General features: G+C 37.0%; 1 protein-coding gene and 1 long non-coding RNA gene across 3 annotated transcripts; one reads left to right on the top strand and one right to left on the bottom strand.

The window, feature by feature from the left end:
- Positions 1-30,067: 30,067 nt before the first annotated feature.
- LOC122198060 (uncharacterized) lies at positions 30,068-31,101 on the bottom strand. Its single transcript, XR_006191883.2, has 2 exons — positions 30,632-31,101; positions 30,068-30,312 (listed from the first exon to the last, which is right to left on the bottom strand). It is a non-coding gene; the product is annotated as an uncharacterized LOC122198060 (long non-coding RNA).
- A 4,227-nt stretch (positions 31,102-35,328) lies between these two features.
- Positions 35,329-39,160, top strand: LOC111880551 (uncharacterized). Of its 2 annotated transcripts, none has more exons than XM_023876973.3 (2): positions 35,329-36,634; positions 38,870-39,160. In XM_023876973.3, the coding sequence occupies exons 1-2, from the start codon at positions 35,559-35,561 to the stop codon at positions 38,874-38,876; spliced, it is 1,083 nt and encodes a 360-aa protein (XP_023732741.1). In that variant the 5' UTR covers positions 35,329-35,558; the 3' UTR covers positions 38,877-39,160. The 2 variants fall into 2 exon arrangements, with proteins under 2 accessions (XP_023732741.1, XP_023732740.1); XM_023876972.3 differs by having other exon boundaries at positions 35,443-36,634; positions 38,907-39,160.
- The last annotated feature ends 32,929 nt before the right edge of the window (positions 39,161-72,089 follow it).

Raw genomic sequence — 72,089 nt, 5'->3', positions numbered from 1 at the left:
GTACTGGATTATGACAAATGCGAATTGCACTTTGCGAATCACAATACAAAGGAATCTTTTTCATGTTTATTGCATAATCACGAAGTTGACTCTGAATCCAGATAATTTGCGAAGTACAAGCAGCTGCAGATATGTATTCTGCCTCAGCGGTTGATATAGCTACACAAGTTTGTTTCTTTGATTGCCAACTCACTAACTTTCCATCCAAAAGTTGACATCCACCAGTTGTACTTTTTCTATCCAAAGTACATCCTCCTAGATCTGAGTCTGAAAAAGCTTGAATGAAGAATCCTGTTTTCGCAGGATACCATAGTCCTAAAGAAACAGTTCCCTTGAGATATCGAAAAATATTTTTTACTGCAATCAAATGAGGCTCTCTTGGATTAGCTTGAAATCTAGCACAACAACAAACCGAAAACATAATATCAGGTCTACTTGCAGTTAAGTACAATAAAGACCCTATCATGCTACGATACAGTGTTAGATCAACAGCAGGAGCATCTAACGAAGGAGTTAGTCTTGTTCCTACTGCCATAGGTACTCTGAGCTTTGTGCTATTGATCATTCCAAACTTTTCAAGCAAGTTCTTCGTATATTTTTCTTGATTGATTAAGATTCCTTCTCTGTTCTGCCTTATATTTAAACCAAGAAAATTATTAATTTTTCCCATCATGCTCATTTCAAACTGACTTTTCATTAAATTTTCAAATTCAATTGACAATGTTGGATCAGTTGAACCAAAGATAATATCATCAACATAAATTTGAACAAGCATTAGATGACACCCAACTTTCTTGCGAAATAATGTGGGGTCAACTGATCCTTGTTTAAATTTAGATTGTTTCAAGAAATTTGTAAGTGTTGCGTACCAGGCCCTTGGTGCTTGTTTTAATCCATATACAACTTTGTCAAGGACATACATATGATCAGGATACTCATTGTTTACAAATCCTAGTGGTTGTTCAACATACATTGTTTCTTCGAGCTTTCCATTTAAGAATGCACATTTAACATCCATTTGATAAACATCAAAGTCTTTGTGAGCTGCATAGGCTAAAAATATGCGAACTGCTTCAAGTCTTGCAACAGGTGCAAATGTTTCTTCATAGTCAATGCCTTCTTGTTGCGAATAACCTTTTACCACTAATCTTGCTTTATTTCGAATAATATTGCCATCTTTGTCGGTTTTGTTTTTGAAAATCCATTTTAATCCAACAATTGAAACATCAGAGGGTTTAGAAACTAATCTCCAAACCTTGTTTCGTTCAAATTCTGCCAATTCAGATTGCATAGCAACAACCCAATCTGAGTGTTCCATAGCATTCTTGACAGTTTTTGGCTCTATTTTCGAAATAAAAACATTAAACATGCAAAGTTCTTGGTTTGCATTCAGTACCTCATTTTTCGCACGAAGTTGAGCTCTAGTCAACACACCTTCTTGTAGATTTCCAATTACCTGTTCTTTTGGATGATTTCTTGTCCATTTCTCGAGTGGTGGAAAATTTGGATCAAATTTTAATGGTGCATCTTCAAACATATCTTCATTGTCAGATCCTGCAACAGAAAAATTATCATTAACTTCATGAAATTCGTCATTATTATCAAGATTAATTGTCTCTGTTTCAGCATGCTCCCCCTCAACATGATCTATATCTTGATATTCTTGTCGATTTTGTAAATGCTCCCCCTCAACTTGATGTTCTTGTTGATTTTGCGAAGGCTCCCCCTCAACTTGATGTTCTAGTTGATTTTGCGAAGGCTCCCCCTCAACTTGATGTTCTAGTTCCTTGTGAATATCTGATGTGCTTTCACAAGTTATCGTTGATTCATCAGTATGTTTTGAAGATTCTGATTTTTGATTATCAGGAGCATTACTTTCTGCATCAATGGCCCTGTCAGGAATCCTAAAAATAAAGTCATAATCAAAATCATTGATTTCAGAATTATCAATTGGATTATGTGAATCTACAAGTATTGATTTATTCTCAAATTTACTATCAATCTGTTTAAGATAGTAATCATCAAATGTTAAATTGAACGTTTCTTCAATTTTTCTTGTTCGTTTGTTTAGTACTCTGTATGCAACTGAATTCTGTGAATATCCTAAAAAGATGCCTTCATCAGCTTTAGCTTGAAACTTGGACAAATTATCTTTTAGATTAATGATAAAGTACCTGCAACCAAAAACATGAAAGAATTTTACATTAGGTTTCCGATTATTGATTATTTCATATGGAGTAACATTAAATCTTCGATGAATAAATGATCGATTTTGAGTAAAACATGCTGTGGACACAGCTTCTGCCCAAAGATATTGAGGTAGATTCGCATATGTCAACATTGTTCTGGCAGCTTCACATAGAGATCGATTTCTTCTTTCAACTACACCATTTTGTTGTGGTGTATATGGTGATGAGAAATTATGCGAAATGCCTTTGTTTGTGAGAAAACTGTCAAGAGTTTGATTTTTAAACTCTAAACCATTATCACTTTTAATTTTTCGCACATTCTTCTTCAGACTAACTTCAATCTTTTTGATAAAATCAATCATCGTCTGAGCAACTTCAGATTTCAACCTGAGAAAAAACACCCACGTGAATCTAGAGAAATCATCTACAATAACTAAAATATACCGCTTTTTGTTTATTGTTGCAACAGTTGATGGTCCACATAGATCAATGTGAAGAAGTTCTAATGGCTCTACTATTTTTGAATCTATCACAATCGGATGACCCTTTCGATGTTGTTTTCCTTGTTCGCAAGCTGCACACAAAGTATCATTATCAAATTTCAGTATTGGCAATCCTCGAACTAAATCTTCAGTTACAAGTTTATTTATATTTCAAAAGTTCAAATGTGACAATCTTCTATGCCAAAGCCAACTAAGATCGTTTGATGCTTTTGATAGTAAACACACAGCTGGTTTTCCCATAATCGGTTTGATGTCCAGTGTAAACATATCACCATATCTTTTGGATTTGAGAAGTATTTCATTCGTCTTGACATTTGAAATGATACTACCTTCTTCATTGAATACAACTTGATTTCCAGTACCCACAACAAGTTGTGATACACTTATCAAATTATGTTGAAGTCCTTCAACATATGCCACTCTGTTGACTGTGAAGTTTCCATTTGTGACTTTCCCATATCCTTTCACTTGACACTTGTGATTATTTCCAAATTTGACAACTCCAGCATTTTCCAAGCTTCTGTAATCTCGCAAATTTTCTTTTCTTCCAGTCATGTGACGAGAGCAACCACTATCAATGTACTATTTCATGTCATATTGCTCGTCACATATAACCTGCATTTATTGAAAAAATTTAGGAACCCAAGACTTTTTGGGTCCATCATTAGTAGAGTGAAACAAATTTTTGGAATTTAAGAACCATGTTTTCACTTTGTTTGTAACTGAATCAATAATATCAACATCATCAGTTCTAGATTTTGAAATATAATCATTCAATAATTTTGGATTTCCATTAATTGTAATCTTATCCTTCACAACATTCGCATTTTTGATAACTGGTTTCCATTTTTGAACTGGAACTTGCGAATTATTAGATGATGTACTCTCAGTTGAAGAATTATTTGTATACTTCTCAAATGCACTTTTGATTTGTTCTTCTGAAAATTTGCCATTTTGATATTTCTGTCCTTTTCCTTCAAACCAATGATTGAATGTTCTAACATCAGATTTTCCTTTTGTATATGAAACTTTGTTTGGTTTTGATATTGAAGGATTTGGAAAATTTGGTTGTTTTGGTAAAAATTTCTTTTTGTCTTGAGTTGAGTTCTTCAAACTTGATGAAGTATTCGTGAATTTGCCAACATTGTGAAACTTTTGATTATTTGCAAATTTTTGCGAATTCTCAAATTTTCGTTTGTTGTCATATTTGCGAACATATGGAACCTTGTCATCAGAGTTGATTTGTTTATGAAAACTTGATGATGTTTTTGAAATTTGCTCTTTTTCATCTTTTGATTTTTCATTAGACACAACTTGCCAGAATATTGTTTTTCTTGCTTTTCTTTTTGAAACATTATTTTCTGTTGAAAAATTTCCAACCATCAATTTGAATTCATGAGAATTTATTTTCACTTCAACCTTTGATTTTTCATCTTTTTCAAAAACTTTGTTTGAATTTTCACCTTTAACCACCCATTTTTGTGTTGATTTTTGTTTTTGAAACACATAAGGATTTTTGGTTAAATTGTTTTCTTCTGTGCTTTGATTTGCGAAAAAACCTTCAGTTGTGGACTTTTGATTATCTTTTTCAATCATTTTATTAAAATCAGGATGAACTTTCTCAGCATTTCCAGTAGTGACAAAAATTTGATTTGGGAAAATTTTGTTATCAGTACATACAAAATTTGGATATACCACAGTGTTGGTTTCCAAATAAAATGCGCCTTTATCATTTAAAATTTTATCAAATTCTTTTGTATCTTCAAACACTTGATCAACAACAACCCTTTGAGATGTTTCAGTTGAAACTTTCGTTTCTTCTTTATTTACATCTGTGTCATCAGATTTCCAACTTTCAACTTCCACATTATCAAACATACAATATTGCGAAGTTGAAGATTTATTAATTTCATCCTATACTATTGAATCAACTATTATTTCTTTACCTTTGATCTTAGATGTGATATTAATGATTGACAATTGAGAACAATCAACCTCTTCTTCCTCTTCTATCTCACTGATTTCACTCACATTATCAAAATTTTCATCAATATCAGCATAATTCAATTGTGAGACAAGCTTTGAATTTTCAGTTTTCTTTATGATTTTTACTTGTTCACTCTTTGTCAAACTTTCATTGACAATGTTAACCAATTCATCAGCATTCAGAAATTCATCAATTTTGACAATACCATATGCATATCTATCATCAGGTATTTTGTCAAATTGAGCAATTGTGCTTTCGCAATCATAAGAAACAACATCAACTTTTTCACGTTCATACTCAAGAAAAGGTAAAAGTTTTCTATGTTGTTCTTTGCTAATATCAGAAGAGTGATGTAAAGCTGTTAATTTTGCATACAAGCGTTTTGCAGAATTACAATAGATGTTTCTCTGTGCTAGTAATAACCTAACATCATTAGTAAGATTATTCCTATCACAGTCTATATTTTTGACTTGCAATTCTAATTTTTCAACTCTGCTCTTCTTTATTTCTAACTCTCTTCGTGTCTCACTAAGTTGCACATTTAATTTCTTTGCTTCATTACTAGCAGACACAATAACAGAATCAAAATAAGCCACAGTATCATCAAATGAAACAATTTCAGCATCATAAGCAGATAAAGGAACATTAAAAGATTCAAGAATTGTACGTATCTTGGTTGTCATGGGTGATTTGTCAGTGGATTTTGACACAAAGCATTTCCCTGAAATTTTCTCTTCGCATTCCTCAAAGCTTGCGAACATTGATCCATGTGTGGGATGCCTCATTTCTTCATCATTAGATCCTGAAGACCAGATCTGATAAGTTCCACTTTCTTCTTCAGTAGTTTCTCCTTTCGCAACCAATGACACTCCTTTGGTCTTTGCACGTAACTCTTCAATCTTCTCAGAATAGTATGCCTCATCTTTGACTTTTTCTTTCTTCTCTTCTCTCTTTCGCAACATGCAGTCAGCTGCGAAGTGGTTCACACCATTACAATAATGACAATAGATTCCTGAATCACCTTTCAACTTTTTCTCTTCATTCGCATTTTTCGGTTTTTCCTCTATTTTCTCCATCTTCTTCCTCTCATCCCCTCCAGTCCTTGTGGTAACATTCTTCGCATCATTCATCTTCCCTTTTGGATTAAAAGGCTTTTTGAAAAACTTTTTAACTCTGTTGTTTGAATATAATGTCACAGCTTCATCATCGGAATTCATCAAAAATCCTTCATCATCTGATCCATCTTTTTCATCATTTTCAGATACCTTTGAAACTAGAGCCAAAGGACCACCAATAACGAGTTTTGATTCTTCATACATTTCTGAGACCTCGGATTCATGTGTTTTCAGTTGATTGTAGAGATCATTCAATTTGGTTGAATCAAAACTTTGTTGATTCTTAATCATCATGCTCACACTTCGCCATTCTTTGCGAAGTCCCATTATGAAAGTTAAATTGAATTCCATGATAGATCTAGTGATACCGTACCTATTGCAGCGAAACACAAGCTCATTCAGACGATCATAGTAACTTTCGAGAGTTTCTATATCCTTCTGTCTGAATTCCTTCAGTTCAATCAGACATTGCTTCACAGAATTGATCTTCGTCTTTTCGCTACCTTGATACTTCTCTTTTAGAGTATTCCAGATGTCTTTAGCTGTTTTACAACTACGAATGTAATTGTAAACCACCAGAGGAAGAGCACCTCTTCGTTCCCTCATGCATCTCTTTTCGTTATCCTTCAGACGTTTTCGTTGATCTTCAACATCAGGAGATCCAGTGGATGAACCAATTTGTTGAACATTTGCAGGAGCTTGAACTGTTCCATCAATACAATTCCAAAGTTCTTCATCAATTCCATTTAAGTAATCTTCCATTCTATCAGCCCACTGATCATAGTATTCTAGAATCAACATCGGAATTTTGGTTGAAGAACCAAGCAAATGGGAGAAAGAAGTCATCGTGTTCATATTGAAGTTTGCCATTGATGAAAAAACAAAAATTTCAGAAAACTTGAGAATTTGATGAATTTCAGAAATCGATCAAGTGAATTTGTAACGCCCGCAGATCCGGGCTAGTCAATTTAGAGGCAATAGGGGTCGAAAACGACTTTTCGACAAAAAGATTATTTAGAATAAATAATCTTAACCAAGTTGTAGAATATGTCACAGGGTTTCCGTACATATAAAGAACGCCGAAATCCAAGTTATAACGAAGAAGTTATGACCCGTCGAAGTTTCGCGTCGGAACCGGCACGGCGCCGGGAAGCGTAAATAGTAAATTTATGATAGAGCGAGATTTAGATTTAGCGCTCTAAACGAAAGTCGTAGAATATGTTAAACTAAGAACTTCGATAAAAAGAACGCCCAAATCTGACTTCGTATGAAGAAGTTACGATTTTTCGAAGTTTCGGATTAGCAGTGTACAGTCCGAAATTCGAATATTAGATCGAGCGATTTTTAGCCGACACAACCTAAACGAGAATTGAAGATCTCATTATTAGTAGCGTAACAATAAAAAGACAGACGAAAATGGACATCGGATGAAGAAGTTATGGGATTATAACGGACCAATCCTGTCCCGGCCTGTTAAAAATATAACTTTAAAAAAAAAATTCAAAATTAGCCGAAGGAGTCTAAACGAAAGTTGTAGAGTGTGTCTCCACCTACGCATAGATATAAAGAACGTAAAAAACGGAGTTCGTATGAACGAGTTACAAATTATAATAACATATTTACGTATTAAAATAAAGTATAAATCATATATACGTACACATATATATACATATGTATATATCATTAGAAAGGTATCGACGATGCGGTCATTATAAGACTAATGTTGAGTTCTTTCGACATTAGTTTAGTACAAATATCTTTAAATCTATTTAAAATAGTATTATAAAGGGGTGTTTAGTTGTTTATATAACTATAAGGTCATTAAGTAATTATGGGGGGTAGTTTTTGTAAATTCAATTACTATAAATAAGAGGCTTGGGCTCTCATATTGCTTGCACCATTCTCTTGATTCAAGAGTCTTTATCTCCTTATCCCCCGAGCATTTCGGTCCCTCATGATTCGACTTCTCTTTCTGTAGTTTTAGTATAGGAAGGTGAGCGCTAAAGCGCTGCACGAATCTTTCTTAGAAAGATTTAGCGACGAAGTTCTGCCCCTACAGAGCCCGACTCCTAGCTAAAATCCCCTTGTAAGTAAGTTATGCTTACCCTATTTTAAATATAGTTTATATTTAAAATTAGTATTGTTATTATAAATTTATAATAAATATTTGAGCTATTATTATGACTTATATAAGTGTCGTTATAATATCTTTTTAACTACTCGCGGTACGGGGAATCTGGTTTAAAGGGCCGCATAGGGTTGTTGGATTTCAGAAGTGTTATATGCTAAAATGGTCCTGCCCTCCGGTGTTTTATGTCTGGCCCCTGTCTGTACATAGTGGTTGGAAAGTATTGTTTAAACGCTTATATAATAATAATAAGACTAATAATTAGTCACGGTAAATATTAGACTAAAATCTAGTGGTAATAATACTAGGTTTCGTCGAAGGAAATTATTTTAAAGTAAACGAAACGTTGTCCGAGTACCGAGTCACCACCTTCTCAAGTGAGTGCATAGTTACTTTCATCTTACACATAGATATGAAGTATTTAATGTATATTACGTGTTGTGAGTGCATAGTCCCTTTCATCTTACACATAGATATGAAGTATTTTATATAAACTACGTGCTATGTGTGCACATTGTCTGAATACTTGCTGTCTATGCTGGTTGAACGTTTTATACATGTTTTAAAGGACTTAAACTGTATACGTATTTTATATATACGAAAATGTTGGGTATGAGATGGGTAGATGAATGATGAGAGATAGAAGATGACGTGAGTATACATTGGCAGCTACAGACTTAGTGCCTATGTGACAAACACCGGTAGCTATGGACTTAGTACCTTTTAGACGTTGGTAGCTATGGATTTAGTACCTGTTGGGAATTGGTAGCTATGGACTTAGTACCTATTAGTTAGACGCTGGTAGCTAAGGATTTAGTACCTGTAGGAATTGGTAGCTATGGACTTAGTACCTGTTGAACATTGGTAGCTATGGACTTAGTACCTATTAGATAAAGACTGGTAGCTATGGATTTAGTACCCGATGAATAGACTATAGCAGCTATGGAATTAGTGCTTTATGAACGAACATTGGCAGCTATGGATTTAGTGCCAGTCCTATAACCCTGGAAGTAAGGGACTTCGGAATAAACGAATGCAGGATAGATGACTCTTAGCTTAAATCCTTAAAGAGTAAAGAAGATAATGGGGATGGGTAATTGGGTTGATCGTTTGATTGAACATAATAATTATATTATTGTGGGTTGAAAACCCTATGTACTCACCAGGTTTCCCAACCTGACCCACTCAGTTTATGTATATCACAGGTGACGAAGTGAAGTGACATTACACTGAGAGATTTAAAAGAGATGTAGATCACTAGTGTAAATCATTGTAAGTTCTGTTTATGCTTATGTTTCGGTATTAACGATGACATCCCAAACATTTTAAAATGAAATAAATACGTTTCTTCGAAAATGTTTTAATAACGTATTTACCATGTTTTTCTGGGAACGAATTCCGCAACCTTTTTATAAAATGAAGTACTCTGATTTTTATAAAGCATAAACAAAATCGGTCTTTTCTGGCCGTGATTTTGGGGATGTCACAGAATTGATCACAAATCGCTAATCGAATACTCGATTTAACAATTCAAGTGCAGAATCAATTCCAATCTGAAGATCAAAAGTGATTTTCAAAACCAAAATTGCGCGGAAAATTTTGAGTAAAATTTGTAACTCAAAAAGCAATTGATTCTTATACGAAAATCAGATCTAAGTAGTTTGAATCCTGCTCTGATACCAATTGTTGAGAATTGTTATCGAGAATTAAGATGTGAAACAATAGATTTGAATGATGAATGATAAAGAACACACGAAGTAAATAATAATCAGATCTCGTTTTATTAAGACTGATTACAGAATAAGCTGAAGAGAGTTTTTGTGTTTTCGATCTATTTTCTACTTCAAGCCTAGGTCCCTATTTATAGGGAACTTACAAAAAGTATACTAAGTCTAATACATTGAAACTTCGCATGCTGCACTTCGCATTTAACATAGACTTAGTAAAATACATACAAAATGCGAATCATTACAAGACACTATTCGACTTTTACAACTTAACACCTACAACCACCTTCACCCAACTCGATAAATACATGAGATTGCCTAAACCTTAGCAATTTGCAATCTATTTTCTACGACCGCGAGGAGAAGATTATAGCTCAACAGATAGAAGTCGATCTTATTAAAGAGGGGATGGGAAGAGACTATGTGAATTCGAGGGTGGATGTGTTGATATGCAACACAAGTTGGAGCATAATGAGAAGAAACTCCATGCTATGGTTATGTTGGTGGCTGATCTTATTGTTGTTGTGTTTGTTATGGTGTTGGTGATAATCGACAAGATAATGAACATGTGAATCTGATGGGTTTTGTTTATGATGTCTTAGTAGATGTTATGTAGTTGATATAGTTATATAAATATGGTTGTAATTGTAATCTTATGTTCTTCTTGAAGACATGCATAAGTGCAAACAATTTTGTATAAATCATAATATATATGCTAATGGAAATTAAGACATAAGTTAATCAGGAAATTTTGGCACCTGATCCCGTGTTCTTTGTCTCATTATTAAGTTTAATAGGTTTATGTTAATGGTGATAGTGTGAATTATTACTTAATATGCATCTCAAACCTTGGTTTTTGTTTCAGTAATATTATTATGTTAATGGTGATTGTGTCAAATTATTTTTGTTGATGGGACCGCAAGTTTCCAATATTAAAATGTGTTTATTTTTGGCATACAAATACACTTTAGTTTGTACTATCGGGCTTCAAAGCAAATGCAAGTAGTATCCACTATGAAAGATTCAAGTTTTACAAACAACTCTTTCAATGCATGTCATATCTTACTTACCTGATTTGAATATCAAAGCTCTCTTATTTTTTGTGGAGTATTATTAAAGTTTGAATTGTCCCACATTGGAAGCAATAAAGAAAAAGCTCTTCCTTATCAACATAATCATTAGTAGATTATTAATATAGGTAAAGCATTGGTCCATGGTGGTTGAGCTTGGAACGTGATTTTGAGTTTGCCTAATTACTCATAAATTAGGTTTATATTAAAAGAATATTTAATTGTCAAAGATTTCACCTTGGATATTATTAAATTCGTAATAACTTAATTGATAGGTATTTGGCAGCTATTTTTTTTTTGACAGTTCCCAAGCGTCATAATAAAAGCCTATAAATACATGTCTTCAGTCATTTGTGGATAATAATAGAAATTACATCACACCACCAAACTCTTGCAAATTCGTTTTCTGAAGATAAAGGGATGATAATGAATTTCAATAGATTTAATATCTATCCTTGAATTGATTGTTGTATCCTTTAAATAATCCCTACCAAAGAAATTTATGACTTAGACAATACTTATTTGAGCTCAATCTCTACACAAAGTCATGGTTTTAGTATGTTGTAATCAACATTCAAGTATGTCTTCCATTGTAATTCTTGTAATATTTTTATTTTAATTTCATTTGTTTCAGTTATATATTATTATATTTTGTTTGATTATGTATATATGTCTAACACCTTCTTACTTTTATAAATGAATTGGTGATTTTTCATTTTGACGTTATTTTAAAACTTATGATACTATATTTGATGCCATTGATGATTAAGAAACAACATAATGGTAAGGTCCCAAAACTAGGTCTGGCAATGGAACGGGTTTTGACCCTGATCCGATCCAAACCCTTAACAATTAAATGGGTTTGGAGCATAGTTTTTGATCCGTTTACCCGTTAACGACCCGTACCTGCTAACCCTTTTATTAAAAGGGTCGGGTATGGATCAGCACCGATCCGCTCCGTTTATAACCCGCCCCATATAAATTTTAGAAATATAAATTTATATTTTATATTGCCTAAAGTTTACATTAAATTCCAATCAGAAATCCAAAGAGAAAATGCCAAAGACTAAATTATTTTTACATAGGAGTCAAGGACTCAACTTCTAGACTTCCGGTCTTCTACTCTTCTCCCAAGATTCATGATTTCATTTCATTTATATTTCATCATGTAATCACCAATTTCATTTATAAATCAATAAGGTTATTCATTCAACCGGAAGAATGTTTGTAATTTCTATTCTCTATCAATGCAATCGACAGTCAAAAACCAATCGGAAGTAACTAAAATAATGATTTTAATTCCAATAGAAAGTCCTACATAATGTGTTTTCTAAATCAAAAGTTAGTTTTATTTAATAAATGAGATTTTATGATTTAAGTAAAATGTGTTTTATTATTCAAAATACCTACGGGTTACGGGGCGGGTTTGGATATCTGCTGATTCGGTGGATAAGGGTATGGGTTTGATTATTCAAAACCCTGCGGGTTACGGAGCAGGTTTGGATCGGATTTTGAAATTTGTTAAAAGGGTTTGGTTCAAGGTCGATTTGCTCCAAACCCGCCCCATTGCCAGGTCTACCCAAAACCAAACGACTTCTTTTTAACCCTATTTTTTTTAATAAATTTTGTAAATAATCAATATATTAAATAGGGTAAAATAATTTAAAACATCCTTATTTTATTTTTGAATATAATATATTTTTATTTTTTGAATTGTTTATTAAATGTATTTTTCAATGAATAATCAAACTACCATATGATGATTTGAGACTTTATGTATAGTAGTCGTAAACCAACTTACCATATGATGATTTGGGACTTTATGTATAGTAGCCATAAACCACATGGATTTTACTCTTAGTTTATGTTTCTTATTTAAAGAATACATCTTTGTGCATTTTATTATCTAACTATTAGGCTTTTTTTAAAGGTTAGACTTTCATGAGGGCAGGTATCTGTATCACCCATAAAAATCACAAGAAATTTAAAATTTTTCAAACCAACCCAATTTCACAATTTTTTTACAAACATAGTTTTCAAAACATTTTCAACATCAAAGTCTCCCAAAATCATGAGTCATAAACAAGAGGAAGTGTATGGTCATGCTTTTTCCTTCTCGCGATCATCCGAAGTACCTGAAACCTAACCCAAAACTGTAAGCCAACGATTAGTTAGATCCCCCAAAGTACCAACACATAAACATATAACATATACAACAACAGCATGTCGGTTCCAATCAACCATCGGGTTTGAATACCCCCAGGCCCAATCAACCATCGGGTTGGAATGCCAATATGCTATGGGTATGGTCAACCATCATGTTGGAATACCCCAGGCCCAATCAACCATCGGGTTGGAAAAGCCAGTTTACAACGGGTCCTATCATCCTCAGGATGGAATACCCTCGGGCCCAGTCAACCATCGGGTTGGAATGCCCCCGGTTTATTGTCTCACGCACATAGTAGTAAAGCCTCATCCACCAACAAATATATGTACATATAACATATAATCATATAAACAGTCTACAGACAGTCAGGCAGATCTACAGATCACTAAGAATAACATTATCCTATATACCAGGATACCGATCTAATAAATCACTACAACACAATAACATACTATCACATAACAGGGTATCAAATCCAAAGGGACGACCTTGGTGCCTTCGACCCGTAAGTACAGTGAGGAAAACTCACATCGCAAACTATATAAAGTGACTAATCTCCATCAAGATCCCAAATTACCCAAAATACCCTTAAGGTCAAACTTGGTCAAATTTAAAGTCAACTAGTCAAACCAACTAAGCCTAGCCGAGCCAACCCAACTGAGTCAACTCAACCTAATCAACTCAGAGTGTGTATGTGGGGCGTACGACGATGGTACACTAGGCATACCCGCATCCTTACGTCTTGACCACCATCAAGGTGATTGACCTCGTATGTAGGGCATACTCCGAGTACGCGGGGCGTACTCCCAGAAGCCCAAAACATCCATTAAGAGCTTAATGGCTTAAGCTCTTATGTCCATATTTCATATCCATTGCTAAAATAATCTTAGGAATCATAAAGTCTCCAACTTTATGACTTATCATGTCCAATAAGTGCTTAATTCAAGTTTTTAAGCCATTAAGACCTTCTAAATGATGCATGGAATAAAACTAACCATTTGGAACCCATTTTTATAACTCAAGACCCTTCCAAAGGTCTGAAAGGACGGCTTAATAGGTCAAGAACATGCTTTGTTCAAGAATCATCATTTTGGGACCAAAAAGAGACTTTGAAGAACAAAACCTAGATCTACAAAATGGAGTGGTAAAGATGCAAGCTTTATACCTTTTAGAGGTTGCAAACAAGCTAGAAATCCCAGATCTACAATGCACTCCACTCTAAGGTCTTCACACCACCTTCTTCTTTCTTCAAAAACCACTCCAAAGTCTCTTAAAAGCTCACAATTTGCTCTTTCTTGCTCTAAGGTTGCTTGAGGGTAAAAATCTCTGAAAGAGTCTGGGTAAGAAGAGGGTTTGTGTCCATAAATATGCTTAAATATGAGCCAAAGCCCTAATATTAGGGTTTGCATGCCATCCTCGTACACCCAACATACGAAGTGTACGCCCAACATACTAAGGCGTGCCTTAGTTTGCTTAACATACACACACGTACGCATGGCATACTTAAAACTCAAATTTTACCAAATTGTCACTATGGGTCCTTTTCACAATTTTCTTACACTTAGGGACCAACAATGCAATATAATTCATTTATATGCTCAATTCAGAAGTACCTTATCATCGGGATGTTATAGAATCTTCAATGGTTTAAAGACTAGCGAGGGAGGACATCACCAAGGATTTGATTAATATACTTGATGCTTACATTGAAGGCCTTATAAAACATTGTAAGTACGATACTATAACTGTATATATCTTGAGCCTATTTCTTATGATGGTATATTGTTAAATTAGTCTTATCATAAAATTGTAGTTAGAAAAATCCACATATTTATAGAAAAGCCATTCAAATACAGAGTAATTTTTAGTGAAAAGTGAATATGATGTTTTGGGACTTTCAAAGTACAATGTTATAATAGGAAGTGATATTGCATAAATTAGTCATGAAATATAAATAATTAATCTTTGTATTTAGTAGGGAATAATTGTAATTTAAGAATAAATATTATATAAAATTATTCCACTACTACAGAAAGCTACATAGGACCCGCCTTATATAATGTAGAAATCGGGTTTTATGAAAGAAATAGTAATATGACTCGTTTTAAAGTATGGAACCGAGTTACATGATTAAAAAATAACACCGCCTATTAATTTTTGATATACATCCATCAATTTTTGGTATCCCGCCAACAAATTTTCATTATCCCGCCAATTGACATGGTATTCTCTCTGTGACTATGACCACTTTAGAAAGTTAGAATCCATCGATCAAAAACCCTAATTTCATAGAACAACTTCATTTTGAAGCTTTCACCACTATTTTCACTACAACCATAACAATCAAACAAAGACCCTAATACTTTGAAACAACGTAAACTGGAAACTTTATCGTTGTGACCTAGAGTCACAGTATTGAGGTACCACTTCGATTGATACTCATTCTTTATGTATATCAATTTTGGAAACTATCTAGATGATTTGAGTCATCGATCCTCTTTTTTGGTTTGATAAGCGAGTACAAAAATACCCAAAATGGGTCTAAAGATATAACCTGCAACAATAAGTGACTAGTTTCTTGATTTCATTATGTGATTTGCACCTATTTTGTAACACCCGATATTTTAAGGCATTTATTTAAATTTTGTTATTTAATTATTTAGAGTTTCGGCCTTGAATTCATTGGACCTTTTTCATTGTGGGCTTATGGTGTGCCATACATAGGGCGTACCATCCTATATACGATAGGTGTACTGGAGTAAAAGGGATGTGGATGCCATGCACGTACGCGTTGCATACAAGAAAGTACGTGCAGCATACGTGTCCAGACCCTAAAACCCTAATATGTAGGGCTTGAGCACTATTTAAAGAACATTATGTCCCACAGATCTTTTCTATCAGTCTCCATCTTGTCCCTAATCAGCCTCCACGAAATCCTAACCCCATTGTTGAGTGTTCTTGAGATTGGAAGGTCTTTTGAGTGCATTTTGGTGTGTTTTGTCGCATTTTCAAGAAAGAGAGGGTTGGAGCAAGGTGGTGGTTCAAGGAGAAGGTTGTAGATCTGGATTATCTCCTCCATTTCTAGCTTGTGCAAGGTATAAAGTCTTGATATTGGTCTTTAGAAGCTTATATATCCTTGTTTTAGCTTTTGGACCCTTTTTGGTTTAATATATGAGATCTTGTGGTTCATATCATTTCAGAAGCTTAGAGTTGCTACTCTTGGTGTCCTTTTGGTCTTAGAGTCATAGAGTTGCCATCTTTGAAGATTAGAACCATCCATGCATGATTTATGTCCATTATATTGAAAGTAGAATGTTATAGATCAAAGTTGGGATCTTTTGGGGAATGCAAAGTCACCAAGTCAGTGACTTTATGGTTCTAGACATCCATTGGGACTCAGATCTGTGTTTTAGACCATTAGTCTTGAGCATTAAGAGATTAATGCGAGAAATGGCTTAATGAAGGAGTACGCTGGGTGTACAAGCCAGTATGCACAACGTACACGCCATGCAGCGTGTATGTTTAGTGTACAGTTGAGTACGCCCCGCGTACTTAGTCAGATTGGGCTTCACATCGTTGGGCATCGGTTGGGCCATTTCTTTGGACTTGGTTGTTGTGGGATTATTTGGCCATTTGAAATCAAGCTTTTAGGCTAAGGAAAGTTATTGGGATTTAGGGTAAGGCCCATATGAGGGGTTGGGTCCAATTTGGAAAATTGGGCCATAAGTGGGCCTTGGATGACTTTTTGGTTTTGGGCCTTTTAGATTGTGGACTCGAGCCTTAGTGTTGGATCAAGCTAGGCCAGTGGTAAAATGATCATTTTACTCCAAGTATGGATTATTGGTTATAATTTGGAACCCAAGTGTTGATTGGGTGTTATTTTGTAATGATAGCTCGGGGATTCGTCAAGGCAACAACAAGGGATTTTTTTCAGTGAGATTCAAAATTCGACATGAGTTTCCTCATTGGGTTTAGCTTGTTTAAGTCATTAATGTTGTCCCTTTTTGATTATGTTAGGATGCTAGGAGTCGGGGTGACCCTTGCATATGTTATGTGCTGCTATGTATACCGGGCGGGGCTCGATGCCAGATAAGGCATGAGGACTGGTACATATGCTAGTGTTTATGATCATTATATTTGTTAGCATGATTATGTGATATAGATTGTATGTGTACAGCGGGCGAGGCCCAGTGACAGGCGAGGCTTGAGAATAACATATCTGTATACCCGTCGAGGCTCGATGTCGGGCGAGGGCCCAATATATAATTTATTATACATGGTATGGGGTAGTTTAGGGAACTCACTAAGCTTTGTGCTTACAGTTTCAGTTTACATTTCAGGTACTTCCAATTGCAAGGGGAAGAGCTCAGGGTGACAACATTACACACACCACATGGATTCTGCATTTGATATTTCACTTTGATTTTATGATATTTGATACACTTGTTTTATTTGGGATGTATGGATAAGGATTGGAATACTATTTTACTTGAGTCAAAAATGAATTTTTTTTGACTACATTTTTGGGACGTTACAAGTTGCTATCATAGCCTTGGTTTGAGGGATTTGGGCATACTCTCGAGAGTATCTAAGCTCAAACTCAAGATTTGGTATAGTTTTTCCAAAAGAAAAATGTTCTACAGAAAAAGGGCTTTCCAAAATAAGAAAGGTTGTGGTGCATGTAATCATTCGAGCTCAAATAAGTTTTCTCAAATTATCCATATATGTTAATTGATATACATTGATCTGTGAATTTGTGAACTGCAGGCTAGTTAGGTCTAAGGGTCTGCTCAGTTTTTGCATGATAGAATGCTAGGAGGGATGTCTTTGTATGCCTGTTGTATGAACTTGTAGACTTGCATGCTAGCATTGATCAGTTAGTGATAGGATGACCTGATTAAGTAATGCTTGTTCTGATACTTGACACTCGAATGTTTCTTGCTTTGTGCTTTTAGGAGTTCTAACTAGCTTTAGATAACTAGTAAATGAATATGCTAAGTTACATATTATAGGAACTAAATAGTTTTAGAACGTTGGTTCTAACTTGGTTGAGTCAAAGCAATTATTGAGGAAAGTACAGATATATATGTGGAAGGTAGTATGAGCCCGTACTATTGGAAGCAGAGCATCCGTACTCGATTTAAGGAGGGTTACTAAAAAATCAGGGAGCTTATAGACTTGTAATTCCTCCGATGTATATATATATATATATATATATATATATATATATATATATATATATATATATATATATATATATATATATATATATATATATATATTTCAATGTGTGTGTTCTGATGGTTTATGTGGTGTATTTTTAGTATGGTGATATAGCGGGGCAGACCTATCAGCAGTTCTGGTGTTGGGGAGGGTTCAGGCTCAGGATCTAGAGTTGGGCAACTCGATGAGTAGAATAGAGAGTTTCTCTTGTTAGAGATTACTCGTTACATTCTTGATCAGACTCATGTGATCTTCGGCTCGGTCAGGTATCCTAGAGGTTTTGGAGGAGCAATTGAGCTTGTTTCATTTTGAGATTATGGCATTAGCAAGAGCTCGATCTTTGACATTCAGGGAGTTTAGGGCTTGTGGAGCTCCAGATTGTCATGGGGCAAAGGACCCCATTGTGATCAGACGTTGGTTAGCGGATGTTGCTAACGCTTTCCGCACCAGTCGTTGTCCTGAGGGGTCAAGGTCATATTAGCTTCCTGCCTTTTGAAGGACAGGGCACGAGACTGGTAAGAGGAGGTAGAGCGTGCACTAGGTGATGTTGCAGTTGATGTGATGACATGGGATGATTTCCTGACTCGGTTCCAACCTGAGTTTGCACCAGTGATCAAGGTGCAACTGTTGGCACGATAGTTCTAAGATCTTTGCCAGACTACGGAGACGGTGGATGAGATCACCGCGATATTCATATATTCTTCAAATGGAGATGCATGAGGTTTTCTCCTACAATCTGTTGTGTCTTGGTTTTTCACTAACGTTGTTCATAAATGGCAATCATACAGGGTTTCACTATATATGGTATGAGGAATATGTGGAATCTATGTAGTCAAAGTTTATTTGTTCACTTCTTTTTAAAATAGTTGGAGTCGAGATCTTTGGGCCCCTCGATGATTTAGTGTTGACATTAAAATGCATGGTCGTACTCAGACTGAATTGATATATTAATTATGCAGTTTGCTTTTGGTTGACACAAGTTGGTTTTGGGAAATAGAATCTTGAATGTTTGATATTAACTATATCTATGTCTCACCTTCATATAGATATATTGAAGAGAAAAGGAATATTTGATCACTTATCTAAGGGCTATATTACAACTCTATGTCATGAGTATGTTATATATGTTTGACTGTATACTCTCTTCTCATTACTAGTGAATATTAGACCATATAGTGTTGGTAACTTGTGTAAGTGGGAGTGTTGGAGAATGGTGCCCATAGTTACAACATAGTTACAACAATTGGTAATATTACTATTAATAGTAGGGTACTTTTAGTTCATACACAAGGAAATAAATAAGCAATAAATGACATGAAAAAATTATAGAGACTTGAGCACTATGGATAAAACAAGATTACTTAAGCAACCAGATAATAATCAATTTTCAGGGTTTTATATCCTTCCCTATAAATAGGGCAATATGGATGAATTTAGATGATGAGATTTCAAAATCCTAAAAGAAATTTGGTTTCCTATCTTGATTCACGTAACCACCAAATTCCATACACCACGTCGTGGTGGCTTCAGGCCCAAGATGTGGCGACGCTGTTTCTGGCAGCTACATATTTGTGGCTCCATGTTCAAGTTGTTTGATGCATTGGTTGTTGTCGGGTGTTGCTGATCTGAGTGCCTTGGGCGCGACTACGAAAGAAGAGTTCTACATTAGACTCTTATCTCTCATCAATCAATCAAGGATCTACGAGGGTTTCTACAAAGCCTAAAAGGTATGAACTCTGGCATATTAAATTTACATTATATAGGTTGTTCATATAACCACTTTAGGGCTTATTGCTGATAAAAAAATTGTTGCTTTCGTTGCTCTTTAATGTTGTTTAATGATCCTCATAGCCCATCATGTCCTAGTGATCAACCATCTGGGCTTGAAAGTATGAGAGACGGACATAATCAGAAAGAACCTTGGGGAATGGTCTATAAAGTGAATGTGAATAAAGTGATGAAAAACCGAACAATATACCTTCAAAATAAGCACTGTTATAAGACTGCAACATTGAATGTATTTCTTAAGAAGGTGGAACTGTATAAATTGAACTCGAAGAAAACATAAAATGTGTGTCCGACATGCTTAGATGGTGGATAACTTTCCGGACAGTGTTGATTGCCCATGTTCCTCAAGTAGTCGATGAGATCAAATGAAGACATATTTCGCAACTCAACACAGATGCGGAGATTGTTAGGACTTAAAATGTATATGTGTTGTGTAACATCCCAAGATTCAGGTACAACTATTCAATCCTCCTTATTTTCTCTTGTTATCAAGTTTAGCCGTTTAGAGGAATTATGTGGCAAATGAGTATGTTGGGCGTACTCGGGAGTACGCTACGCGTACTCATGCGCTTATTTTCGACGCGGAGTCGCCAAGGTACGCTGGGCGTACCCAGAGTTATGTCGGGCGTACCCGGCCCAGGTGCAAAACCCTAATCTGGCTTATGCACCATTTAAAGGGTGCTAAGGCTCATTTCTCAGCCTCCATATCAGTGAGTGAAACCCTAAGAGAGAGCCTCCCATCGTCCTTAGTGTGTGTGAGTGTCGTTGGAGCTAATTGTGCATTGTTGACTTAGTGAAGAAAAAGGAAAGGAGCTTTTGGAGGCTAAAACTTGAAGTGCCAATTTGGATCTGAGATCTACAGAGAAAGGGGCTACACTTGGAGGTATAAAGTTCAAAACTTTCCTCTTCTTTTGGTTTGTTGTTGTATATGCCATTTCTAGGGTTAAAAACCCCGAAGGTGGAGACTTTATGAGTGTAAGGTGCTCCATGGTCCGAGATCTATCCCTTTTCAGTGGTATTAGTAGTTTAGATCCATAACGTTTCCATCTTGGTTGTTAATATGAGGTCATGCTTGAGTAATAAGCCTTTTAGAGTTAGAGAATGGAATATTATGGGAGTTGGTGACTTGTTCAGCCATGCAAAGGCTTAAAGTCATCAACTTTATGGATTAAGAGGCTTAGAAGTGGTCAGGTCTAGATGTTGGACATAGGTCTTAACTGTTTAAGACCTCAAGAGCTAAAGGACTGAAGCAGGGGAGTACGCTGGGCGTAATCCCAGTACACGCCGCGTACTGGGTGGCGCTCCCCGATTTTGAGAGGCAGCCGGGTACGCTCAGCGTACATATCTGGTACACGCAGCGTAACCCGGAAAGTTGATTTTTGGATGAATTTTAGGGTATGGTCTATTGTGGGGCCTTTTGAGTTATGAGAGGGGTAAAATGGTCTTTTACCCTTCTAAGAGTGTCATAAGAGGATATAGTCTAGTCTTTCAGAGTTATATTAAATAGGTTATTTATTTCATATGATTAGGCGGAGGCTAGGCCAGCGTTTACCGAGTCAGAGATTTACCGAGTTACCCGAGGTGAGTCTTCTCACTATACTTTAGTTAAAGTAGTAAACAGAGTATGTGACAGTGTGTTTCAGAGTTAGGTGTCAGTGTATTTGCATGCTATTTATGTGTTATAATTGTTGTGATATGTGATATGCATGATTCAGAGTTTATAGAGTTAGGACCAGTGGGTCCACAGAGTTAGGGCCAGAGGGCCCAAACAGAATTGGGATTGGAGGGTCCACTGAGACACATTGACCAGAGGGTCAAACAGAGTTATAGCCTCGAGTGGCTAATATGTGTTAGAGTGGTATTTTGGGGAACTCACTGAGCTTTATGCTTACAACGTTATGTGTTATGTGTTTCAGGTACCAGTGATGAGCGCAGGAAGGCGCTGACATGATTCGTACACACATGGGATTTTATGTATTTCAATCTTGGGGAAAGTTTTGTGAAACAAGGATATGATACAATGGCATTTTATTAATAAATGTGTTTGGAAAATGAGAAAAATTGTTTTAATTTTTACAGTGTTACAAGTTGGTATCAGAGCCTTGGTTTGAGGGATTCGGGTGCACCTTCGGGCATATCTGAACTCAAACTGAGGATTTGAAGAAATTTCAATAATAAAATAATTTTCAAAAGAGTACAAAGAGCTTTCGAGACAAAACAGAGCAGAGCTGTGTGTACAAACAGCCAGCGCCCGAACGGTGATTTCCCAAAATACCATTACAATAAGTGTTATGAGATATGATATGATATGTTATATGATGAGTTATATTATGTATGCTAGAGTAGACTAGGTATTCTTATTAGGACTAGAGTGGCCTGATATGTGATGCCTTAGTCTAGGAGTCTTGCTGTTAGGGATGCTTGAGAGTGTTTAGATAGCAGCAAGGAGCTTATGAGAGATCTGCTAGCGAGTATCATATGATTAGAGAGAGTAGAGTACTTGGGATTTGGGACTCTGGGAGGAGGACTTGGGGTGAATGCTGATGCGGTGTGGACGGTAGTATTGGGCCCGTACTACTAAAGACACCGGGTCAGTGCACAGTCCAAGTAAGAATCCTTAGAGTACCAAGGAACAAGTAGGGTGGAGTATTCGAGTGTGAGTATACTCGAGCGAGTCCCTGATATTTTTATGTTGTATTTCAGAGAGAGAGAGAGAGAGAGAGAGAGAGAGATCATGGTTAGGACACGCCACACACCAGAGAGCAGCAGTACGAGTGACGAGGAGATCCATAGGATCATCCATGAGGAGGTGGCTGCAGCCATCAGGGCAGAGATACCAGAGATGTTCGGGTCTATCAAGACCACACTGATAGAGACATTTGATGAGAGATACGTTGCTCTTTCTGAGGCTGCTGTTGCTGCGGCCACTGCAGCTATAGCTGCGACTAGGCCGCAGGGTGGTGATGCGTTGCTGTTCCGAGAGTTCAGCAACACAAAACTACCGGAGTTTGATGGGACCCAGGACCCGATTGCGGAGATGAGGCGGATTTCATACAGAGAGGGGTGTTTCTTTACTTGCTCATCTCCAGAGCATTTGAGAGTCCGGTTCGCGCTGAACCAGCTCCGCTTGGGAGCAAAGGATTGGTGGAAGTTTGTGACGGCACACTATACGCCTGCTGAGCTTGCTGCAGTGACTTGGGAGAGGTTCACTGCTATATTCCGAGATGAGTACATTCCCCAGGTGGAGAGGGAGCGTTTGGCCCAGGAGTTTCTGACCCTTAAGCAGGGTACTAAGTCTGTTACAGTGATTACGAGGATGTTCCATGAGCGGGCGATGTTCTGCCCAGAGCACGTGTCCTCCGAGCAGGCACGTACGAGCCGATATCTGAGCATTTTGAGGAGGGATATACGAGAGTTCGTGGCGAACTCGATGTACCGTACATTTGCTGAGCTTCAGGCAAATGCCCGGAAGAGGGAGATAGAGCTGGAGACCCAGGCTAGGGAGGAGGCTGAGTCTCAGGGGAGGGATCGGCGACCGGTGCAGTCTCAACTGGCAGCCAAGTGGGCCAAGCCCGCTGATTCGAGATCTGGGATTCAGAGGGGCCGCACTTGTGGCAAGTGCGACAAGAGCCACGATGGGGTGTGTAGAGCAGGGTCTTGCTACAAATGTGGCAAGGAGGGGCATATGGCCAAGGATTTCCCCAAGGGGTTTGCAGTATGTTTTCACTGCAACCAGACCGGACACTGGAAGGCAGAGTGTCCACAACTGCGGGGATCAGCACAGGGAGCATCTCAGGGATCTGCCCCTGCTGCTATCAGAGTTACTAAGATCCGGACAGTGAAGGCCGAGGCGCCGAAGGCATGAGGGAGAGCCTTTCAGTTGACCGCGGAGGAGGTCCGCGCAACGCCCGATGTCGTGGCTGGTATGTATTCTTTCATGCATTTATTTTGATGTTGAGATATTGTGCTTATATTATGTTATGCGTAGGTACTTTTCTTGTGAGTTATGTACCTGCCTTGGTGTTATTTGACTCGAGTGCGAGTTGGTCTTTTGTATCTTTGGCTTTTAGTCAGCACATCAGTGTTAGTCGTGAGGCGTTGAGTCGACCTCTGAGAGTTTCCATAGTTGACGAGAGGGCGGTGTATGCCACAGAGGTGATCCGAGGGTGTGTACTCGAGATTTTAGATGTTGAATTCCAGATTGATTTAGCTCCTATTGCGATGGGAGATGTCTGTGTCATCGTGGGCATGGACTGGTTGAGCAGATTCGGAGCGGTTATCGACTGCGAGCGACAGCTGGTGACCATACGAGACCCTAGTGGGGGAGTTCTTACTGTGTACGGCGAGGGTACACATTTGGGGTCGGCATTTTGTTCAGCCACTAGAGCGAGGAAAAGTCTACACCAGGGCTGTAGTGGGTTTGTGGCGTATGTGTTGGATGCGAGGGTTGATTCAGAGAGACCGAGGTCAGTTGATGAGGTTTTGATAGTGCGAGAGTTCCCGGATGTTTTCCCGGAGTAGTTGTCGGGTGTGCCTCCCGAGAGGCAGGTAGAGTTCCGTATCGATTTGGTTCCGGGGGCTGCGCCTATCTCCAAGGCGCCCTATCGCCTTGCGCCTCCAGAGATGCAGGAGTTATCCTCGCAGCTTCAGGAGCTGCTAGGGAAGGGGTTTATTCGGCCGAGTAGTTCGCCGTGGGGAGCACCTATCCTTTTTGTCAAGAAAAAGGATGGTTCACACCGGATGTGCATTGACTACTAGGAGTTGAACAAGTTGACGGTCAAGAACCGTTACCCCTTACCGAGGATCGACGATTTGTTCGATCAGTTGCAGGGAGCGTCTTGGTTTTCCAAGATTGATTTGAGGTTTGGATATCATCAGATGAGAGTGCGAGATGAGGATATCCAGAAGTCAGCGTTCAAGTCTCGTTACGGGCACTACGAGTTCGTAGTGATGCCTTTCGGGCTCACCAATGCACCGACAACGTTCATGGATCTCATGAATAGAGTGTGCATGCCGATGTTGGATTGCTCGGTGATCGTGTTCATCGACGATATATTGGTGTACTCGAGATCCAGAGAGCAGCATGAGGAGCATTTGAGGGAGATCCTCGGGGTTTTGAGATCGGAGAGGCTTTATGCTAAATTCTCCAAGTGTGATTTTTGGTTACGAGAGGTCCAGTTCCTGGGGCACCTCGTTAACCAGAATGGGATATTGGTTGACCCGGCCAAGATTGAGGCAGTGATGGAGGTGCCAAGGTCCCCCACCGAGATCAGGAGTTTCTTAGGGTTGGCAGGCTATTACCAAAGATTTATCAGGGATTTCTCCAAGATCGCTGTGCCACTCACTAGGTTGACCCGGAAGGGTGTTGCTTTTTCATGGGGCCCATAGCAGCAGGCCTCCTTCGAGACACTTCGCCAGAGACTGTTAGCCCTTTCGGAGGGGATGGAGGACTCTGTGGTGTATTTTGATGCATCGATATCGGGGATGGGAGCGGTGCTGATGCAGAGAGGGCATGTGATAGCATATGCATTGAGGCAGCTAAAGCCTCATGAGACGAGGTATCCCACCCACGGTCTAGAGTTGGGGGCAGTGGTGTTCGCCCTCAAGATCTGGCGTCACTATCTGTATGGGGTTCAGTGTACCATATACACGGACCACAAGAGCTTGAATTACTTGATGGATCAGCCCAACCTGAATATGCACCAGAGGAGATGGTTGGATGTGGTAAAGGATTATGACTGCAAGATCCTGTACCACCCGGGTAAGGCTAATGTAGTAGCCGATGCCCTGAGTCGTAGGGCAGAGATCGCCCCGATACGAGACATTTGCATGAGATTAACAGTGATGACTCCAGTGTTTGACACCATTCGAGGGGCCCAGGCTGAGGCCGTGAGACCAGAGAACCATAAGAGAGAACGGGTTATCGGACAGGTATCGGAGTTCGTCACCGATACTCGAGGGTTTATGACCTTTCAGGGTCGGATTTGGGTACCGTTTGTGGGTGGAACGCTAACTATCTTGATGGAGGAGGCGCATAGATCGAGGTTTTTGATCCATCCCGGGGCCACTAAAATGTATTTGGACCTGAAGAGAGAGTATTGGTGGCCCTGTATGAAGAGGGATGTCGCGTGGTTTGTTGAGAGGTGCTTAACCTGTCGTAGGGTTAAGGCCGAGTACCATAGACCGCATGGTAAGTTGCAGCCGTTGGAGGTTCTCGAGTGGAAGTGGGAACAAATTACCATGAATTTTATCACCAAATTGCCAAGGACTGCGAGGGGAGTCGATGCAATTTGGGTGATTGTGGACAGGTTGGCGAAGAGCGCTCATTTCCTTGCTATCAGTGAGAGCTCTTCCGCTGAGAGGTTGGCAGAGTTGTACGTGAGAGAGGTGGTATCGTGGCATGGAGTACCGATCTTGATCGTCTCAGATCGAGATGTGCGTTTCACTTCCAGATTCTGGAAGAAATTTCATGAGGAATTGGGTACGAGGCTGCATTTTAGTACCACATACCACCTACAGACTGACGGGCAGAGCGAGCGGACGATTCAGACACTCGAGAACATGCTTCGGGCATGTGTACTGGACTTCGGTGGGAGTTGGTACACATTTTTGCCTTTGTCTGAGTTTTCCTATAACAACATCCATCATTTGAGCATCGGTATGCCACCTTTTGAGCTGTTGTATGGGAGGAGGTGTCGGACTCCCATTTGCTGGGGTGAGGTCGGTCAGCGTGTGATAGGTAGTACAAAGATAGTACTTCAGACGACTGAGCAGATTCAGCAGGTCAGACAAAGGTTGTTGACCGCTTAGAGTCGCTAGAAGAGTTATGTGGATAGGCGTCGGTCCGAGCTTGAGTTTCAGGTCGGAGATTTTGTGCTCCTGAAGGTATCTCCTTAGAAAGGAGTGATCCGGTTCAGGAAGAGAGGAAAGCTAGGGCCCCGGTATATTGGTCCGTTTAGAGTGATCGCGAGGGTGGGCAGGGTAGCATATCGTTTGGAGCTACCTACGGAGTTGAGCCAGATTCACGAAACCTTCCGTGTGTCCCAGTTGAGAAAGTGTATAGTCGACGAGTTGGCAGTGGTGCCACTGGAGGATATTCAGGTGGATGCGAGCCTGAATTATACTGAAAGGCCAATCGTGATTGTGGATCGCAGGATCAAGGTTCTGAGGAACTAGGAGGTGCCCCTGGTTCATGTTCAGTGGCAACATCGGAGGGGGTCCGAGCTGACTTGGGAGACAGAGTCAGAGATGCGGGAGCAACATCCGGAGTTGTTTGCAGTATGAGACTTCGAGGGCGAAGTCTGGTTCTAGTGGGGGAAAATTGTAACATCCCAAGATTCAGGTACAACTATTCAATCCTCCTTCTTTTCTCTTGTTTTCAAGTTTAGCCCTTTAGAGGAATTATGTGGCAAATGAGTACGCTGGGCGTACTCGGGAGTACGCTGCGCGTACTCATGCACTTATTTTGGACGCGGAGTTGCCAAGGTACGTTGGGCGTACCCAGAGTTACGTTAGGCGTACCCGGCCCAGGTGCAAAACCCTAATTTTGCTTGTGTACTATTTAAAGGGTGCTAAGGCTCATTTCTCAGCCTCCATATCAGTGACTGAAACCCTAAGAGAGAGCCTCCCATCGTCCTTAGTGTGTGTGAGTGTTGTTGGTGCTAATTGTGTATTGGTGACTTAGTGAAGAAGAAGGAAAGGAGCTTTTGTAGGCTAAAACTTGAAGTGCCAATTTGGATCTGAGATCTACAGAGAAAGGGGCTACACTTAGAGGTATAAAGTTCAAAACTTTCCTCTTCTTTTGGTTTGTTGTTCCATGTGCCATTTCTAGGGTTAAAAACCCCAAAGGTGGAGACTTTATGAGTGTAAGGTGCTCCATGGTCCGAGATCTGTCCCTTTTCAGTGGTATTAGTGGTTTAGATCCATAAAGTTTCCATCTTGGTTGTTAATATGAGGTCATGCTTGAGTAATAAGCCTTCTAGAGTTAAAGAATGGAATATTATGGGAGTTGGTGACTTGTTCAGCCATGCAAAGGCTTAAAGTCATCAACTTTATGGATTAAGAGGCTTAGAAGTGGTCAGATCTAGAAGTTGGACGTGGGTCTTAACTGTTTAAGACCTCAAGAGCTAAAGGACTGAAGCAGGGGAGTATGCCGGGTGTAATCCCAGTACACGTCGCGTATTGGGTGGCGTTCCCTGATTCTGAGAGGCAACCGGGTACGCTCAGCGTACACATCTGGTACGCGCAGCGTAACCCGGAAAGTTGACTTTTGGTTGACTTTTGGGGTATGGTCTATTGTGGGGCCTTTTGAGTTATGAGAGGGGTAAAATGGTCTTTTACCCCTCTGAGAGTGTCATAAGAGGACATAGTCTAGCCTTTGAGAGTTATATTAAATAGGGTATTTATTTCATATGATTAGGCGGAGGCTAGGCTAGGGTTTACCGAGTCAGAGATTTACCGAGTTACCAGAGGCGAGTCTTCTCACTATACTTTACTTAAAGTAGTAAACAGAGTATGTGACAGTGTATTTCAGAGTTAGGTGTCAGTGTATTTGCATGCTATTTATGTGTTATAATTGTTGTGATATATGATATGCATGATTCAGAGTTTACAGAGTTAGCACCAGTGGGTCCATATAGTTAGGACCTTTGGGTCCACAGAGTTAGGGCCAGAGGGCCCACAGAGAGTTGGGACTAGAGGGTCCCACTAAGACATATTGACCAGAGGGTCAAACAGAGTTATAGCCTCGAGTGGCTAATATGTGTTAGAGTGGTATTTTGGGGAACTCACTAAGCTTTATGCTTACAGTGTTATGTATTTCAGGTACCAGTGATGAACACGGGAAGGCGCCGACATGATTCGTACACACACATGAGATTTTATGTATTTCGATCTTGGGGAATGTTTTGTGAAACAAGGATATGATACAATGACATTTTATTAATAAATGTGTTTGGAAAATGCGAAAAAATGTTTTAATTTTTACGGTGTTACATGTTGTGTCTGAGTAGTAATGTGAAAGGTTTCGTAATTTTGATATTATAAGTCTTATTTGTCTGTTGCAAATGTATCTACAGTTTCGTTGTTTGTTTACCTAGGTTTCGTAAGCATATATGTTATACAAGTTGTCACTATCTAGGTGTCTTGTTCTTATTAGTAAGTCTCTTACCGACTCTGTGGGTTGTGAACCTATATAAATGGGATGTTAGTTAGATAGAGGGATACCCTTTTTCAATTTCTTACAATTAGTATTTTAACCGAGCTTCGTATTCTCTAATTGAAAAACATATGTTATTTACCATCATGTGTTCAATTTTTGTATTGCTTTTAACATGATTTCTGTTCTACTCACGTATGAGCTGCCATTAAATTCTAAATCGTTTTCAACCCTCCCACTAAATCAAATCGAACACCTTCTAAGTTGTTTAAATGAGAAATCTTAGTTCTGAAAGAAGGTTGTATCGCCCCGACATATTACATTACCAAAATCTTCCTTTAGACATCAAACAACAACATCATTGTCTTCATTTTCATGCACTCTCCATAATAAAAAAAACAAAAAGAGAGAAAAGAAGGAATTATGAGTAACCAAGTATGGAAGATAATGTTATTATATATGCAAACATTTAGCCTTGCACTTATTTAACATTATAATCATTAATATAGAGAATATGAATAGAAGAGAGAGTTTCAAATCAATATCGTGCTTGTAATTATGAGATGAGAGTTTCAAATCAATATGGAGCTTGGAATTGTGTCTCTATTATTATAGATATATAGATAGAATTTCTAATAACCAATCATCTTTCACAAATACCAATTAGATATCATAAGTTAAAAAACTCTTGAATTGTATTATCATTCAAATATCTAAGTTGAAGAGTTTAGAAGTTTTAAATGAATATGGTTCAAAATAGTCGTTTGTAAGAGATAGATAGTTAGATATAACACCAAATTAATGATCAAAATCTCAAGAATCCGTTAGTTGCTATAAAATTGTAGCTACTATTTTGCTTGATTTTTTGCTATTATTGGCTGATGTTGGTTTCTGTAAAATTATAAAATTATAAGTGTCTAATTTGATCCATTGATGTTGTTTTGGACAATGTTTGTAGTTGCTTTTTACTATTGGAAATAATTTATATTTAAGATATAAAGACAACTAATGCATGTAAAACTATTTCTTTTTAGTTATTCAACAAACCGTATCAAAACCATCGGTACCGCACCACATAATGCAGTTTAGATTCTTCACAATGTAGTTTGCGGTTTCCAAAGATCTCAAACGGCACATACGGTATGGTTGGACACCCGCAGCACACAAACCCCTAAGATTGATATTGTAACATACATTTCCAAACACCTTCGCAATCTCTTTCCACGGAGATTTGAGTAATACTTGCTTTTGTCTGCGGCTGCATCAGAGAAGGGCAACGCTAGTCAGCAATCTTGAAAAATATATATATATATATATATATATATATATATATATATATATATATATATATATATATATATATATATATATATATATATATATATATATATATATATATATATATATATATATATATATATATATATATATATATATATATATATGGAACCCTCTTTCTGTGAGTACAATAAAGAAAACATCGACACAATTAGTTAGAATTCCATTTCCCCTACAACCCTACTTTTGAGTTGATTAACAAAACTATGAGGTTGTACATCTATGGTTTTCATACTCACTTCCCCTATATAAATTAGTGAATGGAATCCAAGAGATGAAAAGAGAGAAACTTTGGATCACGAATTTAGGTGGAAGAAGGGTCATAAACCCAAAGCCCATCAAACATTTTCAAGAAAATGGAGGCAAAAACAGATAAAATTCAGAGGGATTTTCTGATTGGTGGAACCAGGTTTTCTCTATCTGAATGAAACCAATGCCCTGCGCCTTCTGCCCCTTTGATGTCTATCCAAACACGCGGGGGACTCCTCCAAGCCTGTCTCACTCATACACAATCCATTTAATTATTCATTTTATATCCATTACTGTTTTTATCTTCTTAGATGCTGATATATATAAAGTTATATATGTTTATTAATTTCTGTCGTCTTGCTCACATGTGAATACGATCATGAGCATTAATACATATTTTATCATCACATTATAATATATGTATACACACATTCGTCTTTGAAGATTGAAAATTTGGGTCCATTGCTTTTGGATTCTTGACATTTATAGATAGTTAGATTCAAGTGCACATGTAATTATATTATTATAGTATTCAAAACATTGCTTCAATTTCAGTGTACAAAAGGTATTGGTGATTTTGCCTGTGTGGTGTTCCTTAAGTCTTTTTGCTTCTTAAAGGTTTTAGAGGCAATCTTGATCCTTTCCATTTGAGTATAAAGTTCAAATAAATGAAAATAGTACACAGTTTATACGATGCAAGTTTTATACAAATGATAATGAAATCTCTTCATCAAATGACTGATTCAGTAACCTTCTTAAGAGGCTTCCATTAATATATGGTTATAACATTAGATGCTGGACTTCAATAATGCCAAACTTTCATGATCATTTGATATGAGTCATCCACCCTAAAAATGTTTTTTTGTATACGTGTAATGATAAAAATAATATGTTCAAGAAAGCTACTTTATCATTCCTGCCATGGCAATATAAAAAGGGCAATCGGTCTTTTTACAGGCTGACATACATATATGCATAAAAAACATGTTTAGACAGCTTATAAACATGTGTATTTTGCTACTACACATGGGTATGTAAGTGTACGTACAGAAATCAGTACCATTATTCATTCCCTTATTTTATTTGCTATTATTTCCAATTCCCGATGCCTTCATTCATTTATATCACTATTATTGTTCTTATGATTTTGGATAGTAAATAGTAAATATATAGTAATGTTCAACTTGTTGAATAAACTTAATATTTTGTAAAGTTTTTGTCTTTCTGATCTACTGCAAACTACAAAGTAGGATGGTATTCCTGGTGACTGTTTACAGTTATTATTGACTATACAAGCCATGCCTCTGTCACCCTCCATTTGTTGTGGAAATATAAATTCTTGAAAGAAAAGTAAATTGAAATTGAAGTGATAGTGATGATGGTATGGAAGGGTTCTGTCTTATGTTGGCCTGTATTATGTGTCGTTAGAAGAGGTCAGGTTCTCTGTTTTTACACCCGACATTACTCATAATTGTCAATATCAATCAGAGAAATATGTTTTTATGCTTAAATGCCGAATTTATAAATTATGCAACAACAATATACCTTTTTCTTATTTATAAAACACAACACCAAGTCTTATTTTTCGCAACCATAATTGTTGTAAAGTTTCTTCAACCCAACATCGTTTCTTACACCAAAATATTGTTGGAGAATATCTAAACACAAAATATGGTGTTTGTTAATGATCAAATTTGGTGTTAAATTTTTATTAGTACAATTTGGTCCTTAAACTTTAGATTTCGTGCATTTCTAGTTTCTTTTCTGTATAATGATATTCTACATATATTATTAGTTACGTGATATTAATTTATTATTTATATTAATTAAATATTATAATTTTTATGTTTCAAATGTATTTAAAAAGTTAGTACTTTTTGGTGATGTAAAACACACCATGAAAATAATTATACACGAATAACCTATTTTCGTTATAAACTTATAATTATCTAAACATATAATTTATAAAGTTTTTGTAAAAAGAGATATGGACCAATTTTATAAAAAGCTGATAAGTACAATAATTTTTTTTTTCTGAAAATCTATATAATTTAGAAAAAAAAAATATATACCTAAAATATTCTTTTTGATGTGAAAACTAATGTAATGAGTTGGAGATGGTCTATTAAAATATTCCATTTTTTTGTCCTTAAATAAATTACACTACAAGAAATAAAGGCGGTAGGGGCGACATGTCAGCAACTAAACCCCTCAGCAATCACCGCTAATGCGTTTAGCAGCGATATGTTGTTGCTATTGCTGTCGTCGTTATTGTCTCGTCCCTATTTCTCAAAAATCTACGCTATTGATGGCGTTGTTATTGTTGCCGTCCCTGTTGGTGTCATCGTTATTTCCAATTAATTTCTTTCTACAAGATATTATGATCATCTTGTTCATCTCATTGGACTTCATCTTGTTCTGCATTTGTTTTCTAAAAAATCATAAAACAAGGAGCAAACAAAAAATAGCATATGAAAATTAGAGAAAAAATATTATTCACATCAAGATAACAAAGCATTCATCCATTTTTTATATTTAAAATAATTTAGAAAAACATTAAATTCAAGATTACGAAGCAAAATCTATTTATTCATATACCTCTCTCTCTCTCTCTCTCTCTCTCTCTCTCTCTATCATCTAAAATTCTAGTGGATGCGACAATACCTGAAGGTGGTTAGTGGCGGAGATCGTTTTTTTATGTTGTAGTCTCAGTGACGGAGCTTGAAGTTATGATTTGGGGGGGTCCGAAAATAGAATACGTATAAAAATTGAAAAACAGGGGGGCTAAAGTCAGATTTTATAGTTTTGGGCATAATATGTAAACTTTTCAATACTTATGGACTATATATAAAAAAATTTAGGGGGGGGGGGGGGGGGGGGGGGGCACAGCCCCCCGGCCCTATATATGCTCCGTCCATGGCTGTAGATGTTGTTTGACAATGGCTAATGACAAAGAACATTGAAAGGTGGTGTGGTTGTGAGTTTTCTGTCAGGGATTAATGGTGTAAAACATAGGAAGATGGTGTGGTGGTGTAAGAATAAGGTGGTTTTTGGTGGTGGTTGATGGTAGCCAAGGTGGTGGACATGGTTGTAGTTATGTTTTTAGAGTGAATATTAAGGGAATATATGAGAGAGAGAGAGAGAGAGAGAGAGAGAGAGAGAGAGAGAGAGAGAGAGAGAGAGAGAGAGAGAGAGAGAGAGAGAGAGAGAGAGAGAGAGAGGAATGTTGAATGTGGTGGTTGATGGAATCCAAGGTTGGATTATAGTGAATGAGAACATATGGTTGACCCATGGATTGTATACATGATGTAGGGCTTGAATTATATATGAAGAGAGCACACATATCATGAGCAATAGTGTAACACTATTAGCAACGACAAGTGGCAGCATTAGTGACGATATATTGCGGTTTCTTAACGGTGACTAGGGCATTAGCGGTGACATTGTTGAATGTCGTTGCTATTGCTAATGCTCTTGTACCCTATTATTGTCCAAATTTCTTGTATTGTTACCGTTGCATATTGTCTATTAAAAAAAATCACTTTTGTTGAATAGATTACGAATATTTTATATAAAAAGCACTGTATTGCATAAATTGCGAAAAGGACGAAACAATGCTTCATAAATGCAAATTTAACTTTTTTGTTAATTTTCAAATCTATATATGTATAAAGAAAGAAAGTTTACACATACATGCATATTATCCTTGTACACATTAAAAACACATACACAAACGCTCTCACATTATATGTTATGTATAAAAAAAGAAAGTTTACTGCAAGAATCAAGATTCCAATTAGTTTGAGTTGCATTCGTTTTCAATGCAATATTTGATTAGAAAAATTCAAGATTGCATTTCTATTTTAACCCATTGATTTTTATTAATATTAAGTCTTGAAATGGATACTGATAGTGTTAGCGAAGCAAATATTTCCATCATAACAAGTACACAAAACTGTCATGCCAGTTGCTTTTTTGCCTTTATATGACGTATCTTTTCAGCATATTTACTATTTTAGGCAAACTGTTTTTTATTGTTCGCTCTTTTTTTAGCATGGATGAGAGAACGCAAATTCTAACGAATCCTATACCATGAGGGCTTGTGTAGTTGTGCATATTTTAATATTAGTGATGACGATTAAAATCTATATCCACCCTTATAATTCATCGAAGTCAGACATTGATAAAAAGAAGAAATTCTGGTCTTTATTTATACAATTCTTTGACCAAAATTTTATTCAAATTCTTGGGTTTACTGTTGTTCTTCTAGTTTCTTCTTTGTTTGGAAGAGATAGGATTTAACTATGTACATGTGTTGAATGATGAAAGAGTGAAAGCTCTTGTTGCACCTTCATGGTAGTACTGTAAATACTATTTGAAAGGAAGGGCATATTTTATTTTATTTTAAAAGACAAAAACGTAAGAACCTAGTTGTTTGCCAAAATAGGAAAAAATCCAAAATATTTAGTGTTGTTTTTTCAAAAAATAAAAAATGGAAAGGATGACCTTACTAGTTTCTACACAAGACTATTATTTTTGCAACCATAGCCCATAATGTTCAAAAAAACATTGTGACATGTAAATCAAATTCACTCAACTCACAACCCTATATGATCATAATCTAATAAGTCCAATCTATTTTCCACACTTGAATCTATTTTCAATATTGGAATTGAAACTTTCACACTGCACATGCTTTTCTAAAAAAATTGCAGAAAATTTGCGGAAAACAGAATTAAAAAATAAAAAGAAAAAGAAAAATGAAAAAAATAGACTGATGGGCAGCTATTTATAACATTCAAGAGACCTGGTGACCTCTGTAAGTGTAAGTATTACTTTTGCTTACACAAAAGGAAACCAAAATTTTCCCAATCTCTTCTGTAAGGACGAAAAGGGTATAGAAGGGGGAGGAAAAGAATGAAGGGTAGATCGTCTTCAAAGCAAGGGAGGATTAACAGAGTAGGGGTATCAATGGAAAAAGACAAAGTTGATAAGGTTAAAGAGGAGCCTCATCTCTCTGGTGCTTACATACGTAGCCTAGTCAAACACTTGACCTCTACAAGGCCCAAAGATCCCTTCGATGGCGGAATCGTAAATATGAATGGCGAATCCTTCGGTGATCATCTCAATATGAAACAAGAATCACCACCACCACAACCACCACCTCCACCACCACAAATCAAGAAACAAGTTAGGAGGAGGCAACACACCACAAGACCTTATCAAGAACGCCTTCTAAATATGGCTGAAGCCAGGAGAGAAATTGTCACTGCCCTTAAGTTTCATAGAGCTTCCATGAAACAACAAGAAGCCGCCACCGCCACCACCACCGCCACCGCCACCGCCACTGCCACTACCGTCGCCGCCTCCGTTCCTCATTACTGGGCTATACCTACAATTGCTCCTCCTCCTCTGCCGCCACTATATCAAGAAAATCTAAATTTCCCACTTCCTAATCAAACATTAGGATTAAATCTCAATTTTCAAGATTTTAAAAACTTAGACGCAAACCTTTACCAGCATCCATTATCAATATATCCCTCTTCATCGTCATTATCATCATCATCATCATCATCATCATCATCTTCTTCTTCTTCTTCTTCTTCTTCATCTTCATCTTCATCTACTTCCTCATCTGCCGCCATTTCCGCCGGTGAAACAGCAGCTGGCATGCCGGAGGAGGTGGTAGCTGGCGGCCTACATCATGCCATGGATGATGAGGAACTCGAGGAGATTAAGTCGTTAGGAGAGCAACACCAAATGGAATGGAATGATACTGTGAATTTGATGATGTCAGCACGATGGTTCAAGTTCTTGAAAACCATGGAAATTGGACAAGAGGAAACAAAAGTTGATACCCAAAAAGATGATTTTCATGGGTTTAATCCGTTTGATCAAATTATCGAATTCCCACCGTGGTTGATAAATGCAAATGAGCAACACTTCCATGATCATTTTTCTGATGATTACTTGCAAGATCCTGCTTTATCTTGGTAAGATTCTAATTCTTTATTATTATTATTATTATTTCTGAAAGATTATATAAAGATTCAATCTTTATGAAGCTGGAGATGTTTTCTGTTCCTAGGAATTCTTTTTTTATTTAAATTAGTTATTTATTACATTGTTTTTAATGTTCATTTTGTTGGGTTCTTGGTCATATTAAGTAGTAATAAGGGGCTTCTGCAGTCATCTCTGAATAGTGGCAGGGTGAGACTTTTAAATTATGGCAGTGGAGGCCACAAAAGGTCCCCACCACCATGTTTCTTACCAGTCTGCCTTCTGAGTCACTTTTATAAATCTCATTTTCAAATTCTGTAAAATCTTCCATGACTTTTTATTTAATTTGCTCCTTGACTTATAATTTATTTTGCAATCTTCTTGTTGCATACGCCAAATGTTAAAACTTACAGTGTCTGATCCATCCTTACCCTACCCTACCCTACTCTATCCTACCCTACCCTATCTCAGCGATCAAACGAACCGAGCCAAGCCTGAGCCTGAACCAGGCTCGGGCTTGGCTCGTTAAGAATTATATAGACTCGTGCTCAGCTCGTATACTTATTTAATTATATACTTATTTATTTTAATATATAAATATAAAAATAAATTTTTTATTATATATATGTAGGTTCGTTTAGGCTCGCGGGCCTAACCAAGCTATGTAACACAGGCTCGAGCCCGAGCTCGTTTAATAAACAAGCCTTATATTAAGCTCAGGCTTGGCTCATGCTCGTTTAAGATCGACCTCGAGTCAAGCTTTTAACAAGTCGATATTAAGTAGCGTACAAATATATTGGCTCGTTTGCACCCTAAGTCCTCACTCCCTTATGTTTTTTTTCACCATGTTTCAGTTTTAGTATAAAAATCTACAATACTTTACTTGTAAACTGATTAATCTATTTTGTGTTAGTTTCATTCGATGTAAAAGGATTTAACATTGTTGCATAAGTTGATAAAAAGGTGGAACGTTGTCGCATAAGTTGGTGAAAAAGTGGAACGTTGCACAATTGGTAAAAAAGTTTGAACATTTTGCATAAATTATTTAAAAAAAATTAAACTTTGTTGCAGAAATTAGTAAAATTTGTTAGTTTTTTTTATAAATTGGTAAAAATGTTAAACATAACATAAATTGGTAAAAAGATGAAACCACTTATATAAACTAATAACATCCGGAAGCAACTATTCTAATAAATAAAGTTTTTTTTGTCACATGTCACATTCTCATTTAGCCAAATGTCATTTTGTGGTTATTTGGAATTATTTTTTTTTCATATGTCATTTTATGAGTTTTCTTATTTTATTAAATTTCATATAATATTTTAATATAATAATAACAATAAATGTACTAACAAATGGATATCAATTTTATTAATGTACTTACTTTCTAATTTCAAATTTTCAAAATTAAAGTTTATTAGTTTCTTTTGTTTGTTTATTTAAATTATTTATTTAAATTTAAAAGATAAAAATACATTTTAATTTTAATAATTCATTATTTTTCTTATTTTTTTATAAATACAAAGTTTTCAAATATTTAGATTTTTATATTTCAATTTTTTTCTTAAATTAATCAATCTAATACAAAGGTCTCACAACTAGTTGCTTAATAAATAGTAAACATTGTTACATTAATTGGTAAAAAGGTAAAACATTATTGCATGAATTGGTATAATTAAATGGAAACTCGATGCATGGGTTGATAAAAAAAAGAAAAAAAAAATAATAAATATCCTCTTATCTTTGTTCCTACATATCACCCTACCAATTAAATGGTGACATGTGTAACATTTAATGTTCATTTAATGAAATTTAAAGATATTTTAGGATAATAATATGACACATGTCATTATTTAAATGGGTAGAAAGATTTGTAGGAATAAAAGGTAGAAAGATATTTAATTTCTCTAAAAAAAAATAAAACATTGTTAGAAACACATAATTATTATAATGTTATATTTTTTTTAGTACTACAATAAAACGTGGTTTCATATTTAGTTTGAAAATCTATTTTGTTGCATAGATTAGGAAAAATATGAAATATCTTTTTAAAAAATAAGGATTCAAACCTTCTATTATTATTTGCATAGTAGAATTGGCAGTTTTATGAAAATTCGATTCGGTTCATATTATTTAAACTAGCTATGAAGTGAGTGACTATATTTCTAACCATTGTACTTACTGTTCTATTGATCTAACAAGATAATTTTTATTGTTTACTTGATTAGGGTATAAAAAGGTTTTTTTGGTTATTTATGTATGCAGCATGGACATTGGTGAAATTGACGGAATGGATGAAGGGGAATGGCTAACCTAAAACAAGATTGATTTTTTTTTTCAAGTAATCAATTTGTGGATGTATTTTTGTAACATTTTTAAGCTTCTTGTTCTATTTCATGCAACGTTTTCCTCTCTTTGTCGTGTAATAAGTCTGCAGAATGTCATATGGAGAAAAATCATAAAGACACATTATTATACGTGTTAGTTTTGATCTATTTACTATGAAACAGTTAATTTAAGTTATATTCTATCTCAAAGATGTCAAACAAACAAAATTATCTAAAAAGTAAATATGTTTTATGTAGAGGTGTGTAAAATCGATTTTTACCGGTCCAATCTTTTCTAAAAGGAACGGTTTTAATGTGAACTTGAAAAACATTATCCCCAAAATTGGTTTGCAACCAAAAAGAGTTTGAAACAATATAATCGACGTACTTCGATCTTTATTGGTTTTTCACCCATCGGGTTAAATGTTTTTTAGTTATCATGTCCAAATCAGATTTCTAGTGTCTAGCATATTGTTAGGCTAATAAGATTTTGAACTTTATTTTATATTGGGTTTTATGTTTGCCCATTAGCTAAAAACTCTTAATTAGCTAGTCTATATATTCTGTCTTGTAATTTCTCATTTCTTATTAGTTTACATGGTATCAGAGTTAGGTTTGATCATCCGTGTTTTCGTTTTTGGGGGCAAGCTGTAGCAGGTATGAAGTTGCATGGATCGAAATCCACGTTGATGGGTTTTTTGCTCGTTTCTTTATTCCATTCCATTTGATTTGTTCATTTCGTCGATTTGGAGGGTTTTGTTTCATCTGTTGATTTTGTTGATTTTGAGATCTTGGTTGTTGTTGATGCAACTCGTATTTACTGTTGGTTTGGTTATTCTCATTTGACTGATATAAAAAATGGTCCCGAGAGATGATTCCCTTCAGTCCATTAGTATCAAACTTGATGGAAAAAACTATGCCTATTAGAGTTATGTTATGAAAAATTTCTTGCGAGGCAAGACTATGTGTGGGATTGTTATAGGTGTAAAGAATAAGCCAACTGATGAGAAAGCTGCTAATTATGCAAGCTTACTAGATTCATGAGTGACTGATAACTCCAAGATCATTACTTGGATTAATAATTTTGTTACCCAGTCTATTGGTACTCAGTTGACAAAGTATGACACAACAAAGGAGGTTTGAGATCACTTGGCTAGGTTGTATACTCAGTCTAACTTTGCAAAACAGTATCAATTAGAGTTTGATATTTGAGCCCTTTAACAGAACAATCTCAATGTTCAAGAAATTTTATGCAACTATATTGGATTTGTGGGATTAGTTGCCTCTAACAGAACCTGATGTGTTGAAGGCTTTTAATCCTTATATTGATAAAATGGAATAGCAACATTTGGTTCAGTTCTTGATGGCATTATGCTCAGATTTTGAAGGCTTCCGTGGATAAACCTTTCATCACACACCTCTTACTACTGTTGATTGAGTTGTTAACGAGTAGATTGTTGAAGAAACTCATATCAAGTCCCATGCTCACAAAGGTCCCAAGATAGCCACTCCTGATGTATTTGCTATTCCACAACGATCTTAGTCTTCAAACCAAAATTGTCCCAAAGTTGCATTTGATGAGTGTGCTTTCTGTAAGAAGAAGCACCATTGGAAGGCAAATTGTCCTTTGCTGATAAGCAAGGGATATCAACTACAACAGCAAATGAGATCACATGCATAGTCTCAGTCTTCACAGCAAAACAAGTCTTCTGGACAGTCTTAGTCATGCCCCTCATTTCCATCTTATAGGCCACCACAGTATGTTGTTGTTGCACTTTCAGTTGAGAATAAAACAGATTGTACACCACCATCAGCCTTGGGTCCCTAAATTTTTGACCAGTTCATTGTTGCCAATCCAACTTCCATGTCAGTTTCCATGTCTCATTTAGGTCTATCTGCATCCAACACTTCATGTATTCCTTCATCATTGTGGATATTGGATTCTGGCGCATCTCATCACATGTCACCATATTTTCATCTTTTGCTTCGTTATCATCTTGTACACCTATTTCTATTATGTCTGCTAATGTTACACCTATGTTAGTAGAGGGTGTTATTTCTATTGTCACTCCTTATATATCTTTAACATATGTGTATTGCATTATCATATTTGCTTCGAATTTTGCATTGGTCAGTTAGTTGTGCAAGTCTAGTTGTCGATTCTTTTTTTTCCGATTCATTCTGCTATGTACCGGACAATCGGTCTCGGAGGGTGATTAGGATAGGTTGTGGACTTGGGGAGATTTATGTTTTGGAGCAGCTACATGTTATTGATGTTGCTGCATCTAGTGTAAATTTGTCATCTTTTCGTTTAAACCCTTTGTCGTCTGTTTTTTTTATCATTGGCATTTTCGTTTGAGATATGTGCCAGCGTCACGTTTTACAGTTTTTGGTTCCCACTTTTCTGTTAGGTTCTTTAAAAATTAATGATATTTCTTATTGTTGTGGTTGTAAACTAGAAAATTTTTCTGTTTTACCGTTTAAGAAAAGTGGCACTCGTTATGTAGCTCCCTTTAATACCGTGCATTCTGATGTGTGGGGTCAATCTCTGATCACGTCTAAAATCGGAAGCTAAATATTATGTTTCGTTCATTGATGATTACACTCATTATACGTGGGTTTATTTTATGAAGCACATGTCTGACTTTTTCATCATATATAGTGACTTCAGATCTCTTGTCAAGACTCAACACTCTGCTGCCATAAAATGTTTTGGGTGTGATTTGTGATGGGAATTACCTCCAATGATTTTAAACAATTATTGGCATTTGATGGCATTGTGCATCAGTCATCTTTTACAGACACCCCTCAGCAGAATGATGATGCGGAAAGAAAACATTGACATCTCCTAGAAACTACAAGATCCTTGTTGATTTCTACTCAAGTTCCCAATATGTTTTTGGGAGAAGCTGTTCATATCACCACTTATGTGATTAATCACATTCCTACTGCGTACTGTAACGACCCAAAAATCAAGGGTAAAAAATTCATTTTTAATATAGCCAAAACATAGATAACATTTATTCCAAACATTCCAAAACATCGTTAGTTAAAACATTTAACAGATTTCATCCCAAATCATTCATTACGGAAAACATGGGTATATGCATTGCGATCAAGCTGGGCCCTTTCTTTCCAAACTGATGATACCTGAAACAATAAACAAAACTGTAAGCATGAAGCTTAGTGAGTTCCCCATACCATACACCACACACAATCCACATAATCACATAATCCTTATTAGCTATAAAATCTACATAAACCATATAATTCATGCATACATAAACCTGTAAGGATGCATAGGCTTCCCCAGGGTCTTACACCTTCGTGTCATGAGCTACTTCACATGGTCTTTACCTAGGAATGCCATGGGCTACCCCACATGGTCTTACATCCAATGTCATGGGCTACCCCACACGGTCTTTACCAAAAAAATTCCATGGGCTACCCCACATGGTCTTACATCCAATGCCACGGGATCCCCCCGGGGTCTTCAATGCAAGTATCATAAAGACAACTAGCATATCACATATTATATAATTACTAGCATACCACTTAGCATAAAGCTAACTATCATACTACATATCTCTACTACAGCTAGTGTACCACATAACATAACATGGGTCGGCCTTGGTGCCTTAGACCCATTGGTATGTTGAGAAGACTCACCTCGAATGCAAAAGCTTCCCGAATGACATCCTTAGCTGCTGCCCCACCAGCTTCCTGAGCTGTCACTATCAATCAATATACCTTATTAGTAATTAGGTTCTAATCCATAACTATAACTTCATACCCGGGGTAAAAGACCATTATACCCCTATTCTATTCCTTGACCAAAACTTTGGCCGAAGCTATAATCTGAAAGGCCCCAAAGGCCAATTAATCCACTAATGGCCTAATTTTCCAAATTAGGCCCAAACCTAATAGTCCACAACTAAATATCAACCCCAAAGCCTGATGGCCCAACAGGGCCCAAAAACACAAAGTCTGAAACCATAAAATCCATAAAGGCTCATTAATGGCCCAATTTTCCAAATTGGGCCCATACTCCTTATTAAACCCCAACCCAAGGTCCAAACACCTTCTTAGCCCAAAACCTTTCACAATGGCCCAAAAGTCTCTCCTTACTAACGGGCCTAAAGTCTATATCCAAAACTATCTAAATGGGCCATATGGCCCAAGAAGACCCAGCCATATCAACCATGGCCCAAAATAGATAAATTGGTCCACCAATCCAACCCAAGTCCAAGGCCAAAATTGGTGAAGGCCCAGAAAGGCTTACAGCCTACATGAAGCCAAAAATCCTTCTAAGTGCATACGCTCAACATACCCCTTCAGTACGCTTAGCGTACTAGGGTTGGTCAGTACGCGTAGCGTACAAGTTATTCATGCACAATGGCTATTAAGCACTTAATTCCTTTAGATATAAGTCCAAACCATAGATCTGAGTTCCTCCTAATGTCTAAATCCATAAAGTCACGGACTTGGTGATTTTGCATGTCCCACATAAGCTCAAACTCCAAAAATGATAATCTACTTCCATGAAAATGGTCTTAACTCATGCATGAACCCATTTAGACCTCCAAGATGGCAACTTTCTACCTTCGGGACTCAGTAACATTGAGAGTGGCAACCCTAAGTCTAAGAATCGGATTTGAACCATAAAGTTTCATCCTTTGGACCAAAAAGTAACCAAAACTCAAAAATGGTAGATCTAAGAGATGAATGATCAAGTTCAAAGCTTTATGCCTTCATCAAGCTGAGAATGAATCCTAAAAGCCAGATCCTTAAGCTCCTCCTTGATACCCATCTTTGCAACAAGTTCCATCTTCTTGAAAATGGGCCAAACATCCCAAAAATGGACTCCATAAGCTCAAAATGTCACCATGAATGATATATGACGATTTCTAGGGTTTTATAGGGTGGAGGTTGAAGATATTAGGGTTAGGTTATAAGATAAGGAGATTAAATAGGGTCCAAGACCCTAAAAAGGGTTCTGATCTGACTAGTGTACGCCCAACATACTCCAAAGAACATCCGCAACCATCCTGGTTAGAACGCCCAACATACTCCAAGGTACTCCCAACGTACTTCCTTTTTCACTAGTACATCCCCAACGATCCTTATTTCAATGGAAAGGTAACGAGAATCCCTACACTTCTAACAACTCAAATCTTTTTTAAGACCTTCCGAACGAGAATCCATTTTCCACAAAAACCCGAACTGACACTTTACCGAAATACCCCTACGCTCCAAAATACGAACCGAACACCTAGATCCCTTCTAATACATCACCCGCACCCAAATGGGCTGTCACACCCCGAAACCGAAGGCGGAAACGTTCCGGGGCGGAGGACGTCATGTAAAGTATCACAACCAATGTACATAGTAAGCATAGTAACACGAAACATTACATTACATAGATTCATTACATTTGTTTGAAAGTAAAGTAATACAAGTTTTATAGATACATTAGTCTAAACAAAAGTAAGACGAGACTTCCATACGCTCCGTCTTCTGCAAAAGAACGCGGAATACCTGTCTAAGGAGAACCTGAGAATACAAGCAGTTTAAAAATCAGCATAAAGCTGGTGAGTTCATAAGCTGTTTGTTTATGTGAAAAGATCATGTTTTCCTTTGGTTTTTCTAAAAAGTTTGTTATCCAAGAAAATCCCATATTTTCTTATAAGTATAGTTGATTTATCCGCTTAGTTACTCGGTTTAGTTAAGAACAGTTCAGTTATCCCAGAAAAAACCCTTATTTTCCTAAAAGTAAAGTTTAGTTAAAGTTCTGAATTTCCGTTAAATAATAGTGTATAGTTTAATACGTAAAACTATATATTTGAAAAATCCACTTGGAATACCATCCAGTAAAACTATAAATTAATAGAAGATATAAATTTAAAATCACTGGGAATACCATCCAGTAAAACCATAGATTAGAGAAGATATAGATTCAAAACCACTGGGAATACCATCCAGTAAAACCATAGATTAGAGAAGATATAGATTCAAAACCACTGGGAATACCATCCAGTACTAGATATAATTTCTATAGATCAAAGATAGATATGAAAATAAAATCCGTGAATAAACTTATATTAATACATATTGTGAGTCGGGTAACCATGCTAATACGACACCGAGACCTCCTTGACGTTCGTCAGACATCGGACGATTTCCAGAATTTGTCACCCCAGGCGTGCCCGCCTAACTGTAGCTAGCAGTTTAGGTGTGGGATTGTCAGTCTCGAATAGATCTATTCACAAATTCCATGCTCTCCCTCCTGGAGACTCCGGTTACACTTTCGGGGAGGATTTACTGATAACCCAAAGGGTTTAATAATGACGAATCTCACAAGCTAGTATCAAATTATTCATGGTGTTCTCAGACGTTATCAAACATACTAATCGCTTTGAAACATAATACAGTATAAACAGTTTAATACAATGAAATTATCTGGCAATATACTCTAAATGAAACAGAGATAAACTGAATCAGACATAGTTTATTTATTTATTTTACATAAATATGTGCTCGTAAAACAAGAACTAAAGATCCCAAATTATCCCCATAATAATTTAATTGATTTGATTGTTTTCTTTATTGAAATCCATGTATTTGTATTCAAATAAACATCTCTTATGCTCCGCATAATACATAAGGGGTAAAGATATCTAAAAGTTAGCCAGATATTTATAGAAAATACATCAGTTTTATGTTTTGAAAACATTTATTATTTTGCTTGTATCCCCCCCCCCCCCTGAAAACATTGAAAAACACGGAAAAGGCGTAGGGGTATGAACTCACCGATTCAAGAATGTGCCTGATTGGATGATAAATGTTAGTTTGGGGCTTGAACGCGTGTGAGGTTCCTATGTAGTATGAAAAGATACACATTTGTATCTAATTAGGATTTGAACTACAATTTAGATAGGATTATACACTCCAAGACGCGAAAACACTTCATTACAAGTGTTTGGAGTGACTCGGGTGACATTTATGGACGTATATGACTTGGATATGGAGTTTACTCTTCAAGAGTAAACTCATAAGAGGGTTTACGGCCCTAATGACACTCTCCCCATGATTTTACGGCCGTAAACTCATGGTGGGGTGTTCTATGATGCTAAATGGTCTTATTTCACTTGGGAACATTGGCCATGATCAAATCTAGGGCATAGGAAGGAATTAAACTCACATATGGACCATTTAATGGAGTTTACGGTAGTAAACATAAGATTTTACGGCCATAAACTCCCCCACACACCTTCCTTTGATGTTTTGGTGGTCCTAGGTCATTACAAGTGTTTCTAAGTCATAATACAAGCCTTGGGATGAGTTTAAGGTACTAGTTGACTAAGTTTTAGGAGTTTATGACCTAAGAACCCATTCGTGGGGGGGGGGGGGGGTTTATGGACGTAAGCTCCTATGGGAGTAGTTTTAGCATGTTTAAGGTCCTTAACTTGATTGAGGTTTCTTCTAGAATTCATTCTAAGGCTTATAAGGTGGGTAATTGTCATTTTAACACCTTAAAAGGAGTTTACTCCCCATGAATTGGTGTTTACGGTCCAAGCATATGCTTGGGCCGTAAGCTCATGTTCATACCATAAATGAAGAGTTCAAGTTGTTCTAAGTTCATGCAAATAAGTCCTTAGGTCATATCTAGGCTCCAAATGAGGTTTGGAAGGGTTTTATGGCTCAAAACCACCCATTACATGTGTTCACGACCTAAGGAGGTTCCAGGACCGTAAACACATGTTTATGGTCCTATTTCTCATACAACTCACGAATTTGAAGGCTAAAGGTGTTATACTAGGAGCTAGGATAGTTACCTTGATGATTTGGAGCTTGATTTGGATGATTTTGGCTCAATTTCGAGTTCTAGAGAGAGAAAGTAGAGAGAGTAGAGAGAGTGTGAAAAAGGCTTCAAATGAGGCTCTCTCAACTTTATATATGCTTAAAGTTTGGGACACAGTGAAATTCTACCCGATACTGATGTTAAGTGAGGCTTTTGGTCGCACCCGATTTAATTGTTTTATAACTCAACGGAATCAAACTAAAATTTTTCCAAATAATAATTTAGGGCATTTTCATGAGTTTCTAACGTGTTTGGACAACCATTAAGTCATAATAGCAAACTCAAAATTAACGACTTAATTTAGAAATGAAACGGAAACAATTCAAGACGACGAATTTTTAATGACGGAACGAACTTTGGGTTGTCACATTATCCCCCCCGTTAGAGGGAATTTCGTCCCGTAATTCAAACTTTAGATGTGACTCGTGGATTTGGCAAGAGAATACGGATACTTCTGTTCTATCGAATCTTCACGCTCCCAAGTGAATTTGGTTCCTTCACTTATCAGGATACGACTTTGTTTCGTACGTTTAATCTTTTGATCTATGGTTTCGATTGGTTCTCTCATGAGGTTCAGAATTTCATTGATTTCGGTCTCATCGAAGGAATTACTAGGGTTTCATCGAATAGGCACTTCTTAAGGACAGAGACGTGGAATACCGGATGGATGCTGTTAAGTTCTGAGAATAATCGGAGTTTGTAGGATATGGGATCGATCCTAATGAGGATTTCGAAAGGTCCTATGTTACTCGGGTTAAGTTTTGCGCATTTCAAAAGGTATCGTACCTTCTTCACTTACTACGTGACCAAAGAAAATGGTTAGACCAAAGGGGGTATCAATACGAACTCTTAGTGATCATATCGAGTCCTGAATACTGTCTTGGAAACATTATCCTCGTGAACTCATAGTTGATGATGTCTTGACCTAAGTTCTGTCTTCGAGGAGTAGCTGGTTCCCTGAATTTGATCAAAGAAGTCATTTATTCGTGAAAGAGGATATCGGTTTTGACGGTCAATTCATTAAGTCGACTGGATAACTCCTGTATTTCTGATGGAGCCTATCGATACGGAGATTTGGCTATAGGGTTCGTTCCAGAAATTAGATTGATCCGTAACTCTACTTGGCGTTCGGGAGGAATTTCTGGGAGCTCTTCGGAAAAGACATCAGGAAGAATTGCAGACTTCGGGGATGCAACTTCCTGTTTCTCGATGGTTACATGGACTAGGAATACATGACATTCCTTTCGGGAAAAGTTTTGAGTTTTAGATGCACGAACTGATACGAAGGTTGGAACCGAATTTATTGTCGTAGATCATGAGGGTTTGACTAGAGAGGAGATTAGGACGGATGGCCTTTTCAATACCAAGGGTATCAGCATGATTGGGATTCAACCGATACATGCCAATGATAACATTAAAGTTCCTTATTGAAACTAACATTAGGTTAATGAGGAAAGAATGATTACTCAAGGTAAGGGTACAGTTTAGGAATAATTCGTTAGTGCACTCATTCTCACCTTAACCATCTCAACGGTAAATGTTTCGGTTATTAGACGAGGACTATGTTTATGAAGATATTTGAATGAATGACTAATAAAACTTCCTTGACACTAGGTTCGAAAAGGATGCGCGCATAAGAATTATCGAGAAGAAACGTACCCGTGACGGTGGTGGGATCAGCGGTTGCCTCTTCCGGCTTTATAGCCAGAGCCATCCCAGCGTTGTTGGCGTGGTTGGTGGTTACTGCTTTTGGGCAGTTTCGTTTGAAATGTACGGTTTCTCCACAACCATAACAGGCATGATTGGTACTTGATCCGGAAGCTTTACTGATTAGTTGAGCTGGTGCTCTGCAGCTTCGAGTAAGGTGGCCCTTCTTGCCACAGTTGATGCAGATCCTCTCGAGGCACGGGCCAGGGGTATAATGGTGATATTTGCATTTGTTGCACCAAGGGAGGTTACCCGCATACCTAGTGGTAGGCGCTTGAGCTCTAGACACAGCAACAGGAGTAGTGGCAGCTTGAACTGCCACAGATTCATGCCTTTTGGAGGGTCCTTGTGAACTCTGACCCTTTCACTTTTTCTAGATAACCTTATTACTCTCATTACGCTCATTCTGATGCTCCCGAACATTTTCATGGTTTTTGGGGTAGGGCTTATATCCTGGTCCATCGAACCTGTCAGGGTACAATAGCTTCATTGTAGCCATCACTGCGGCAGAAACAGCCAAGTGGAACATCACAGGGTCGAATTGAGAAGGAGGTGGTGACGGAGGGTTGTTGTTCCTTGAACTGGGTCCTTTCTTTGGAGACATTTTGATCTAAATGATTAGGAAAAAGAGGATAGTAAATCCTTTGGATTAAGTCAAGAGATATGAAACAAGGGATATCTCTTTATGATAGACATAGAATTCTATTAAGCGATAAAGTAGGAATGAATTATCAAGACAGATATATTATTTCTAAAAGAATAATCGAGGGGCAATGCTTGAATAAGGATTTTCTACAACGAAGTTGGATCTAGAAATACTCCCATAGTATTTCACGCTTTGTTACGACGATGGCTCGTTGTTTGGTTATTGAGTAAGTTTTAGGCATGCTGGAGACCATAGTCACTCCCAAGCACATGTTGGCCGTGTCTAGAATGAATATAGTTGATCATGCTATATTGACCCTAGACACGACTACATAACTGCCCAGGTTTAACTGCAACGTGCAACACCCATTTACTTATGTTTTGTTCTACTTATAGTTACGAATCTCGACGGTTAGTTATACTTGTATACTTTTGAAAATACTTATATTTTAAGGTATACTTTTAGTTCAGAGAACTTAGGCCCCTTAGTGTTTATAGTCTTAAACCATGTAAGGTTAGGTATACTAGTTCACTATAAACAAGAGCTCTGATACCAATCTGTCACACCCCGAAACCGAAGGCGGAAACGTTCCGGGGCGGAGGACGTCATGTAAAGTATCACAACCAATGTACATAGTAATCATATTAACACGAAACATTACATTACATAGATTCATTACATTTGTTTGAAAGTAAAGTAATACAAGTTTTATAGATACATTAGTCTAAACAAAAGTAAGACGAGACTTCCATACGCTCCGTCTTCTGCAAAAGAAAGCGGAATAACTGTCTAAGGAGAACTTGAGAATACAAGCAGTTTAAAAATCAGCATAAAGCTGGTGAGTTCATAAGATGTTTGTTTATGTGAAAAGATCATGTTTTCCTTTGTTTTTTCTAAAAAGTTTTTTATCCAAGAAAATCCCATATTTATTATAAGTATAGTTGAGTTATCCGCTTAGTTACTCGGTTTAGTTAAGAACAGTTCAGTTATCCCAGGAAAAACCCTTATTTTCCTAAAAGTAAAGTTTAGTTAAAGTTCTGAATTTCCGTTAAATAACAGTGTATAGTTTAATACGTAAAACTATATATTTGAAAAATCCACTAGGAATACCATCCAGTAAAACTATAAATTAATAGAAGATATAGATTTAAAATCACTAGGAATACCATCCAGTAAAACCATAGATTAGAGAAGATATAGATTCAAAACCACTGGGAATACCATCCAGTAAAACCATAGGTTAGAGAAGATATAGATTCAAAACCACTGGGAATACCATCCAGTACTAGATATAATTTCTATAGATCAAAGATAGATATGAAAATAAAATCCGTGAATAAACTTATATTAATACATATTGTGAGTCGGGTAACCATGCTAATACGACACCGAGACCTCCTTGACGTTCGTCAGACGTCGGACGATTTCCAGAATTTTTCACCCCAGGCGTGCCCGCCTAACTGTAGCTAGCAGTTTAGGTGTTGGATTATCAGTCCCGAATAGATCTATTCATAAATTCCATGCTCTCCCTCTTGGAGACTCCGGTTACACTTTCGGGGAGGATTTACTGATAACCCAAAGGGTTTAATAATGACGAATCGCACAAGCTAGTATCAAATTATTCACGGTGTTCTCAGACGTTATCAAACATACTAATCGCTTTGAAACATAATACAGTATAAACAGTTTAATACAATGAAATTATCTGGCAATATACTCTAAATGAAACAGAGATAAACTGAATCCGACATAGTTTATTTATTTATTTTACATAAATATGTGCTCGTAAAACAAGAACTAAAGATCCCAAATTATCCCCATAATAATTTAATTGATTTGATTGTTTTCTTTACTGAAATCCATGTATTTATATTCAAATAAACATCTCTTATGCTCCGCATAATACATAAGGGGTAAAGATATCTAAAAGTTAGCCAAATATTTATAGAAAATACATCAGTTTTATGTTTTGAAAACATTTATTATTTTGCTTGTATTCCCCCCTGAAAACATTGAAAAACACGGAAAAGGCGTAGGGGTATGAACTCACCGATTGAAGAATGTGCCTGATTGGATGCTAAACGTTAGTTCGGGGCTTGAACGCGTGTGAGGTTCCTATGTAATATGAAAAGTTACACATTTGTATCTAATTAGGATTTGAACTACAATTTAGATAGGATTATACACTCCAAGACGCGAAAACACTTCATTACAAGTGTTTGGAGTGACTCGGGTGACATCTATGGACGTATATGACTTGGATATGGAGTTTACTCTTCAAGAGTAAACTCATAAGAGGGTTTACAGCCCTAATGACCCTCTCCCCATGATTTTACGGCCGTAAACTCATGGTGGGGTGTTCTATGATGCTAAATGGTCTTATTTCACTTGGGAACATTGGCCATGATCAAATCTAGGGCATAGGAAGGAATTAAACTCACATATGGACCATTTAATGGAGTTTACGGTAGTAAACATAATATTTTACGGCCATAAACTCCCCCACACACCTTCCTTTGTTGTTTTGGTGGTCCTAGGTCATTACAAGTGTTTCTATGTCATAATACAAGCCTCAAGATGAGTTTAAGGTACCATTTGACTAAGTTTTAGGAGTTTACGACCTAAGAACCCATTCTTGGGGGGGTTTATGGCCGTAAGCTCCTATGGGAGTAGTTTTAGCATGTTTAAGGTCCTTAACTTGATTGAGGTTGCTTCTAGATTTCATTCTAAGGCTTATAAGGTATGTAAGTGTCATTTTAACACCTTAAAAGGAGTTTACTCCCCATGAATTGGTGTTTACGGTCCAAGCATATGCTTGGGCCGTAAGCTCATGTTCATACCATAAATGAAGAGTTCAAGTTGTTCTAAGTTCATGCAAATAAGTCCTTAGGTCATATCTAGGCTCCAAATGAGGTTTGGAAGGGTTTTATGGCTCAAAACCACCCATTACATGTGTTCACGGCCTAAGGAGGTTCAAGGACCATAAACACATGTTTATGGTCCTATTTCTCATACAACTCACGAATTTGAAGGCTAACGGTGTTATACTAGGAGCTAGGATAGTTACCTTGATGATTTGGAGCTTGATTTGGATGATTTTGGCTCAATTTTGAGTTCTAGAGAGAGAAAGTAGAGAGAGAGTAGAGAGAGTGAAAAAGGCTTCAAATGAGGCTCTCTCAACTTTATATATGCTTAAAGTTTGGGACACGGTGGAATTCTACCTGGTACTGATGTTAAGAGAGGCTTTTGGTCGCACCCGATTTAATTGTTTTATAACTCGACGGAATAAAACTAAAATTTTTCCAAATAATAATTTGGGGCGTTTTCATGAGCTTCTAACGTGTTTGGAAAACCATTAAGTCATAATAGAAAACTCAAAATTAACGACTTAATTTAGAAATGAAACGGAAACAATTCAAGACGACGAATTTTTAAGATGGAACGGGTTACAACGACGGAACGAACTTCGGGTTGTCACATGGGCCTAGATCTTACCTTTTTCAAAAGCTGTAATCCTTTTGATGATCTATCTTCGGACCACAACCTCAGACTAGGAATCAATTTGGAACAGGATGTTATAACTCTCCCCCACTTGAATTAGATTTCGTCCTCGAAATCCGTCCTTACCTTCCCAGCACATCCAACAATCTGGTCCATACCTCCACAATCTAGAATAACTACAGCCATCCCAATGCAACCTGATACCAACCCTAAAAGGACTTACCAACCCGAAAAGGAACGAATCTTGAAACCTTCTAGAATAAATCCACCTATGTCTTTCTGTAACTCGAAACTTCAAATTGACCTAGCTTCCCGACAACTGCCCACACAAACCATCATTGAATTTATTCCATAAGAAAACTAGCCTAAACAGAATACTTTTCACCAGTAATACCTTGAGGCTTACAAAAGAACAAAATCACTGGTATACTGTGGCTACCGAATAACAAGCAATTCCACACACGAGCCTCAAATTACTGAATTCGTTCCAACCCTTCTTGTTGTCACATAGTTGTTTTCCTGAAAAATATCCAGGACCTCCCTAGTCCCAACTTGTCTGCTAACGGTTTGCAAAAACCGGACACTTACCTGATTGCTGAGCCAAAATCACACGCAGCAGTCCTATTCGACCTTCGAAGGGTACATCGTCTAACAATAACTGCCTTATCCATACCGCCACTTGTGCCTCCTTCAATCTATGTGATCCATCTGATCATGATAGGATGGCAACCTGTCGCCACTAAATCCAACGCAAGAAGGTGAATGCGACCGGGACAACTGTAGCCTTACATCATACCCGGTCTCCTTCGATCTATCGTTTCCTGATTCCAACATGTCGTGGCTTTATTATGGATAGAGCCACCCGATACACATCATAATAGCTTAAACTACCATCAAAACCAAATCGTTATGTAGCTCCCTTTAAACTCTGATTTAGGATCTTTATCCAAAACCAAATCGATACTCCGCTCCTACCCCGAGATCCCTGAATCTGGATTTGCATAATGCACCACAACTTCCCGACGTCCCTTATTTGACCGATAAATAACTACCCTTAAGTCAATCCCCGAGACTACCTGTCTCGCATCTGGTCCAACCACCAGGTTCCCAAGAGATCAAATATCCAGGCTACCCTGTCGTAGCCCTAATGTTACATGCACTACTCATCCACATGATCCTACAACTCAAGATCCAAACTCTTGTCCCTATGCTCTCTACTAGTTCTATCCCGAATTTCCATAAATACCTAAGCTCGCCCACGAACACCGAAGATCCTCAATCCCAAAACAGAGAATAATACCTGACGACCCTGGCCGGCATTCCCAAAGCACAAGCTAATCTCCCTTTCGTGCCTGAGACCATCACAAAAATAGTCTGGCTAAGACCGATGAATGCTACGAACCTATCGCTGCCTATCATTACTTCCCTCCAATCAAGTTTATCACTCATGGCCTTTCCACACTCTCCTATCACATCGTCACACCTCTCGAGCCAAATCCTTTATCCCATCAGCAGTTTGGGTCACACCTATGGATTCCCATTGCTTACTATGCATAATCAAGGTGATGTCAACTGGCGATTGGGAGTATCCTAAACTCCCATCAACACAACCTAAGCCTAAACAGCCACTTGTTTCTCCCCCACTTGGACTCGACGATGCTCTTTCAATTCTTATGCCTTATGGATCTTTGATCCATTTTCATCAATATGCATGACCCGCCCAAATCCTGTGCCGACAACACAAACGCCCCATAGTTTCCCCAACACAATGACCACTTGGCTTTGGAAATCTTGAAGAATACTCTTGTATTCTTAACCAGTTGGATGATCTAATCACCCTCCTTAAGGTGCCCTTTCACCAAAGAATTATGAAGGAAAATACAAATTTACTACCATCTTACCCCTGCCTAAGGATCAACAAATGCTATGAGCTACCCCGCAGTCTCACAACACTCTTGCCTCATCACAACGGTGCAAAACCTCACCATCGATCCATTGGATCAGACATAACCTAAATCGAGTACACACTCGTAATTTCACCTGCTGACGCGATAAATTCGGCTATGCTTGTAGCGACCCTTAGTCCTGGTGCGATAACTCCATCGTATGATTTCCCGCTCGTGCTGCACTGTATCCGGCCCTGCTGCCCTCTCGAAAGCTGATCCAAAATATTGGGTCATTTCCGGGACCCTCCAATATATAGACCTGATCTGGTCCCCTCTTCCGAATGTGCTCCAAATCAGTCCCTACTCTCGAGCTCTAGAAATCATATCATTTAGGGTCTCGCACCCTGGCACACTCACCAGCTCAGTCGTCTACGGCTGAACTACAGTAGCTGAAGCAATCTCTGCCCTAAACCGGGCTACAAACTGGCCCCAATACATAGTCTCTAATCCTGAAAGTGCAATAGATCGCAAAATCAATCCTTGCCGCCTGATACAAGAGATCCAAGGCGAACTCAAAATCCTGGCAGTCCTTCAACTAACTAGCTCACCACCGAAGCCGGATCCAACCCTGGCTTCCCCATACATGTTGGAATGGCTCAACTTAAGGAAAATTATGTGTGTGTGTATATATATATATATATATATATATATATATATATATATATATATATATATATATATATATATATATTGTGTTCTCAAAATTCGACTATGAAGAGGGATGCCGTAATCATCATCGAATTTTGAGAACACAATATATATATATATATATATATATATATATATATATATATATATATATAATTTTCCTTAAGTTGAGCCATTCCAACATAAAATTCACACACACACACACACACACATATATATATATATATATATATATATATATATATATATATATATATATATATATATATATATATATATGCTTGACTAAAGATGATTAAAATCTCAATCTAAACTTTTAGAATTGAAATGAAGTATAATTTCCTCTCCCTTAATTATAGCAAAACAATTTTTCCCAATTGAAACTTTTGTTTTCTATAATTAACATTGCTAACTTGCAACACTTATTATAATTATCATTCTCCCAGTAACATGATGATTATTAGCATAACACATGCTCCCACAAGCTTTGACATGTACTCAGAAATCAGCTGGGCTTCTAGAAATCAATACTTTATTGACTTTGTTACCAAAGTTCAGATTTCTGATACGAGATGCTTTGATAAAACTTTATCAAAATCATACACCTTTCCTTAGATAGCTCTCATGTGTGTCTAAATAATTTCCAGAACTATGAAAAGGGATGTCGTAATCATAGTCTCAATTTCTTAGACCTTTTCCATTTCTAACAAGTCCATGCTAGTGTTCCGGTTAACCACACACGCTCCACTAACGACTTTGAGAATGAAAATATCACAATTGCTATTTACTTAAAATCTACTTAGTGAAAGCATTTCCTCACCACCATTTTCATGAATCGGAGAGAAACCTTATGACACTTAGATTTCTATAATGTATATGTTCCTATCCATGTAAATTTTTCATAACCATAATCACAAGGCAAGGTTAGTGACAAATCCAAACTCACATGGACTAAACTTGTTTATTCTTAATTTCTTGCCACCTGGTAGCACAAGGGCCTGCCATTGCTTCCAAGTTGTTATGCAACAAATTGAGAACTCTAAAAACTCATATGCAAAACCAACTTTAACTAGAATGGGCACAAAAATAGGAATATGTCAACATGATAGGTTATAAACCTCAAGTCGTGAGCTAGTGAGAAACTACAGCTTTTATTCTTGATTAGATCTTGAAATTTTTTCAAGATCTTTAAGACTCTCACTGTCCTCTTGACATATAAGACTCTTTTGCCAAATATTCAAGAGATAGTGCGGATTCTTTATCAAGACAAACACTTCACACAATTGGCCTTAGTTAGTCTTTGTTTTATCCAAAACACCACAACTTACCAATTTCAAATGTACAAGAGTAGGACACATTTTACTCTGACATTTGACAAGTGTTAATAAACCTTCTTTAAGACGATGTGTGAGTCAAATTACAATCTTGGAGTATGACTCTAAGACTTGTTTTGGAACGAAGTATGTATCACCTTCTTGATTTAACCATTTCAATAATTCATGACTCCTCTTATTAGCCATAAGAATGCACTAAGATGTCCCTAGAGGATGAATTGTGATATGGTCTCACAATCATTAAGATGATCATAAAACATGATACTAAAGTACTCTCCGCTCTTTTCAGATTTGAGAAACTTTTATCTTTCTGCCAAATTTGATTCTTCTCATTCATTCTGCCATACATTGAAACTTTTCCAATGTTTCAGAATTATACTTAAACTTGTAATTATAACCATATTTACTAAACTTTAGTAAATCATGACGAATAGTCTTATCGATCTTTTGTGGTGGACTTGATCAGTGCACAAGAATGTGTACTCGATCCCTTAGTCCTTCACTTGACTCACATATACAGGTGAACAAGGAATTAGTCTTATTTTTCCAAAGCTAAAAGTTCTCATTCATCATACTATACAACTTTCATGATTCCAAGTTACGGTCAAATTGAAAACTTGGGTGATGAGAATCTTTCCTTATTTGGTAAATTTAGACACTACCACAAAAGAAAGAAGCAAATTCATATTTCCAATATTGCTAGAAACATACAAATATCAATTTTTAATAAATGCCATTGCAAGGAGATATAAAATAAATAAAAAATTTATTTATTTTATAAATGCTAAATTTTTTTCCTTACAATGCAGCTTTAAATGAAAAACTATGCTATTACATATTTTCTAGCAATCTATCATAACTCCTAAGTAGTAGCTCAAGAATCCGATCTTCAGACCATGCGATTGAAATCCATCTTCGCGATCAGATTCAACATACTCTTTCTTTAAGTTTCATTCCCTTTACTTGATCCTGCCATACATCAAAATGTATTATGAATCTCCAAATAGGAACTTAATTAAGTTAGATAGTGGACTTACCTGAAACAGAATCAAACTTTTTGACTAGACCTTCTCTCAGATCTTTCAGGTAGTTAGGGTAGCTTCACAACCAATGCCCCCTCCTTTGGCAATAGAACCATATGGACCCTTTGGGAATGGTACACTGGACTATCTAAGATTTTCCTTTCTCTTTACCATTTGGTCAACCGAGTTGACTATGGCCGATCCCTTTTCATTGGGAAGAGAAAGCTTTTCTGGATATCCAATGTTACCAATTTTCAATATCTATGGTAGTTTGGGAAGTTGATCTACTAATCAAATTTACTTTACCAGAGCTCCAAATCATTGTTGATTTAGCAATACCAAGCAAATAGATAAGATCATTAAGGGTCATGCCCTAGTCTATTACATAGTAGTCCCAAAGGAACTCACTATGTGACTTAGAAAGTGCTTGAACAACCAAATTTCTTAAGACTTTGACACCCAACTCTCCCGTCTTGTCAATATGTGACTTTATCTCCAAGATGTGAGCACACACAGACTTTGCTTGCCAATAGGGCTTGAGTGACCTTGAACTATTCAAGAACTTGTGGGGTATGGAGAATAATTAGAGGAGGTGGAGGAAGAGAAGTATGATTTTCATGAGCCAACCACGAGACATCATCTTCATTAAGAAAGCTTGTTCCAAGAGATTTGGGAAGATTATAGATGTCTAAACCAGACATCTAATATGGGAGATATTCAATTCAGTTGATTTAAGTCCTTTAATATAACATCCAATATGAAATATTAAGGCTAGGACCCAATACAATATTTTATAACTTGGAAAAGGGATGCTGTAATCCAAGCTATAGAATATTTGAAGGTAAGCAAATGACGGTTCACCAATTTCCACCATGAAAACCGAAATAATTTATTAGGTTTTAATTGGATTTGAAACTCCTAGATCTTTTGAGATTCATTGAACTATTTAATAGCATGTTTCAATCTCGATTGTGCCCTCTCAAATTTTGTTACTAGGATGCCGAGGATCACAAAGCAAGGTGTGAATAACCATGCAAATATACTTGGTACCCCTAATATTTATCACTTAATTGATGTGCCGGTTAACCACATGTGCTCCACCGATCCTATGATAAACATTAAATTACCCTTTGCCTACCTTGTTAAATCCAGGTTAGTGTGCCGGTTAACTACACACGCCCCACTAACGACTTAAGCAAAGTGCAAAGTTTAATTTCATGGGTTAGCACCAAATTCACATTTTCCTAAAGTAACTAAGATTAGGAATTTATAAAAGGTTTAGTTACTTTATATTTATCATTATACTTATAATGAAGGGAGAATTATAGTCCTTGTCCTACCGTTTCGGCTAATGACCCTCCACCAGTCAAGGAAGCGGTGGGTGAGAGTAGACACCCATTAAACTGCCATTTTATAGGCAGTAACCTTATAGACCGGCTTCGTGAATGAGGCCTACTAACGGTAAGACTGACTTTGTTCTTATATATATATATATATATATATATATATATATATATATATATATATATATATATATATATATTTATAATACTATAAACTATAAGGGTTGAATATTAAATTTTAAAATTCTAAGGGTTTAATTTGGAATTAAAGTATTCATGAGGGAAACGTTATAAATTCCAAAACTTGATGCATGATTCCGGGACAGAATCATCGTAAGGGGGAGAGAAATGTAATGCCCGGGTTTTGGGGCTAAGCATTTTTAGACAATTTAATAGTCTAAGTCAACTATTGGAACTATTTTTGAAGTAATAAAGATGAAATATTTGAGTATTATGTGAATTATGTGTATTTGTGTGCTTAATACTTAATTATAAATGTATAATTAATAAACGATAAAAATAAGCGTCAAATTAAAGTGGGAGATAAGCTCGATATCTTTACATAAAGTTGTAGTGGTCGAAACAAGGATTCCGAGGATATAAAGAACGCCGAAATCCGAGTTATAACGAAGAAGTTATGACCCGTCGAAGTTTCGCGAAGGAACCGCCACAATACTGGGAAACGTAAATAGTGAATTTAAGGTACAAAGAGATTTAGCCTTAGCGTTCTAAACGAAAGTCATAGTATACATTAAACCAAGAACATACAAAAAAAGAACGCCCAAATCTGACTTCGTATGAGGAAGTTATGATTTTTCAAAGTTTCGACTTAATAGTGTATAGCCCGAAACTCGAATTTTAGTTCGAGCAGTTTTTGGCATATGCGACCTAAATGAGAGTTGAAGATCTTATTAATAGGAACTCAACGGTAAAAAGATAGACGAAAATGGAGTCCGTATGAAGGAGTTACGAATTCTTCGCGGTCATTTAGCAGTCTAAACTCCTCCTACTGTTAAATTTAAGATCGGTCGAGAATTAGCCGACGGAGTCTAAATGAAAGTTGTAGATCTTGTTTTTACCTACGCATGGAAAAAAAGGACGTCAAAAACGGAGCTCGTATGCGAAAGTTACGGGGTTTAGAAGTCGGCAGGGTGCTGTTGCAAAAGCGGTGACGTGGCTGAATATGGGCCAAGGCTTTCTCCCTAAGGAAAGCCATCAGGTGATGACACATGGCACCGAATCGGCGAGTCCGTGAACCGACTCGGCAAGTCCATCAGGATTTCACCCTATAAATAGAAGTGTCGGGTTCTCTCATTTCTCACACCTTTCCCCACTTCTTTCTCTCTCTACACTCTCTCTAAGCTCTCTAAGCCCCCCTAAAGTCTAGGTAAACACCCTAGCATCCGATGGAAGCCCCGAGGCTCCCGGAGTCCTGAGAAAAGAGCCTTTCGGCTCGGAAACGCGGCTCCAGCGAAGCCCGGTTTTGAGAAAAACCCGCTGTAAGTGAGCTACGCCTACGAAATTTTTAATATAACTTTTAAATAATTATAGTAATGTTATTAGGTCCTTAAAATAATTATTTGGGCTATTATTATGAGTTATATTGAGTATATTTACCACTTATATAATAATAATAATAATAATAATAATAATAATAATAATAATAATAATAATAATAATAATAGCTAGACTATTAATTAGTCGCGGTTAACGCAATACTAAACCCTAGTGGTACTGATACTAGGTTTTATCGAGGGATAATTGTTTTGAGATAACGAAGCGTTGTTTAAAGGCAGAATCACCACCTTTTCAGGTGAGTGCCTAGTTACTTTCAGCTTACACATAGATATGAAGTATTTTATATAAATTACGTGTTGTGTGTGCATATTATCTGTATACTTGTTATCTATGCTGGATGAACGATTTTATACACGTTTTTAAATGACTTAAACTGTATATGTATTTTATATCTACAAAATGTGTTGGGTAAAACATGGGTAGATGTAATAGTTGTTGTGTGATAAAATAAAATAATAAGAGGCCTTGTTATAGATGTTATTGATTATCCAGTCATCTGGCGGAGTATAGATGACGACCACGGACTATTCTAGACAGTCCAGTGGAACACTAGCAGGCTCGCAACTTGTAGGTGTTTATTTGAACTGGGTGCTCACCAGGTGTACTCCATCCCCCACATGGTTGCCTTAAGGAAATTTATTGCTGAGGAATCCCCTTAGCAGTAGTGTCCATCCCGATGATAGTCCTTAGACTAGGTCCCTTGTGTTAGATGTTTTAGGACATAAAGTGAGGATAACGGGAACGGGTAATCGGGTTTGTTTGGTTTGATAAAGTTAATAAACTTATTTATTGTGGGTTGAAAACCCTATGTGCTCACCAGGCTCCCAAACCTGACCCACTCAGTTTCTTGTATTACAGGTAGTGGTGCATGAGCATAGATGTGATGTCTTGGGATGAGAGATTAAAGGATTTTAGGCCTATAAATACGGAATAATGTAGTAAGGCCTATGTTGTATTGTTTATGCTTATGATCTGTATTGAACATGACATCCCAAGTCTTTTTAATGAAAGACATTTCTATGGAAATGCTTTTGATAAATCTTTATCATATTTTGTTTTGGGACAAATTCCGCATACTTTTATTTAAAATGTTACTCTGATTTTTAAACAAATCATAAACAAAATCGGTCTTTTCTGTCCGTGAAAATGGAGATGTCACATCAAATACATACCAATTATAGTTATGGACTTAGACACTAATCCAACAATACATACTCATCCTCATTCTGAATCACAGCTATTCCCACGGTCCAAGCATAACCAAGAATTCTCCTTCCCATAAGCTTCTTATATTCTCCAAGATTCTCATTGATTCAAGTATGGATTATGTGCTTTCAGTAGTACGGGCCAAATACTACATTCCACACCTATCCATACTTTCCTTAGCAATCCTCACGAACCCTCTAAGTCACCTACTCCACTAATGCACCAAATATCCACTAAACAACATCATGATATCCACCGAAGCACCTCCTAGGCTCCCCTAGGTTCCCAACCCACCCAGTCCTCAGCTATTGAATGATTCCCAGTAATGTCAACAAGCTACCTTATGAATATAGCCACATGCAACAGAGATCAGATAATCCTTCGAGTAACAGACTCAAACCTAGAACAGTTAGAGTCAAAAAAAGAGTTGCGCAATAGGGCCAAATCCATCACTCTGAGATTATCCAGCCTGTGCCACATGTGACCTAGCATATTCACTTAGTAGCTAGCACACATTGCTAGAATCCCCACAAATCACAAAGCAAGCAACATTCGGACAACGAAAAACTAACCAACAATCAAACAATTCTATCTATGCATACAATTCACAATCAGGTGACTCCTGTCACTATTCTCATCCTAGGCTTACCCTAGCTAAATCTCCGACCCACAAACTATCATAGAACATTCGACCCACATATCACAACCCATGTTGTCCACATCCACTCTCGCTGTCGGCTGCCTTATGCATGCAAATTATACACAGAACAGGATCTAATATACCGTCGAATAATAGACTCTACCCTAAGACCACAAGAAATAAGGCCAAATCAGCTATTCTAAGGCTATAAGATCTTAACCATATACAATTTTCAAAACATACACATTGCAGTTACAAATACCAATTATCATTCTCATTCCAACATGACATCCAATATCTGTAACGCCCGGGTTTCAGGGCTAAGCATATTTGTCAATGTAATAGTCTAGGTCAGCTATTGTAACTCTTTTTGAAGTAATAAAGATGAAATATTTGAGTATTATGTGAATTATGTGTGTTTATGTTTTTATTGTTTAATTATAAATGTATAATTAATAAAGAATAAAAATAAGCGTCAAAATTAAAGTGTGAGATAAGCCCGATATCTTTACATAAAGTTGTAGTGGTCGAAACAAGGATTTCGGGTATATAAGGAATGCCGAAATCCGAGTTATAACGAAGAAGTTATGACCCGTCGAAGTTTCACGACGGAACCGGCGCGACACCGGGAAGCGTAAATAGTGAACTTACGATAGAGCGACTTTTAGCCTTAGAAATCTAAATGAAAGTCGTAGAATATGTTACACTGAGAGTGTCCATAAAAAGAACGTCCAAATCTGACTTCGTATGAAGAATTTATGAGATTTTAAACAGACCAATCCTGTCCCGGCCTGTTAAAAATATAACTTTAAAAATAAAGTCAAAATTAGCCGACGGAGTCTAAACGAAAGTTGTAGAGTACGTCTCCACCTACGCGTGGATATAAAGAACGTCAAAAACGGAGTTCGTATGAACGAGTTACAAATTATAATAGCATATTTACATATTAAAATAAAGTATAAATCATATATACGTACACATATATATATACATAGGTATATATCATTAGAAAGGTATCGACGATGCGGTCATTATAAGACTAATGTTGAGTTCTTTCGACATTATTTTAGTACAAATATCATTAAATCCATTTAAAATAGTATTATAGAGGGGTGTTTAGTTGTTTATATAACTAAAAGGTCATTAAGTAATTATGGAGGGTAGTTTTTGAAAATTCAATTAGTATAAATAAGAGCCTTGGGCTCTTATATTTCTTGCACCATTCTCTTGATTCAAGAGTCTTTCTCTCCTTATCCCCCAAGCATTTTGGTCCCTTGTGATTCGACTTCTCTTTCTGTAGTTTAGTATAGTAAGGTGAGCGCTGAAGCGCTGCATGAATCTTTCTTAGAAAGATTCAGCGATGAAGTTCTGCCCCTGCAGAGCTCGACTCCTAGCTAAAACCCCCTTGTAAGTAAGTTATGCTTACCTTATTTTAATATAACTTATATTTAAAATTAGTATTGTTATTATGAACTTATAATAAATATTTGAGCTATTATTATAACTTATATAAGTGTCGTTATAATATTTTTTTTAACTACTCGCGGTACGGGGAATTTGGTTTAAAGGGCCGCATAGGGTTGTTGGATTTCAGAAATGCTATATGCCAAAATGGTCATGCCCTCCGGTGTTTTATGTCTGGCCCCTGTCTGTACATAGTGGTTGGAAAACATTGTTTAACGCTTATATAATAATAATAATAATAATACTAAGACAAATAGTTGGTCACGGTAAATATTAGACTAAAATTTAGCGATAATAATGCTAGGTTTCGTCGAAGGAAAATAGAATCGTTAGAAGCAAGCGCTGCCCGATTTTGGAATCATCATTTTAACAAGTGAGTGCATAGTTACTTTCAGCTTACACATAGATATGAAGTATTTTATATAAATTACATGCTATGTACGCATATTATCTGAATACTTGCTATCTATGCCGAATGAACATTGTTATACATGTTTTCAATGATTTAAACTGTATATGTATTTTATATCTACGAAAATGTTGGGGTAAAACATGGGTAGATGTAATAGGTGATGTGTGGTAAAATGATGAGAGGCCTCGATGTTGGTGTTGTTGATTCTGTCATCCAGCAGAGTATGGATGACGACCACGGACTCTTCTAGACAGTCCATTGGAACACTAGCAGGCTCGCAACCTGTAGGGATGAGCAAAAACCGAACCGAAAAACCAAAAAACCGAAAAAAAAAACCGATATAACCGAAACCGAAAAACCGAAACCAAAACAATAACCGACGGTTTAGGTTTGAATTATACAAAAACCGAAAAATAACGGGTTGGTTCGGTTTTGACGTATAAAACCACCCATAAAAACCGAACCGACCCACATATATATTATTTATTATGTTTTAAACTTTTAGTTTTAGACTTTAGACTTTATCTCTTTAATACTTTATGTTTACTTTCAATAAACTGTTAATGGTGTTAAACTTTGATATTTTAAACATTTTTATGTTTTTATAATACTAGAATTCGTACTCTTTATTTTGGTATATTTAAAGTAGATACAATACTATTTATCGCAACGTATTTTCACTAGGTTTGAACCCAAAAATTAGAAAAAAAAATAGGAGCTCATAAACCCACGGTTTAAAACCAAAAACCCATAAACCTAACCCGGATAACCGAAAAACCGAACCATGCAAAAACTGAACCTATATGGGTTTAAAAATCGAAAAACCGACTTTCTACGGTTTGGTTTGGTTTTAGCCAAAAACCGACCCAAACCGACCCATGCTCATCCCTAGGTTTGGACGTCCTAAGTAAGGATCCTATTTGATCTGGGGTTATTAAGGGTTGTTAAGGCATAAAGGTGAAAACTTTAGGCCATTGAAGCCCCCATGCAAGTTCTAAGGTGTTGTTATCGCCTTTTGTGCCCCAAAAGGCCATGCATGGAAGGAAAGTCTAAGGCTTTACGTGTTCTTTTAGTATCTAGGACCTAGATCTGGGTTTTCATGCTTTGGTTCAGAGTGATAAGGCTGTTGGACAAAGATCTATATCCTAAAAGGACTAGGTTTCTAGCTAAACCCATTAAGAAAGGATATTAACGGGTAAATTTGGGAACTTTACCCTTAAAAAGGGCATTTCCAGTATACAGATTCAGTATGGACGTTGGATTTGGAGAGTAGAGGCTTAATCTGTTAAGATGGCCAATTAGACAGAGGAACTCATCGAGTCCATAGAGGAACTCAACGAGTTGGATTATGTTGTCCCGTTTTAGCTTAAGGTAGAACTCGATGAGTTTACTCAATAAATCGTAATTATAAGTAACTAGGGAACTCAGCGAGTCAGAAGATGACTCGATGAGTTAGATCGTGAATTCAGGATTCTAGGACTTGACGAGTTGATGAAGCAACTCAGAGAGTTGAGTCAACCATAAGGTTGACTTTGTCCAGGGGTAAAATTGTCATTTTACCCGAAGGAGGATTATTAGGTTTTGACTAAGTATTATTGTGATATTATGTGACAACCCGTAATTCATTCCGTCACTTTAACCCGGTTCCGTCAATAAAGCCGTTACGTCCCAATTTTTTCATTAACTTTACTTTAAATTAATTTAATTGCGAGTTCTATTTTGGTTCCATAAGTGAAGGGATACATTTTAAGTCATTAAAATATTTTCTATTTTCATTTAGAAAATATTTTATTTCATCCAAGTCGTAATTACGGTAAATTAATCGGGTGCGACCAAAAGGCTCGTCTAACATCAGTATCGGGTAGAATTCCACCGTGTCCCAAACTTTGAGCATATATAAAGTTGAGAGAGAGCCTCATTTGAAGCCTTTCCACTCTCTCTCTCTCTCTCTACTTTCTCTCTCTACTCTCTCTCTCTAAAATCCGATTTTGATCCAAAATCATCCAAAACAAGCTCCAAATCATCATCCTAACTCCTAGTATAACACCTTTGGGCTTCAAATTCGTAAATTATATAAGGAATAGGACCATTAGCATGAGTTTACGATCCTAGAACATCCCTAGGCCGTGAACTCACATAAAAGGGGTTTTTGGGCCATTAAACCCTTCCAAACCTCATTTGGAGCTTAGATATGACTTAAGGACTCATTTGCATGGACTTAGAACACCTTGAACTCATCATTTGGGACATAAGAATGAGTTTATGGCCCAAGCACATACTTGGACCGTAAACACCTATTCATGGGGAGTAAACTCATATTAAGGTGTTAGTTTGCCCCTAAACACCTCCAACAAGCTTCCATGAGAGTTTAGAACCTTATAATCCTTCAAGAAATGCACCAAAACTTACACATATGATACAAGCTTGAGTTTACGGCCCAAGAACATTCTTGGACCGTAAACTCATCTCCTTAGACCTTAAACTCATCCAATGGGTGTTAAAGTGCCCTTAACACCTTGTATGACTTAGAAATGGGTCTAGAACTTCGTATGCTTGACTTTCAACCACCAAAACCCATGAATCTTGGACAAACATGAGTTTACTGTTGTAAACTCATGTGTTTAAGGTAGTAAACTCCCAAGAACATCTTCATAGACCGTAAACTACTTTTCCAAGGTCAATTCAAGTCCTAAACACTTCCTAAGCCATGGAATCAACCCTAGAACCTCCCTATGTGCATTGTAATGACCTAGAACCACCAAAACATCAAAGGATTGAGTGTGGGGGAGTTTACGGCCGTAAACTCCTAGTTTACTGCCGTAAACTCCATTAGATGGTCCATATGAGGGTTAAATCCATTCCTATGCCCTAGATTTGATCCTAGCTAATTTTCCCAAGTGATATAAGGCCATTTAACACCATAGAACACCCCACCATGAGTTTACGGCCGTAAAATCATGGGGAGAGGGTCATTAGCGCCGTAACCCCTCTTATGAGTTTACTCTTGAGGAGTAAACTCCATATCCAAGCCTTATACGTCCTTAGATGTCATCCGGGTCACTCCAAACACTTGATTTGAAGTGTTTTCGCGTCTTGGAGTGTATAATCATATCTAATTAGTGATTCAAAGTCTAATTAGATACATTTGTAAATCATTTCGTATTACATAGGAACCTCATGCGTTATCAAGCCCCGATCCGACACTTAGCATCCAATCCGTCACGTTTTCTCGCCTGTTGAGTTCTTACCCCTACCCTTTTTCAATGTTTTTCAATGTTTTCAGGGGGGGGGGGGGAATACAAGAAAAAAATACAAAATATCTTGTGCTTAAATTCATTATTCCATTTGAATGGTTTCATAATCCGTACACTTTTAAGAATTGAAAACATATTAACAAACTGTTTGACTTGTAGAGTTGTTTTTTTTAAAACGATTTCAATTCTTATTATATAGTGTTATACTTTATACTTCGCAATTGATTGTTCACACATTTACTGTTAGAAATCATAGAACTTTTGTGTTGTCCTTAATAAAACACCCCCTAGATTCGAGTGTGAAGGACATGTATCATTAGAACTTAGTCAGGTTCTAGATAGTACTCCCCCTAGATACGAGAGTTAAGGACCAAAAAACAGGGTTTTTGTATTAATAATTTCAGTTTTTAAATTCATAAATCTTAAGATTGGAGATACTTCCTTTGTAACACTTCCCCTAGATACAAGAGTGGAGGACTATCCCTATAACCAGAATCTCCGGAAGGGAGGGCGTGACATGAGTGTATAGATCTATACGGGACTGACTATCCCGCACCTGGCTGCTAGCTACAGCCGAACCGAAATGTTCAAGGGTGACAAAAGTCATAAAAAGATATTGGCCCCGTTCCAAGTGATATCTAGTATGAAGTATGGTTAAGGAACTCGCAATCAAGATTATGAAAGCGAGTATCAGCTTTGAAGCTGGTGAGATCATAAGTATTTTAGTGTCTTAATTTGTATGTAAATACTTGTATGTATTTGAAATGTAAGTATTTGTATGTATACGAATTGTAAGTATTGAAAATGTAAATGAACTGTAAGTATGAAAATGTATATGAATTGTAAGTATGAGCATGTTTGTAAAACAACTGAAAACTTTTGAAAAACCGTAGAAATCCCCATGATTCCTACTAGTAACAAAAAGGAGTCTTCTACCAAGACTTAACTGTTCTCAATGTAGCCTTCTACCAAGACCTAACTGATCTGAATGTAGTCTTCTACCGAGACCTAACTGTTCTGAATGTAGTCTTCTACCAAGACCTAACTGTTCTGAATGTTGTCTTCTACCGAGACCTAACTATTCTGAATGTAGTCTTCTACCAAGACCTAACTGTTCTGGATGTTGTCTTCTACCAAGACCAAGCTGTATTAGTATTAACCTTTGGAACGAGGGCAACTAACAATGTTAACTGAAGTCATCCGTAGATGTACATTTACCTCTGTTGCTAACAGTTGGGTATAGGAATAGTCAGTCCCCAAAAGTATACATGTAATGGTATCAACCGTTGACATCCGTGGATGTGCTTTTACCTCTGTAGCTAACAGAGATTCTAGGAATGGTCAGTCCTGCAACGTATCCTTGGGTACTAGGATATTAAATCCAATCTATCTCGTCGATTATGTGATTGAATCACAAGGTAAAGATAAGAATGAGGATTATATAACAGAATCTATACATATAAAATGTACTAGTAATTCTTGTAAGTGTACTCATGTAAATGTGATCATGTGACCATATCTATGTAATAGTATGGTAATGTACTATAATGTTCTAGCTGTAGTGTACGTGCTCTCTATCTAGCAAGTATAGTAATGTACTGTAATGTTCAAGCTGTAGTGTACGTTCTCTCTATCTAGAAAGTATAGTAATGTACTGTAATGTTCTAGTTGTAGTGTACATGCTCTCTATCTAGCAAGAATAGTAATGTACTGTAATGTTCTAGCTGTAGTGTATGTGCTCTCTATCTAGCAAGTATAGTAATGTACTGTAATGTTCTAGCTGTAGTGTACGTGCTCTCTATCTAGCAAGTATAGTAATGTGCTGTAAAGTATTGACTCATATGGTATCGCGTTCTAGTAATAGTTCTAGTATCTTCCTAAACTACCCATACCGTAGTTTTCTAGTAATCTAACTGGGACGTATGAATATAGATGTATACTCTTGCTACCCAAGGGAATTGGAGGAACTAGAAGGACCCTTTTATGACTATATATGTACACATGATATATAACTAATATTTAAACGACCTTCGGACGAGTACCCGATATCCTATCAGACCACATCCAAATCAAGGAAAAGGAAACAAGGTGGATAGCCTTCCTAAGTCTTTTAAACATTACTTATATAACTATACATATAGAGACATGCAATTTATAATATAAAAGCATAAAACAAGTTTTGTAAAACCTTTGAACATAATTATTATCTAAGAAAAGATCGACTTGATGTCAATCTGTAAAACGTTTTGAAGGCATTGGTTTGATAAAAACAACTTTAGTATAAGGAAACATTTGTTTGAGTCACAATTGAAAATAAGTTCGAAATAAAACATATTGAGTAAAATTTACAGTGTAAAGAGGAGTTTTAAACACATAAAGTGTTTATGAAAAACATTTGAAGTAAATTGTTTGGTAAAACGGCTAAGAAGTAGCCAACCATTTGTATGATGCTCATTAATCACATGTAATTAATATAATAACTAGCATTATTCTACTTGTATCCCCCCCTAAAACATTTAAAAATAGTTAAAACATTGATTAAGGGGTATCAACTCACCTGTAGTAAGTGGATCGGAAGGAAGTATCGGATAAGTGCTTGGTGTCAAGTGAAGACTTAGACACACACAAAGATCCTAATAACATATAAGGATATATGTATATACACAATTAGTCTTTAAACAACTAATAAACAAGTTAAGACACTCTAGGACATGCTAAACACTTTATACAAGTGTTATAAGTCTCAAGGGTTGCATCTAAGTGTTGTAGGAAAAGCTAGTATGTTTGGGGTCCAAGGGTAAACTCCCTTGGAATTTACGGTTTTGATGGTCATGACACCAAGAGTTTATGGCAGTAAACTCTAGAGTTTACGGTCGTAAACGCTAGTCCTAATGACTAGGTGCTGTTTGGTGGTTTAACAAACCGCCTGGAGCAATTCTACTAAGTGGTTTGGCCTTTGGAATGGACCAGGGCATCAAAACACCTCAATTGAGGAGTTTACGGCCTCATGGAGTTTTCCCTTGGGTTCATAAACCGTAAACCCATATGGAAGAGCGTAAAGCCATGTTTTCAAGTCCCTAACACAATTAGGTAAGTGTATGTGCTAGTTTCTAAGCCTAAGGAAGGAAAATGACCAACTTAAACTCACTTTAGGGTGTTTACGGTTTTGGGAGATCCCCAAACCGTAAACCCCTATATTTGATGGTCTTTAATGTTTTTCTAGGTTTAAACTCAATGAGGAAGGGTTTAAACATGTCAAGGAAGGTTTAAACATCAACTAGGGCTTAGATTTGAGGCTTAGACACACTTTGGTGTCATTTATGGTGTTTATGGCCCAAGCATCTCCTTGGACTGTGAACACCTCAAGTCTTGTGTTCTTGACATATTTTCTTGATGTTTAAATGTAATACTAGCTTAAAATCACTCAAGGATAGAAGCACTTAATATTGGAAGGCTTGATTTGTGCTAAAAGGCCAAGAACACTTAGTGTGTGTTCTTGGTGTTTTGGAAAATCTAAACAAAATACATAAATGAATGGATGAATAGATACACAAACACTAGATTAAGTGTTTTACTGACTTGAAATGGTTAGAACACTTACAACTTTGAAGATTTGGAATTAAATCTTGGATGATACTTGAGAGGATATTTTGGAGTTTACTCTTTTGACTTTTGGGGAGTAAACACAAATGACTAACTTTTTGGGGAGTAAACTCATACATAAGCATGAGTTTATGGTTTTGGGTGATTTCTAAACCCAAAACATAAAAGTTTGGTCGGGTGTTTCTAATACGCAAAGTGTTTGCGGTTTTCAAAAATCAAAACCCGAGACGACACTTTCTTTCACCCGTTCGTTTAAAAAAAAATTAAAAAAAAAATCAAACGAACTTTATATTCCTTAAAAATAAGAAATAATGACTTTGACTTACGATACGAAGTGGTTGACCTTTAGGGTTTGACCGAATGGAAATTTCGGGTTGTCACATGATCCCCCTGTTAAAGGGAATTTCATCCCAAAATTAGAATTTAGATAAGGAAGTAGGCATGAATGATCGAGTCGAGAGGAGGAAACTTCCTAATCGATTGGTTCTAGCGCTCCTAAGTGAAATCGGGTTCTCGGTTGGTATCCCAACGAACCTTCACTAACGGGCGACTGCGTTGCTTCGTCCGCTTGACCTCTCGGTCGAGGGTCACTACGGTTCTAATACGAAGGCGAGGATCTCGACGAGTGGACTTACAAGAGTCCTAATGGAAAGGTACGGTTTCACGATCGAGACGCGAAGAGTAGAATGTACGTTACTGAGGTTGCGGAGTAGATCTAGTCTACGAGATACAGGACCGATTTTGGCAAGAATCTCGAAGGTCCTATCTATCTTGGATTTTGCTTTCCACGCTTTACGAAGCGTATTAAGCCGTTCCCAGAGTGAGACTTCCTAAAGAACTTGGTCTCTCACTTGGAATCTCCAAGGTTTCCTTTTCTTGTTTAACTTCCCAGTCAAGGGTCATTCCTTGCCGGGTCAAGGTCGTACATGTAAAGCCCGAAAAAATGGATCTACCAA

This window comes from Lactuca sativa, chromosome 5, assembly GCF_002870075.4.
Source record: "Lactuca sativa cultivar Salinas chromosome 5, Lsat_Salinas_v11, whole genome shotgun sequence".
Lineage (NCBI taxonomy): Eukaryota > Viridiplantae > Streptophyta > Magnoliopsida > Asterales > Asteraceae > Lactuca > Lactuca sativa.
The sequence above is the reverse complement of the archived record's forward strand: the minus strand, read 5'-3'. Positions and strand labels throughout refer to the sequence as shown.

Coding starts and splice junctions, on each gene's coding strand:
- LOC111880551 (XM_023876972.3), top strand. CDS start 35,559: ATGAAGGGTAGATCGTCTTCAAAGCAAGGGAGGATTAACAGAGTAGGG. Junction 36,635..38,906: donor CAAGATCCTGCTTTATCTTG/GTAAGATTCTAA, acceptor TTATGTATGCAG/CATGGACATTGGTGAAATTG.